Source organism: Pituophis catenifer, unplaced genomic scaffold, assembly GCF_029215685.1.
Source record: "Pituophis catenifer annectens isolate HBS135680 unplaced genomic scaffold, rPitCat1.0.hap2 SCAF_1, whole genome shotgun sequence".
Classification (NCBI taxonomy): domain Eukaryota; kingdom Metazoa; phylum Chordata; class Lepidosauria; order Squamata; family Colubridae; genus Pituophis; species Pituophis catenifer.
In genome coordinates, this window is record NW_027256881.1 from 344,617,358 (window position 1) to 344,678,305 (window position 60,948).

The 60,948-nt window shown below is 44.0% G+C and overlaps 3 protein-coding genes across 3 annotated transcripts in view; all 3 read right to left on the bottom strand.

Moving 5' to 3' along the window:
- Positions 1 to 2,268, bottom strand: part of LOC139317556 (perilipin-3-like) — a 29,885-nt gene extending 27,617 nt beyond the window's left edge. The window contains exon 1 of the mRNA XM_070944654.1: positions 2,243 to 2,268. The gene's annotated coding sequence lies outside the window, so the exon portion shown is untranslated. The remainder of the gene's footprint in view (positions 1 to 2,242) is intronic.
- Positions 2,269 to 9,871: 7,603 nt separating this feature from the next.
- LOC139317561 (perilipin-3-like) lies at positions 9,872 to 53,709 on the bottom strand. Its single transcript, XM_070944660.1, has 9 exons — positions 48,888 to 53,709; positions 47,283 to 47,539; positions 29,785 to 29,855; positions 28,604 to 28,799; positions 27,711 to 27,793; positions 22,514 to 22,811; positions 21,529 to 21,728; positions 16,701 to 16,832; positions 9,872 to 12,778 (listed from the first exon to the last, which is right to left on the bottom strand). Exons 3-9 carry the CDS (start codon positions 29,845 to 29,847, stop codon positions 12,350 to 12,352), a joined length of 1,401 nt encoding a protein of 466 aa, XP_070800761.1. The 5' UTR covers positions 29,848 to 29,855; positions 47,283 to 47,539; positions 48,888 to 53,709; the 3' UTR covers positions 9,872 to 12,349.
- Positions 53,710 to 56,452: 2,743 nt separating this feature from the next.
- Positions 56,453 to 60,636, bottom strand: LOC139317570 (phospholipase A2 inhibitor beta-like). The gene is made up of 2 exons (XM_070944667.1): positions 60,548 to 60,636; positions 56,453 to 58,821 (listed from the first exon to the last, which is right to left on the bottom strand). Exons 1-2 carry the CDS (start codon positions 60,568 to 60,570, stop codon positions 57,822 to 57,824), a joined length of 1,023 nt encoding a protein of 340 aa, XP_070800768.1. The 5' UTR covers positions 60,571 to 60,636; the 3' UTR covers positions 56,453 to 57,821.
- Between the last annotated feature and the right edge of the window lie 312 nt (positions 60,637 to 60,948).

Below are 60,948 nucleotides of genomic sequence, written 5' to 3' on the forward strand. Positions count from 1 at the left end.
CCGTTGAAACTTTGAATGGTCACTAAATGAACTGTTATAAGTTGAGGACTATCTGCTGCATTTGACGGCATTCCAAACCGTCAAAAGTTGCTTGATAGCAAGATGGGAGACATCTCAAATTTAACCAAATAAAAGGTATTCAAACTTCTCAACAGAACCTTCTTTTTTTTAAAAAAATATATAAGACAAAACTAAATCAAGTTTAGCTCCTACTGAGCTCATCACTAACTACTAAACCTGTTTGGGACACAATTAACATTGCTAATTTCTGGGCACGATGTGTTTAATTTATACACATTTTAATCTTGTAATTTTATATTTTAAATGTACGTCCTATATAGCAAGCCTTATTTTAATTGTGATGCTCCAGACAGAAATAAACCAGCCAACGAGTTTGGCAACCTTAACAGTTTTAAAATATACATAATTTCAGGATCCAAGTGCTCAACGAGGGGAAGCAGCAGGAGCGAGCTACTCTCAGATAGACTACTCTTCCAAAGGAGGCTTTAGAAACAGGAGATGCCTTTGGAAGTTGTGGGAGCTTCACCACTGGAGGCTTTCAAGAAGAGACAGGACTGCCATTTGTCAGAAACGGTGTAGGGCAGGGGTCCCCAAATTTGGCAGCTTTAAGACTTGTGGACTTCAACTCCCAGAATTCTCCAGCCAGCTGGCTGGAGAATTCTGGGAGTTGAAGTCCACAAGTCTCCTCCAGCTGGCTGGAGAATTCTGGGAGTTGAAGTCCACAAGTCTTAAAGCTGCTAAGTTTGAAGACCTCTGGTGTAGGGTCTCCTGCTTGGGTGGGGGGTTGGACTAGATGACCTACAAGGTCCCTTCCAACTCTGATAATCCGTAATCTGAAAGCAGCCGGTTTTTAAACGCCTCCCCAGCTCATACGACTGTGTCATTGCTAGGAGTCAACACCCACTGGAGGACACGTGTCTAATCCATCCATTCATGCAGCCACTGCAACGAGCCAATTTAAAAGCACCAAATTTATTTATTAAAAGTTATTGTTTTTTTTTTTAAAGACCTCTATTTAAACAACTCTTTGCAGGCACCGGCCGGAGCGTTTTAAAAACCTTGCAAGGTTTTAGAACCAGGATGGGGATTAATTGATTTAAACCACGAACAGACCACGAAGGGACCCGCCCACCGCACTCACGCGTGGAAATCACAGCTGCCGGAGAGGGAGCGAGAGAAAGCTGGAGAGAAAGGGAGAAAGAGAGGGAGAAAGAAAAAGGGAGAAGGAGAAAGAGAAAGAGGGGAAAAAAGGAAGAGGACAGAGGGAGAGGGAGAGAAAGGGAAGGAAAAACAGGGCGAGAAAGAAAGTGTAAAAGAGAGAGAGGGAGAGAGATCAAAAGGGAGAAGGAGAAAGGTAGAAAGAAGGGGGAGAAAGGGGGGAAAGAAAAAAGGAGAAAGAACTAGAAGGAAAAACGGGGAGAGAAAGAGGGAGGAAAAAAGTGTAAAAGAGATAGAGGGAGAAAGATAAAAAGGGAGAAGGGGAAAGGGAGAAAGAAGGGGAAGAAAGAGGAGAGAGAGAAAGGGAAAGAAAGGGGGAGAAAGAACCAGAAGGAAAAACGGAGAGAAAGAGGGAGAAGGAGAAAGAGGGAGAAAGGAAGTGTAAAAGAGAGCGTGAGGGAGGGAGAAAGGGAAAAGGGGAGAAGGAGAAAGAGGGAGAAAGAAGGGGAAGAAAGAGGAGAGTGAGTTAGGGAAAGAAAGAGGGAGAAAGAACGAGAAGGAGAAAAAAGTGTAAAAGAGATAGAGGGAGAAAGATAAGGGAGAAGGAGAAAGGTAGAAAGAAGGGGAAGAAAGAGGAGAGAGAAAAGGGGAAAGAAGGGGGGAGAAAGAACTAGAAAGAAAAACAGGGAGAGAAAGAAGGAGAAGGCGAAAGAGAGAGAAAGAAAGTGTAAAAGAGAGCATGAGGGAGAAAGAAAGGGAAAAGGGGAGAAGGAGAAAGGTAGAAAGAAGGGGAAGAAAGAGAAGAGAGAAAAAGGGAAAGAAAGGGGGAGAAAAAACTAGAAGGAAAAACAGGGAGAGAAAGAGGGAGAAAGAACGAGAAGGAGAAAGAAAGTGTAAAAGAGAGAGAGAGGGAGAAAGAAAGAGAAAGAGTAAGAAAGAGAATAAAAAGAGAGGTAGGACGAGGGAGAAACAGAGAGAAAGAGGAAGAAAGGAGGGAGGAAGGGAGAGAAAGAAGGAGAGAGAGAGACGAAGAAAGAGAAAAAGACGCAGTTCTCCAACTTACCCGACCGAAGTAAAGACTCACTTTCACAAATGGCGCAGCCACGCCTCCGCTTCGCAGCTGGGCTCCTTTTATACTCCGGAGTGACTGCCCTTTGTTGCTGGAGGCAATCAGGAGCAAGCAGGCATCACGTGCACGTCGGAATGTGGGCCGGCTCAGGAGTTGGGGAAGGGGGCCGACCTCTTTTCCCGAAGCCTCTCTTTTTGGGGTTTTTCTTTTCTTTTAAACCATCCTATGACGTCTCGGTTTCTGAAAGTGGCGGATCGACTCCGCTTTCTCGTGTAAACGGCGCCAGAAAGGGGCAAATTCGGAGCGGAGGGCAGGAAACTTTGGAAAGTTGGGTTTGTGGGAATCTTTCTCTCTCCCCACTCCCCAAATGGGAAGAAAACTGGCCCTCCGGGTCTTGGGGTAAAAAGATCGGGTCCTCCTTGCTAATCCGGAGTGAATTCGGATTGGAAGGTTCCACACACACCCCAACTGGGAGCACTTCCACTTTCTCTTATTATGATTTTTTTTCTCTCGTGAAAATGTTTATTTATTTATTTATTTATTTATTATTCAAACTTCTATACCGCCCTTCTCCTTTCGGACTCAGGGCAGTGAACAGCCAAAATAAAAACATTTATACATAAAGTTACAGTTAAAAAATAGATTTAAAATAATTAAATAAATTTGGCCCGTAATTTAAAACTTATCAATTTAAAATCCGTATCAAATTTTAAAACCAACCCTAAAATCAAGACAGACCGGCTAACTGAAAAAAATAAGTTTTTAGGGTCCGACGAAAAGTCCGGAGGTCGGAGATCACTCGTATCTATGGGGGTAGATTGTTCCAAAGGATAGGTGCCACCACAGAGAAGGCTCTCCTCCTGGGGGTCGCCAGCTGGCATTGTTTATTTATTGTTAAATGTTAGTTTATTCCAAAGAAAGATTAAAATACAAAAGGCCAAAATATTTTTTTGAAAAAACAAACAAACAAACAAAAATAGAAACAAAAAAGACACTTTTGCACTTTTATATGAAAAGGAAAGTCAATTCGGGCACTTTCAGGGATTGGGTTCAGTAATTAGAGTTGGAAGAGACCTTGGAGGTCATTTAGTCCAACCCCCTGTTCACGCAGGAGAACTTGTACGAGGGATTTGAACCGCCAAACCGCGGACCTTTCTGATCGACAAGCTCAGTGTCTTAGCCACTGAGCCACCTAGTCAGGCTCAATTAATTGATTATTAATTAATCAATTAATCCAGCCAGTTTGGGCTACCTCCAGGGATCTTGCAGTGCGATTCCTCAGAGCTGATTTCTCAATGAAATAAATATAATTTATCTCTTGGATGAGCCTCGTAATAAAGATGGGAAAAAAGGAAAGTAAAGACACGGGATCAAAATGTTAAGGCGGATTTACCCAGAAGTAGCTGGGTTACGAAACCAGCTTTTTTTTTTTTTTTTTTTTGCACGATTTCTTTTGTGGCTTGTTTGCAAACCTCTGGAGTGAATCAGGAGGGTAGAGAATCATTTTCCAGTAAAAATAATAATAATAATAATAATAATAATAATAATAATAATAATAATAATAATAATAGATTTCCTAGAAAGTGATTCAGGTTTGTGGTTAATCTGTTGCGATGTTCTTGGGCAAGATTGTTTCATTTTTTTGTAGCATTTTATCTTGGCAACAGATGGGAAGTGGCTTGCCTGTAGCAAAGGCAGGAAGCTATAGATTACAAATACAGGTAGTCCTCGCTTTATGACCACAATCATCACCAACTTTTAACGACCCCATAATCCTTTGCGAGGTGGAGTCTGGGCAACTGAACAGAGCTAGCAGAGTGTTTGAATGGCCGGATGCCTTTCTTGTCGCCGATGCGGAGTTTTGTTCAGCCAGATACATTCTCAGTATGACCACAATGGAGGCCAAAATTTTTGCTGCTAAGCGAGATGGTTGTTAAGTGAGTTTTGCTCCATTTTGCGACCTTTCTTTGCCACGCTTGTTGAGGGAGTCGCTGAAGTCGTTAAATTAGTAACACGGTTGTTAAGTGAATCTGGCTTCCCCATTGCTGATCAGAAGGTCACAAAAGAGGATCGCGTGATCCCGGGACACTACAGCCATCATAAATATGAGCCAGTTGCTAAGCATGTCAATTTTGATTGCGTGACCATGGAGATACTGCAATGGTTGTATGAAAATAGTCACTTTTTTCAGTGCCGTTGTAACTTTGAACAGTCACTAAATGAACTGTTGTAAGTCGAGGACTACCTGTAATGGAGAATATGTGACATACCAGTATTATTATTGGGGCAGCATAGCCCTTTGGGGAATAACGTCCAGGATCTGCTGTTTTTTCCCTTCACTTTTTAATATCTTGTTTTTCTTTCCAATTTTTAAAAGTTCACCCAGAATTGGCTGGGGAATTCTGGGAGTTGAAGTCCGTAGTTGCTGGCTGGGGAATTCTGGGAGTTGAAGTCTACATATCTTAAAGTTGACATAATTGAAAAACATTATCCTAGATAATGTTAACCCATAGCCCTGGGATCTCCTGGTGGTCCCTCTTCCAAACATTTAGAAGGCCAACCTTGCTTAGATCCTGGACTAAAAGTCTGCCAGATGCTACCGACTCCAGCCAATAGCTGCTAGGGTTTTTTTTAAAAGTTTTATTATATATAAGAAATTCCATTTCTAAATAAACAGTGTTTTGTCTGTGTACAAATAATTTTGAGAGATAATCATATTTACAAAAATATTCATCCCATTGGTATTGATCTCATAATAATCATAGTATTTGCTTGTCCATTTTAATAAACCTTGCTTATAAAATTAGTCCTTATTTTTCCATATTTCTAACTCCTGTTTTAATTGGCATCGATAACATGAGTCCCATGTTAAAAAGTATTCAGTTTCTTCCTTTTTCTTAATTTTAAGCGTTAATCTATCCATTTCTGCATAGCTGCTAGTTTTTATTTAGCACAACAATCTGGAGTTTTTTTGATGCTTTGTGTTCAAAATGGCTGACTAAAAATACTGATGATAGGATAAAAATTACCCGGTTGTTAAAATGCAACCCAACATAATTCATAGAGAGACCAACCTAAAAAGGTAATTAAAGCCTTTGAAATAAGACTGTAAAGATTTTTTAAAAAGGTATAGAGGTTGAACATAACAATCTGTGTCCAGAAATCAATCTTGACTCTTTGATTTGATTTTTTTTTTTGGGGGGGGGGCTGTCTCTCTTCAGAATCGGGATGGGACACCACCAGGTGATCCCACGACTGCGGCGCTGACTGGGAATTTTAAAAATTGTATTAAAAAGCAACAAGAAATTTTGTGCTTGCTGAATTCATGAGATGGATGTGGGCTCAGAAAGTTGCAAAGTCATTTTTGTTTGAAAGAAAATTTTATCTGTTTTGCGTTACCTGGGATTAACCTGGGTGCTTCTGTGTATATTTTGGCTATCAGCTGATTATAAGGGGGGGTGTCCCTGGTGACCTTGGGGGGGTGTCTCTGAACTATGTGATATCCTTCAGGGCCTGATCGTGATTCACTTGCCCAAATAAGTAAAGTTCAGCTTTCTCTGGGTTAAAATTCAACTCGGCCTCAAGGTTTATAACTGCATGATCGCATTTATATTATATACAGGTAGTTCTCGACTTAGAACGGTTCATTTAGTATCTGTTCGAAGTTGCAACGGCACTGAAAAAAGTGACTTATAACCGTTTTTCACACTTACGACCAATGCAGCATCCCTATGGATATGTGATTAAAATTCAGATGTTTGGCAACTGACTCACATTTATGACGGATGCAGTGTCCTGCAGTCACTTTTGCGACCTTCTGACAAGTAGAGGCCATGGGGAAGCCCGATTCACTTAACAACCGTATTACTAACTTAACAACTACAGTGATTCACTAAACAAAACTGGCAAGAAAAGTTGTAAAATGGGACAAAACTCAGTTAATAAATTTGTCACTTAGCAACATAAATGTTGGGCTCCGTTGTAGTCGTAGGTTGAGGACCAATATACAGGTAGTCCTCGACTTACAACCATTCATTTAGTGACCGAAGTTACAGAGGCACTGGAAAAAGTGTCTTATGACAATTTTTCAAACTTATAACCATTTCAATATCCGTGATCAAAATTTGGACACTTGGCAATGTACTTATGACAGTTGCAATGTCCTGGGGTCAATGTGATTCACTTTTACGACCTTCTGAGCAGGAAAGTTAATGGGGAAGTCAGATTCACTTAACAACCGTGTCACTAACTTAACAACTGCAGATTCACTTAACAACGGTGGCAAGAAAGATCATAAATGGGGCAAAACTCACTTAACACACATCTCACTTAACAACAGAAATTTTGGGCTCAATTGTGGTCGTAGATCGAGGACTACCTGTATTTAATCTTAATTTTTACAGCTAATATTATTTTCCCAACACACACAAACGTCTACTATTAAATATACAATATAGAGAAAGTCTGTTGAATTCAGGTGGGCTCATTCCTGCGTAAGCATGTACAGAATTTCTCTTTAAACGTAGGAGAAAATATATAGTATTTTATGATGAATATTAGTTGATCGTTCTTTTAATTCTGCCCAATAGCTGGTATGCACACAATCAATCAGTAAGAGAAAGGCCTTCCTGCAGGCCTTATTGATATAATTAATAAAAATAAATAAAGAAATTAAAAATTAAAAATCCAATTTTTCTTCCCCATTACAGTAATTCTTTAAATTCAGTAGTTTTTATATATTAGCCAGCTAGGAACTTCAGGAGAAGATGAAATGGCATATGATAAAACAGAGGCAAGATATGTAGAAATATAATATGTAACACTTTTATATAATATTAACATCAAAAAGCGATTCCAGCATTTTTAAAATGCTAGACAGAATTAAAAACACTTTTTCAATTCAACACTTCAGAAATCAAGGGAGCAAAAACTTTGTTCATAATTTCCCAGACGTTCAAAATAAATCCCCAAAGCGCACGAAACGATTTTTATTTGGTAGAAAGAATAAAGCCTTTTAAATTACAAAATAATTAAGTTTGCCCACATTGCCCATAATGCTTTGCTTCCAGCCCGTCCTCGCGCGCGTGCGTACGCACTCATAGAAGGGCCCTTTTATGCGCTTGCGCAGAGCCATCTCAAGGGCTAAGTTTCTCGCGAGCGCAGAAGGTTCCCCTTTCGTTCCTCGAGGGAGGGAGATGGAGGCCTTGTTCGCGTTCTCCGCATGCGCGGTGAACAGCTCGACCCAGCGGCCGTCGAGAACTATTGCAGGCGCCGTAGTTACTTTGCCATTTGAAAAATTGGCGCATGCGTATATCTTCTATCCCCGGAAAGTTGGCAGGTTCGAGTCCCGTCTTCTCCCCAAAAATGTTTTCGGTGGCTGAACCAGGATCTAAATGTTAGGATAAAGTGGCAATGGAGATTATTGCTACTATTATTAATAATCGCGATATCATAATAACCAAAGAGATACTGTTATTAATAATAACAATGTCCCTTTGGTTATTTCCCCTTCTGTTCTTTTCCTTTTTATTCCTTTTCAGTTCCTTCCTTTTCTTCCTCTTTCTGCCATCTTTCTTCCCTCCCTCCCTACTTCCTCCCTTTTGTCCTTCCTTTCTCTTGTCCTTTTCATGCCTTTTCTTTTTCACATTCCTTTCTTTCTTCCATTTTTTCTCTTCCTCCTGTTCTCTCTTTTTTTCCTTCCTTCCTTTCCTTCCCCTTCCCTTCCTTTGTTCCTCTTGCTGTTGGAATGAATCATCTTTGGAAAGGTTAGCAAGAGCCCATTCTCCCAGTCCGCTCACAGGGAGGGACTGGCCCAAAATCATCCAGCTGCCTTTCATGGTTAAGGCAGAACTATAACTCCCAGTCTCCTGGAGACTGTCCCGGTCACCCAGCTGCTTCTCATTCCTAAGGCAGGACTAGAGCTCCCAGGCTCCTGGTGACTGTCCCAAAGTCACCCAGCTGCCTCTCACACCTAAGGCAGGATTAGAACTCCCAGGCTCCTGGTGTTTGGTCCAGTCCCCAAGCTGGCTTTCATGCCTCAGGCAGGACTAGAACTCCCAGTCTTCGGGTGACTGCCCCAGTCACCCAGCTGCCTTGCCTCTCATTCCTAAGGCAGAACTAGAACTCTCAGGCTCCTAGTGCCTGCCCCAAAGTCACCCAGCTGCCTCATTCCTAAGGCAGAACTAGAACTCCCAGGCTCCTGGTGCCTGCCCCAAAGTCACCCAGCTGCCTCATTCCTAAGGCAGAACTAGAACTCCCAGGCTCCTGGTGATTGGCCCAAAGTCCCCAGCTGGCTTTCATGCCTAAGTAGGACTGGAACTCCCAGTCTCCTGGTGACTGCCCCAAAGTCACCCAGCTGCCTTGCTTCTCATTCCTAAGGCAGAACTAGAACTCTCAGGCTCCTGGTGCCTGCCTGTCACCCAGGTGCCTCAAATATAAGGCAGAACTAGAACTCCCAGTCTCCTGGTGCCTGCCCCAAAGTCACCCAGCTGCTTCTCATTCCTAAGGAAGGACTAGAACTCCCAGTCTCCTGGTGATTGGCCCAAAGTCACCCAGCTGCCTCTCATTCCTAAAGCAGAACTAGAACTCCCAGTCTCCTGGTGATTGGCCCAAAGTCCCCCAGCTGGCTTTCATGCCTAAGGCAGGACTGGAACTCCCAGTCTCCTGGTGATTGTCCTAAAGTCCCCCAGCTGCCTCACACCTAATGCAGAACTAGAATTCCCAGTCTCCTGGTGCCTGCCCCAAAGTCACCCAGCTGCCTCTCATTCCTAAGGAAGGACTAGAACTCCCAGGCTCCTGGTGCCTGCCCCAAAGTCACCCAGCTGCCTCTCATTCCTAAAGCAGAACTAGAACTCCTAGTCTCCTGGTGATTGGCCCAAAGTCCCCCAGCTGGCTTTCATGCCTAAAGCAGGACTGGAACTCCCAGTCTCCTGGTGATTGTCCTAAAGTCCCCCAGCTGCCTCACACCTAATGCAGAACTAGAACTCCCAGGCTCTGGTGATTGGCCCAAAGTCCCCCAGCTGGCTTTCATGCCTAAGGCAGGACTGGAACTCACCCCCTTTCTAACCAGGTGCCTTGACCACTAGGCCAAACTGGTCTATTTCTCTCCACCTCTTATGATGATCACTTCAGACATTGTGCTAAACTCTGGAATAACCTTTCCCTGGTCAGGATCTCCCCATACGTTAAACGGGCAGCCAGAGGGGTGTCTTATTTTCCTTCCTTTCCTTTCTTTTTCTTCCGCCCGTCGTTCTTTCTCCTTCTTCTTGGCCTACCAAATTCCGCTTCTGTCTCCTTCCTCCTCTTTTGCATTCGGCAAGGGGACGAGCCGTTTTCTGTCCAGCTCTGCATTTGGAAGATGTCGCGATATTCTTTTATCGTATTCATTTACGGAAGAATATTAGAATATTATTCATACGTCGCTGTACGTACCGTAACGGAAGCATTCATCACCTCCATACACGCTCTCTTGAAAGAACTGGAAATTGGTGATATATGAAATTCTGTGGGAAATATTTCCAAATACTTTTTTTTTTTCTGACTGATTTTTTATTTCAGATTTATCCCTTATATTTATCTCGGTCCTGATACAAGTTTTAACTACAGGTGATCCTTCACGTACAACAGTTCATTTAGTGACCGTTTGAAGTTACAACGGCAATGAAAAAGGTGACTTAGGATCATTTTTCACACTTAACAACCGTTGCAACATTCCCTGTGGTCACGTGATTTATATTCAGATGCTTGACTCAATTTATGACGGTCGCAGCGTCCCAGGGTCACATGATCCCCCTGACAAGCAAAGTCAATGGGGAAGCCGGATTCACTTAAGGACCACGTGACTAATTTAACAACTGCAGGGATTCACTTAACAAAGGTGGCAAGAAGGGTCGTAAAATGGGGCAAAACTGGCTTAACAAATTTCTCACTTAGCAACGTACCTTCTGGGCTCAATTGTGGTCGTAAGCTGAGGAGTACCTGAATTTATTTACTTTTGCTGTAAAAATTCCACCATTGCAAGCTAAGTGAGCCATCACGACTTAGAATCTCAGCCACCGGGTGGGAAATAGGAGCAAGATAAATTATATTTAAGTATAATCAACCCTAGAAATACAGGTAGTCCTCGACTTACGGCAAGTGAGCCCAAAATTTCTGCTGTTAAAGTGAGACGTACAAGTGAGTTTTGCCCCATTTTCCAATCTTTCTTGCCGCGGTTGTTAAGTGAAACACTAAAGTGGATAAGTTGGTGACCCGGTTGTTAAGTGAATCCGGCTTCCCCATCGACTTCGCTTGTCAGAAGGGGATCACGTGACCCCTCCCCCCACCACCCCAGGACACTGCAACCGTCATAACTATGAGTCAGTTGCCAAGTGACTGAATTTGGACCGTGTGACTGCGGGGATGCTGCAACGGTCGTTAAGTGTGAAAAACGGCCATGAGTCAGTTTTTTTCGGCACTGTTCCAATTTTGAATGATCACTAAATGAACTGTTGTAAGTCGAGGACTACCTATATCAAGTTAAAAGACCCTCCAAGGATCATCTAATAGTCCAACCCTATGTATACAGGTAGTCCTTGACTTACAGCTGTCTGTTTAATGACAGGTTCAAAGTTACAACGGAACTGAAAAAAGGACCATCTTTCAGACTTATGACCGTTGCAGTAGCATCCCAATGGTCACGCAATCAAAATTTGGGCAACTGGCATGGATGTGCAGCGCCCTGATGTCATGTGACTCCCATCTGTGACCTTCCCAGCTGGCTTCCGACAAGCCAAGTCAATGGGGGAAATCAGGCTCGCTTAACAACCTCATGATTCACTTAACAACCGCAACTGCTTAGATACTGTAATAACAAAAAAAAAAAAATGTTGTAAAATGGGGTGCAATTCGCTTAACAACTGCCTTGCTTATCAACAGAAATTTGGGGTGAACTTGTGGGGAATTTGGGAAGGGCACCCAAGGATCATCTAGCCCAACCCGCTGCAACGAGCCAAAAAGCTAACTAAACCACCCTTGAGAGATGATTGCCTAGGCGGCCAGATCTTTTGCATGCATTCAAACAAATCATTCGGGTCTCCTCCGTGAATTTCTGGTCATGTATTCTTTGTCTTTCTGAGCTCGGAAGATAAGCAGGGTTGGGTTAGAAAAGAGACCACAAGGAAAACCCAGGTTAGACTGATTTCTTCTATAAATATGGAAAAAAAGCTAAGAAGATCTTTAACTTTTGGGAGAGACTTTTAATGCCTCTGGCTTGGCTCACTCAAGATTCGGTTGCAAGAAAATCCGTTTATTCAATTCGATAGGATGCTTGTAAGGCCGTCTGCAGAGAGGGTACATTGAAACAACAAAGATGGCCGCCGCTCAGGCATGATTTGAACCCACAGCCCCTTTTATAAAACATTCAAGGTACCATCTTGGTTATTTTGATCCTCCCACTGACACCGTAATCTAAGCTTGTGGTGTTTCTTAAACCGCGGTCTCTTTCAGATGGGTGGACTTCAACTCCCAGAATTCCCTGCGGGCTGGGGAATTCTGGGAGTTGAAGTCCACCTACAGGTAGTCCTCGACTTCCAACAGTTTATTTAGTGACTGCTTGAACAGCACCGGAAAAAGTGACTTATAACCATTTTTCACACTTTCGACCGTTGCAGCCTCCTCACGGTGACGTGATCAAAATTCAGACGCTTGGCAACTGTTTTATACTTATGACCGTTGCAGTGTCACGTGATCCTTTTTTGCGACCTTCTGACAAGCAAAGTCAACGGGGAAGCCTGGATTCACTTAACGACGGTGTTACTAGTTCAACAACTGCAGTGCTTCCCCTTAACAAAATGTGGCAAGGAAAGTCATAAACTCGCTTAGCAAATTTCTCACTTAGCAACATAAATTCTAGGCTCGATGGCAGTCGTACGTCGAGGACTTCCTGTATCTGAAAGGGACCGAAGTGGAGAAATCTTCTTCTAAAGGCACAACTGAAAGCAGATAAGGCAATCTTTTTGAAATCCCCATTCCTGATAAAATTCTATATATTTTTTAGTTTTTTAGCCATTCGCAGGAGAGTCCTAACTTGTTGGCAGGAGCCGTTTTCGAATCACGTCTCCTTCAATTCTCTAAATTAGAGTTTCCTTCTGCTCTTTTCTTGGCCTCCGCAATGAGTTTGAGTCTGGGGTTTTCTCCTTCCTCGTTCCCCTCCATGCTGGAGGCGTAAGGAAGTTCCACCAAGCTGGGGGCGAACGGCCCCACCACCCAAGGCAGGGGAACGTTCTGCACCACGTAGTCCACGATCTCGTCCACCGAACCCCGGGATTTGATGATCCGTTGACAGCTCTGAGCCAACGTGGCAGACGGCACCTCTTCGAAGGAACCGGCGGCCGAGAAGGATACCTTGAGGTCCTCCAACGTGTGCCAGATCAGCTTGGCTTTGTCTTGGATGCCGGTGGGCAGACCCCGGAGCTGAGACATGAGGGTCAAATAGGAAAGCTGCACCTGTTGAGTCAATCCACGAAACATGGCCAGCGTCCGGGACTCGACCTAGAAAACAGCACCAGAAAAAAGTGCTTAAGAAGTCAAAAGGAAAAGATGCCCTAGAACAAGGATGGCGAACCTTTTTGGTACCGAGTGCCCAAACCGGAACATCCGTGCATGTGTGTGCATGTGTGTGCCGGAGCGCCGGAAACTCGAAGACTGGCGTGCACATGCCTGCTTTTGGGCTGTTTTTGGGGCCATTTTCAGGCTGTTTTTGGGTCTGTTTTCAGGCTCTTTTTGGTCCGAAACCTGCCCGAAAATGGGCTGTTTTTTGGGCGTTTTTCAGGCCATTTTTTAAAAAAGTTTTTTTTAAATTTTTTAAAACATAAAATACATCTTTTTAGAGCAAGGATTTGATCTGGTATAAAGTAAATACAATTACTCACATTCCCTCAACCAATTTTGTTCCAAATTTTATCCATTTAAAATTTTATCCTCTTTAAAAAAAAAAGAAAAGAAAGAAAAGAAAAGAAAAAGAAATCTTATTCTAAACATTTAGATTTTAAACATTTAAACATTCTACTATGTCACCCTAAATTCTAAACAATTATTTCCAAATAGACATCATTCCAAATCTTTTGTCATTTTAACAATCAATATTTCATATATATTCCTCATTTCTAAGACCCATTACATCAAGTTTGTACCTCTTTTAAATGACAACTAATATCCATAATCTTAACAAAAAATATTATCCTCCTCTCTTAATTGTTTCTAAATCAATCAACATTTCCATCTAAAATTTGTCACTCCCAAAATACTTTATTTTAAAGTCTAATATTTAACTGATTCATAATTTAAATAGCTATTTCCCAACAGTGTTTTCCGCCACTTCTATCTCTATTTATTTAACTGGTTCACAGTTTGGCTTAACTATTCTCCAGTATTGTCTCCTCCACTTCCTCCTGAATTTATTTTTTGGCTGGTTCGCAACTTAATCAGTTGCTTTCCAGTGATGCTTTCCTCCATTCCTGAGCTCACTTATTTGAGCTGGTTCACAGTATAATTTAACTGCATACCAACGTTATCTCCTTCAATCCTCCTAAATCTATTATGAAACTGGTTTGCAACTCAAATAGTTGCTTCCCAGCAAAGCTTTCCTCCGCTCCAACCTCTATTTTTAACTGGTTCACAACTGTATTTTAGTTGCTCTCCAGGTATATTCAGGCCATTTTCTGAAGACCAGCTGGCCAGAAATGTGTGCCAGAAACCAGGAACCAGAAAAACAACTGGTAATGGCATGCGTGCCCCCAGAGAGGGCTCTACGTGCCATAGGTTCACCATCACGGCCCTAGAATTTTGACTTTAAAAGAAAAGTGTTTTTTTAAAAAACGAAAAGTTTAGCCCTTTAAAAAAAAAGGAAGAAAGAAAGGAAGAAAGGAGAGAGGAAGAAAAGAGAGGGGAAAAGAGTAAGAGAGAAGGTTAGAAAGGGGGAAAAGAGAGGAGGAGTGGGGGAAAGGAAGGGGAAGTAGGGAAGAGGAAGGAGAGGAGGAAGGAAAAAGGTAGGAGAGGAGAGGAGAGGAGGAGGGAAGGGAAAGAAAGAAAGAAAGAAGGAGAAAAAGGTTTGTTATAAAATGAGGGGAAAGAAAGGGTAGAAGAGCAAGCCGGAATGCAATTAAAATGTTTTATTGTCATGCTTTCTTTAGAAAAAATATGTATACAGTATGTATGATCAATTATGGATAAGAGAATGTACATTTACAATATGGGTATAAGAAATAAAAATAAAAATCTTTTCAAAAAAAAATAAAAAAGGGGTGAAAGAAAAAAAAAAGAGGTTTTATTTTCCTTTCAATAAGGTCGAAGAATTTGAAAGAATGCAATGAACCTTGTTGATCAAAATGGTGACAGTTCGCAAAAGTTATTTATGAGGGGCAAAGAGAACGACATACTATTTCCACAGCCAGGAAGATAAAAAGCAGGGATGGTTAAACTGATTTTTTTTCATTCAAAGAGGAAGTTACCACGGCACTGAAAAAAGTGACTTATGGTCATTTTTCACACAAACGTTGCAGCATCCCCATGGCCACGCGATCAAAAGTCAGACTCTTGGGGTTTTGCCCCAGCTACGGACCCCAAAGAACGCAGCACACACAAAGTCTGTACAAACCTTAGTTTACTAAATTAAATCAGTCTTTTTTCAAACAAAGGCTGTTAATTAACTTTCTTAACAGCCTACAAGAATCCAAAGAATAAATAATCGTAATCTTACTATGGTTGGCAAAAAGCCCAGAAGCAATTTGCAGAGAACTAAGATCAAGACGCGAAGGAGAGGGAACGAAGTTGTTCCCTGCAAATTGCCTCAGTCGTCATCCTTCCTTAAATAGGCTAAGGGAGTGGCCAATTAGCCCCAAGCCTTACTCTCGAGGAGACCTCCTCCTGAGGAGCCACTCCTGCCTTTTGGCAGCTCTGTGCACCCGTGCACCGAGAAGAGGCTCCTCCTCTTCTTCCTCTTCACGTAAGGGAGCTTCTGGAGGTTCTGAAGGCCCTGGCTGAATCCCCGCCTCTGGCACCACATCTTCTCCAGCCTCCTCATTGTCCGACTCGAGTGCCAGCTGCACAGGCTGCTGGCGCAGCACCTCACCAGCCTCCTCGCTGTCGGAATCAGCTACTAGCTGCACAGGCCGCTGACGGGCCACAACACTTGGCAACTGATTCATATTTATGACAGCTGCAGTCCCGGAATCAGGATAGTGACTGATTACCTTATTGACTGAAATCCTGATTCCAGCTGTGGCCATAAATCAAGAACTACCTGTACAACATTGACTTTTAAAGAACGGAAGCAATTCGACAGAGAGCTACATATCACCGACTACCAAACTCCTGCTTGCCAGCCTGTGGCTTGGAATGCTGGCTGATTGCAGGCACCATGGTTTACAAACCATGGCTTAGCATGTTGCAGGATGTTATTGGTTTAGTGTAGGTTTAGTACTGAGAGAGGAAATTTGTTCCCAGCAAAACTAAACTAAACTAAATTAATTAATAAAACAAAACATAATAATAAAAACTAAACTAAATAATAATAAACTAAAAAAATACAAATAAAACAAATTAATAAATCAAAACAATAAAAACTAAATGAAATAAACTGAAAAAATAAAAAGAAATCAACAAAACAAATAATAAAAACTAAACTAAATGATAAACTACAAAAATAAAAATAAAACAAATTAATAAATCAAAACAATAAAAACTAAACTAAATGATAAACTAAAAAAATAAAAATAAAATAAATCAACAAAACAAATAATAAAAACTAAAAAGAAATAAAACAAAGCCAATAAACTAAAAAAATAAAAATAAAACAAAATTAAAAAATAAATTAAAATGAATAAAATAATAAAATTCATTAGTTAATTAATAAAATAAAAATAGCAAAATAAATAATGAAATAAAAGTAAAATAAAATAATAAAACAAAACAAAAAAGTAAAATTAAAATAAATAAAATAAAGTAATAAAAATAAAAAAATAAAAATAAAACAAATTAATAAATCAAAACAATAAAAACTAAATGAAGTAATAAACTGAAAAAATAAAAATAAAATAAATCAACAACACAAATAATAAAAACTAAACTAAATAAATAAACTAAAAAAATAAAAATAAAATAAAACAAAACAAATAATAAAAATTAAAAAGAAATAAAACAAAGCCAATAAATTAAAAGACAAAAAATTAAACAAAATTAAAAAATATATTAAAATGAATAAAATAATAAAATTCATAAAACAATAAAATTAGTTAATTAATAAAATAAAAATAGCAAAATAAATAATGAAATAAAAGTAAAATAAAATAATAAAACAAAACAAAAAAGTAAAATTAAAATAAATAAAATAAAGTAATAAAAATAAAAAAATAAAAATATATAAATATAAAATTGAATCTAATCCCAAAGAGGTCAGAAAAAACTGCCAAGCTACCTCGGGCTGTGCTGATGAATCCAGTGGCTTAAAGGTCCCAGGTGGCATCTCGCTCCACACCAGCCACATCTGATGAAGCTTCTCTTGGCTGTTTTGGAGGGTCTGGTCCACCCCGTGTTTGACGTGTTCAATCTAACAAAGGACAAAAAGCGGAGAGATGGGACAAGCTGCCCAAAACGTTATGTTTACCAAAAATCTTCTCTATCTTCCAGCATGCATAGCTGTTACCTATACAATGCAAAATCCTGAGCTATGGGCATTTATTACGCTCTAGCCTTCAATTTTCAAAGTTGGCAGCTTTAAAATGGGTGGACTTCAACTCCCAGGATTCCCCAGCCCAGCTGGGGAATCCTGGGAGTTGAAGTCCATGCATGTTAAAGTTGTCAACTTTGCAAAACAATGCCTTAAACTTATCGGGAGGTTTCCAACTCAGTTCATTTTGAAGTAAAAACACACGCGGCATAATCTGAATAGCATCGAAGTTCTCCTGAAAGTTGGAATGACTAGTTTTTGTTTTTTTTTTAATTTGATTTATATGCCGCCCTTCTCCGGAGACTCAGGGCGGCTTACAATGCGTTAAGCAATAGCCTTCATACTTTTGTATATTTATACAAAGTCAGCTTATTGCCCCCACAAACTGGGTCCTCATTTTACCTACCTTAGAAAGGATGGAAGGCTGAGTCAACCTTGAGCCTGGTAAGATTCGAACCTGCAGTAATTGCAGGCAGCTGTGTTAATAACAGGGTGCTTTAAACCACTGTACTACCAAGGCTCTTTTGTTTTTTGTTTTTTGTTTTTTGTTTTGAGGGTGACCTGTTTTGATCTTGAAACAGTTTGTACGTCTTGACAAACCAGCTTCTTATTTTCCCTCCAAAACAGGATGCTGGTTTAGTCAACATCCCACCTCGGAAACTTGCAACCTAGAATGTGTGATGCCAACACAATGACATCACAGCAAGTCAGTCAATAAGGGTTAAGAATGTATGGTACCTGCCGGGTGACATCACAGCAAGTCGGCCAATAGGAGTTAAGAATGTGTGGTCCTTGCCCGGTGACATCACAACATCAGCCAATGGGAATTAAAATATATCATAGCTGCCCTGTGACATCGCAGCAAATGAGCCAATGGGAGTTAAGAACGTGTGATATCAGCCCTGTGACATCACAACAATCATCCAATGGGAGTTAAGAATGTGTGATATCAGCTCTGTGACATCACAGCAAGTCATCCAATGGGAGTTAAGAATGGGTGGTCCCTGCCCTGTGACATCATAACAATCAGCCAATGGGAATTAAGGATGTGTCATAGCTGTCCTGTGGAATCAGGGCAAATGAGCCAATGGGAGTTAAGAATGTGTGATACCCGCCCTGTGACATCACAGCAAGTCGGCCAATGGGAGTTAAGAATGTGAGATGCACACCTTAATTTACAGCCATTTATTTAGTGATCATTCAAACGGAAAAAGTGGAAAAAATGACGTACGACTGTCAAAGCATCCCTACTTGATCACATGATCAAAATTTGGACGCTTGGCAACTGGCATGTAATGATGACGGTTGTAGCATCCCGAGGTCTCGTGATCCCCATTTGCAACCTTCCCAGCCGGCTTCCGGCAAGCAAAATTGAAGGCGGAATTCAGACTTGCTAAACGACCGCATGGTTCACTTAACAACTGCAGCGATTTGCTGACCAACTTTGGCAATAAAGGTGGTAAAATTGGGCGCGACTCACTTAACCACCGCTTTGGTTCGCGATGCAAATTCTGGTCCCAATTGTGATCGTATGTCGAGCACTACTGGTACCTGCTTTGTGACATCACTGCAAGTCAGCCAATGGGAGTTCGGCAAGCATTATCCTCTGCTAAAAAGCACGTACAGAGCTCACAGAAAAGACGTAAACATTCTGTCAGAAGAAACCTTGGAGGTCATCTAGTCCAGCCCCCTGCTCAAGCAGAAGGCCCCATACCATTTCGGACAAGTGTGTTGTGGCTCCGTTACCTGAGCCTGTGTCATCGGCAGGAGAGGACTCCGAGAGTGAAGGAGAGGAGTTGGCAAGGCCTCCCTCTCCAGGACCCTCCTCTCTGGCAAGGCCTTCGGTGTCCGCCGAAGGGCAAGAGATAGGGCCGGAGCCAAGCACGTCCACGCAGCCACAGGTGGACAGTGATGAGGGTAAGGAGTCTTGGCTGGACCCATGCCAGTGTCGCAGAGATAAGTGCGCGCAACAGAAGAAAAGGCGTGCCCGAGATTAGGCTGAGTCACTGGACCACACCCCATAGGATATAAAAGGGAGCGTGGTGGCCAGTCAAACCTTGTGACGAACAAAGCTGAAAGCTTCCACGCCATTCTGCATTGCCGGACTTTTGGCTATAGACTTTGCTGGATTATCTCTGGACTTGATTGACTCCGTAATTATTGAGCTGTTTCTTTTGATGTATCAGAAGTGGGGAGAAGTTATCTCTCCTCTTCGTAAATAATAAACTCTTGGCAGGCAGCCACTAGGTTGTTGCCAAGTTCCATTATCATAAGGAAAAGGATTTTGCCGGCTGGTTTGGTCTTTAACTCTTGAACATCTGTTGGTGTGTGTGTGTGTGCGCAGTAGGGGACAGAACATGGCGCTCCCATGTAACGCCCCTCCTGCGCGAGCTGCACTGGCTCCCGGTGGTCTTCCGAGTGCGCTTCAAGGTTTTGGTTATCACCTTTAGAGCGCTCCATGGCCTAGGACCTGGTTATCTACGGGACCGCCTGCTACCACCAATAGCCTCCCACCGACCAGTACGCTCCCATAGAGAGGGGCTCCTCCGGGTGCCGTCGGCCAAACAATGTCGACTGGCGGCCCCCAGGGGGAGAGCCTTCTCTGTGGGGGCACCTACTATCTGGAACGAGCTCCCCCCCGAGATACGGAGGATTCCGGATCTGCGCACCTTCCGTCGCACGCTTAAGACGTTTCTATTCCAGCAAGCCGGCCTGACTTAAACTTCTCCGTTTTTAAATGGGAATTTTAAATTCGGTTTTAAATTATTGGGGTTTTAAATATGGTTCAGCCAAATTTATTTAATTTGTTTTATCTCTATTTTAAATTTTGTATTTATATGTTTTATTTTTATGGCTGTTCACCGCCCTGAGTCCTTCGGGAGTAGGGCGGTATACAAATTCAATAAAAACAAAAACAAAAACAAACAAAGTGGGTGTCCAGTCTCTTCTTAAAAATCTCCAGTGATGGGGCACCCGCAAATTCTGGAAGCAAGCTTTTCCACTGATCAATTGATCTGAGATTATAGACTAACAGAATAACACTCGGAAGGGACCTCGGAGGTTTCTAGTCCAACCCCTGCTCAAAAAGGAGACCCTAGACCAGTGATGGCTAACCATTTTTGCTGTCGTGTGCCAAAAGTGGGGGGGAGTACAGGAGAGTCATGCATGTGCGTGCCCACACCCATAATTCAATGCGCCCTGCCCCCCATGCATGCACGCGTGACACCCCCCCCTGCACTCCCCCCGCTTTTGGCACGCGATGGCCTGGTGGGCCTGGTAGGCCAGCTTTTTGCCCTCCCCAGGCTCCAGAGGCTTTCTAGGAGCCTGGGGAGGGCAAAAACAGACATCCCCACCTCCCCGGAGGCCAAAATTGGCCCATTTCCCAACTTCCAGTGGGAAGGCCCAAAAATCAGCTGGCCGGCACACGCACACGTGCTGGAGCTGAGCTAGGGCAACGCTCGCGGGCCCACAGATATGTCTCCGCGTGCCACCTGTGGCACGCGTGCCATAGGTTCGCCATCACGGCCCTATACAATTTCAGACTAACGACCGTCCAGTCTCTTGTTAAAAACCAGGGTGGATTTGATTTAAATCGAGTTGATTTAAATCACAATTTAAATCATGATTTAAATCACTAGTAAAAAGGCTTGATTTAAATCAACTCGATTTAAATCATAATTTTTAAAGAGCAACTGTCATCTCTGCTACTCCTTTGACCTACTGTTGACTCACCGATAGTCCCAGGGTTGCAGAATATACAGCCTCATGCTACCTAACTAAGCTCCATTTCATGCTGAATAAACTCAATTATTTATGTATCTTAAATAGAAAACTAACAGAAGAAGAGATTGACCTAAAACCGGAAATTTTTCTATTGGGCATACTAAAAAAAAGTAGTAGAAAAGAAATAAAATATATCACATTACACATAATTACGGCGGCCAGATTAATCCTAGCCCAATCCTGGAAATTATAACAGTTGCCAACAGAACAGCAAATAATCCAAAAAATATTCATATGTCCAGAAATGGATAGATTAACTTTAAAATTAAACAACAAGGAAGACTCACAATATTACAAAACATGGGACAGATGGTATGATTGGATCAATCGGTGGAAAAAAAATTAAAGTCAAATGCAGTAAGAAATTAAGGGTAGAAATTTACACCGTCATTAAGAAATCAAGGTGAATATATATATGTATTTATAGATAATCCTGTTTGTTAGTCTGAATAGATATGTAATTTAGAATTGTACCTTTTTTTTATAGAGTGGAGAACGTTTTGTATAATCTTTTATCTTTTTAAATTTAATAAAGTCTGTTTTTAAAATTAAAAAAAAAATAGAAAACTATCTTATGATAGATTTTTATCCCAAAAGTTTTTTTTATTAAAATTCAATAAAAATCAAAAAAATCCGATTTAAATAAAAAAAATCCGATTTAAATTTAAAAAAATCTGATTTTTTTGATTTTTTTAAAAAAAATCAATGATTTTTATCCACCCTGTTAAAAACCTCCAGTGATGAATCGCCCACAACCTCTGGAGAAAAGCTGTTGAAAGTAAGTTTCGCTTACCAGTACTAAGGTCTGGTGGAGCTGGCCCAGGGCATCTTGGGCGCCGTCTCTGGCGTCTTTCAACTTAGCCAGGAAATGCGGGAAGACGCGCTGGCGAAGTTTGCCGGACAAGGACCCCAGTCGCACAAAATAGCTTTTCTGCTGCTTCTGCTGCTCCACCGTGGCAATTTCGAAGCCCTCCATGGAGGTGGCCAGTTCAGCTGGAAGAAAAAAAGACGACACCTCATAGCTGGGAGGTTCAAAGTAGAAGTACAGGTAGTCCTCGACTTACGACTGGTCCCTTAGCGACCGTTCGAAATTACAACGGACCTTGAAAAGGTACGCTTAACGAGCTCCGGTGATGCAGGGTTTAGGATGCAGTATTGCAGTCTAATTCTGCCGACTGCCAGGCATTCGATCTTCACTGGCTCAAGGATGACTCAGCCTTCCGCCTGAGGCCGACTCTGTAAACTGCTTAGAGAGGAGCTGTAAAGCACTGTGAAGCGGTATATAAGTCTTAAGTGCTATTGCTATCCTCTATCTCTTTCTATCCATCCACCATCTGTCCGTCCATCCGTCCATTCATCTATTCTTCTATCTACTTTTCTGTCTATCTCTATCTATCCACCATCCTTCCTCTATCATCTATCTATCCATCCACCATCTGTCTGTCCATTCATCCATTTTTCTATCTATTTTTCTGCCTATCTCTATCTATCTCTATCCATCCATCCATCCATCCATCCAACCATCCATCCATCCATATCTACCTACCTAATCTCTCTATCTTCTGTCTACAATATCTATCTATCATTTCTCTTTCCCCCACCTTTGTCGCAAGAGCTCTGGTGGCACAGTAGTTAGAGTGCCAGGTCACAAAATAGGGCAAAACTCACTTCTCTCACTTAGTAACCGAAATTTTGGGGCTCAGTTGTGGTCGTAAATCGAGGACCACCTGACAACCTCTGGATTAGGGCAAGCTGCTTAATTAGAAATTAGCACCCACCGAGCTCTTGATCTGTCATGGGGAGGTAATAATCCACCAATTCTTCGGACTTGCCCAGCATAGTATCCATACCGGCAGCGATCATCTCGCCCACTCTGGAGCCCATAACGCTGTTCACACCCCCTGCCACGACAGAGTAGGTCATCTCCACGCTGCCCTGGACGGCTCCCTTGGCTATGTCCACCATCCCACTCACGCCACAGGACATGGCTTCCTTCGCCCCGTTGACGGTGCTGGAAACGGCATCTCGGGCTCCGGTGACTTTGTTGGACAACAATTCCTTGGTGTCTGCTACCACCTGGGAAGGGAGATGAACAGTGAGAGGGACCTTGGAGTCCTAGTGGATGAATCATTTAAATGGGAGCCAGCCGCGTGCAGCGGCTGCCAAAAAAGCCAACACAGTTCTAGGCTGCATCAACAGAGGGAGAGAATCACATGAAGTGTTAATACCACTTTATAAGGCCTTGGTAAGGCCACACGTGGAATAATGCATCCAGTTTTGGTCGCCACGGTGTAAAAAAGATGTGGAGACTCTAGAAAGAGTGCAGAGAAGAGCAACAAAGATGATTAGGGGACTGGAGGCTAAAACATACGAAGAACGGTTGCAGGAACTGGGTATGTCTAGTCTGATGAAAAGAAGGACTAGGGGCATCATGATAGCAGTGTTCCAATATTTGAGGGGCTTCCACAAAGAAGAGGGAGTCAAGCTATTCTCCAAAGTCTCTGAGGGCAGGACAAGAAGCCATGGATGGAAGCTCATCAAGGAGAGAAGCAACTTAGAACTAAGGAGAAATTTCCTGACTGTTAGAACAATTAACCAGTGGAACAACTTGCCACCAGAAGTTGTGAATGCTCCAACACTGGAAGCTTTTAAGAAGAGATTTATTTTATTTTATTTTATTTTATTTTATTTTATTTTATTTTATTTTATTTTATTTTATTTTATTATTTTATTTTATTATTTTATTATTTTATTTTATTATTTTATTTTATTATTTTATTTTATTTTATTTTATTATTTTATTATTTTATTTTATTTTGTTTTATTATTTTATTTTATTTTATTATTTTATTTTATTATTTTATTTTATTATTTTATTATTTTATTATTTTATTATATTTTATTTTATTATTTTATTATTTTATTATTTTATTTTATTTTATTTTATTTTATTTTATTTTATTTTATTTTATTATTTTATTTTATTTTATTTTATTATTTTATTTTATTATTTTATATTTTATTTTATTTTATTTTATTTTATTTTATTTTATTTTATTTTATTTTATTTTATTTTATTTTATTTTATTTTATTTTATTTTATTTTATTTTATTTTATTATTTTATTTTATTTTATTTTATTTTATTTTATTTTATTTTATTTTATTTTTATTTTATTTTATTTTATTTTATTTTATTTTATTGAATTTGTATACCGCCCTACTCCCGAAGGACTCAGGGCGGTGTTCAGCCATAGAATAAAACATATAAATACAAAATTTAAAATAGAATAAAACAAATTAAATAATTTGGCTGAATAAATTTAAAACCCCAATAATTTAAAACCAAATTTAAAATTTCCATTTAAAAAGGGGAAAAACTTAGGTCAGGCCAGCTTGATGAAATAAAAACGTCTTGAGCGCGCGACGGAAGGTATGCAGATCCGGGATCCTCCGTATCTCCGGGGGGAGCTTGTTCCAGATAGTAGGTGCCCCCACAGAGAAGGCTCTCCCCCTGGGGGCCGCCAGTCGACATTGTTTGGCCGACGGCACCCGGAGGAGCCCCTCTCTATGGGAGCGTACTGGTCGGTGGGAGGCTATTGGTGGTAGCAGGCGGTCCCGTAAATAACCAGGTCCTAAGCCATGGAGATAGGACAACCATTTGTCTGAAATAGTATAGGGTTTCCTGCCTGAGCAGGGGGTTGGACTAGAACAGTGGTCCCCAACCCCCGGTCCGCGGACCGGTGCCGGGCCGTGGAGTACCTGGCACCGGGCCGCGCAGCGGCCGGGGGACATGAACGCTGCAGCGCAAAGGCTCCTGGGCCATGCGCAAAAGCTCCTGGGCCGTGCGCAAAAGCTCCTGGGCCGTGCGCAAAGGCTCCAGGGAAGAGAGCCCCGCACAGGTACGCACGTGTGGCCCAAAGCCCCCACCCCTGCGCACGCTCAGCGGGCCACGGTAAAATTATCAAAGGCTGATTGGTCTGCGGCGATAAAAAGGTTGGGAACCACTGGACTAGAAGACCTCCAAGGTCCCTTCCAACAATTCTAATTCTAATTAATTCTAATTCTAATTAATTCTAATTCCTATCCTATCCTATTGCAATGCTGTAGCCTGGTTCCCAAGATTTCGCTGGGTTTAAGTATGTAGGCAGTCCTTGGCTTACCACAGTTCGTTTAGTGACTGTTCAAAGTCACAACGGCACTGAAAAAAGCAACTTAGGACCATTTTTCACACTGATGACCATTTCAGCATTCTTATGGTCACATGATCGAAATTTGAGACGCTTGGCCATTGACTCATATTTATGACAGTCGCAGTGTCCCGGGGTCACGCAATCCCCTTTCGCAACCTTCTGACAAGCAAAGTCCATGGGGAAGCCAGATTCACTTAACGACCATGTGACTAACTTAACAACGGCACTTGATTCTCTTAACAACGTGTGGCAAGAAACGTTGTAAGACGGGGCAAAACTCACTCAGTCATGACTGCATGACTGTAACTTTGTTGGTTGTATCCTTACGATTTATATTGATATTGTTTCCTGATTGCTTATTTGTACCCTAAGACTATCATTAAGTGTTGTACCTTATGATTCTTGACGAATGTATCTTTTCTTTTTATGTATACCGAGAGTGTATGCACCAAGACAAATTCCTTGTGTGTCCAATCACACTTGGCCAATAAAAAATTGTATTCTATTCTGTTCTGTTCTATTCTATTCCATTTCATATCCTCTATTATTCTATTCTATTCTATTCTATTCTATTCTATTCTATTCTGTTCTGTTCTGTTCTGTTCTGTTCTGTTCTATTCCATATCCTCTATTCTATTCTATTCTATTCTATTCTATTCTATTCTATTCCATTCCATTCCATTCCATTCCATTCCATTCCATTCCATTCCATTCCATTCCATTCCACTCTACTCTATTCTATTTTACTTTACTCCATTCCATTCCATTCCATTCCAAACTCTCTTGTTAAGCAACAGAAGTTTTCAACTCGCTAAAGTCGAGGACGACCTGAATATGGTTGTTAAAAAGTCAATGTTGACTTGATGGTCCCCAAAATCACTCAATCCATCTTCTCTAATGTTTCTTTTTGCTTGTTTTGGGTTTCTGCTGAACTTGCTCCATGAATTAAATCTTCCGCTAGATTTGCAAGATCATACAAGGCAGGTCCAAACCTTTCCTGCCACAGCTGCCGATGTTGAAACAAGCCTTTAAAATATCACAATATTTCGTTTCAAGCTAACTTCCAGGAAAGGTGGATTCTCATTCAAAATCAGAATGCTTTCTTAGAATGTTCATTGCGACAGCTTGCAATCCTGCGAAGCAACTCCTTAACCTCCCCTTTTTGCAAAAAAAATAAAATAAATAATAATGATAAAAATTAAAATTAAAAAAACCTGGACTGTTTCTGGGATAATTGGATCCAGGTTTTTTGTTTTTTTTTTTTAAATTGGTGCACACCTGTAGAAAATAGCCAAGTCCTGAATAAATTTTCTCTAAATAAATCAGTGAAGGAATCCAGAGAATGCATCTAAATAAGGGGATAAATATCCATTTTAAAGTAAGGGAGATGAAGAGGAGGAGGAGGGGAAAGAGAAAAAAAATACATGTAGTGTTTATTTAGAACTATTTGTTTAGTGACCGTTCACAACAGCAGAGAAAAAGTGATGTGTGACCAGGTTGGATAAAAATCAATGATTTTTTTAAAAAAATTAAAAAAAAATCAGATTTTTTTGATTTAAATTGGATTTTTTTGATTTTTATCGAATTTATTTTAATAAAAAACTTTTGGGGTAAAAATTTATCGTAAGATAGTTTTCTATTTAAGATACATAAATAATTGAGTTTATTCAGCATGAAATGGAGCTTAGTTATGTAGCATGAGGCTGTATATTCTGCAACACTGGAACTATCGGTGAGTCAACAGCGGGTCAAAGGAGTAGCAGAGATGACAGTTGCTCTTTAAAAATTATGATTTAAATCAAGTTGATTTAAATCAAGCCTTTTTCCTAGTGATTTAAATCACGATTTAAATTGTGGATTTAAATCAACTCGATTTAAATCCAATCCACCCTGTGTGTGACCATTTGACAAACAGTTCCAGCATCTCCGTGGTCGCGTCATTGAAATTCAGACGCTTGGCCATTGCCTCATATTTATGACGGTGGCAGTTTCTTGGGGTCAGTGATCCCCTTTTGCGACCTTATGACAAGCGAAGTCAAAATGGGGAAGCCGGATTCATTTAACGACCGGGTGACTAACTTATCGCCTGCAGTGACTTGTTTAACAACGGTGGCAAGAAAGGTCGTAAAATGGGGCAGAACCAGTGGTGAAATCTAATTTTTTTTACTACCGGTTCTGTGGGCGTGGCTTGGTGGGCGTGGCAGGGGAAGGATACTGCAAAATCCCCATTCCCTCCCCACTCCTGGGGGAAGGATATTGCAAAATCTTCATTCCCATCCCACTCTGGGGCCAGCCAGAGGTGGTATTTGCTGGTTCTCTGAACTACTCAAAATTTCTGCTACCGGTTCTCCAGAACCTGCTCGATTTCACCTCTGGGCAGAACTCACTTAAGAACAGAAATTTGGGGCTCAATTGTGGTCGTAGGCCAAAGGCTGCCTCTACTTGGCTGGAAGTGGTTTCGCTTCAACATTTTACCCCAAAATGAGGTATATACAGAAATCCTTGAATCCAAGACTAACCAGATGCAAAAACCCTGAAACTTCTCTGAACTCAGGAAAGTGGGTTCCCCCAACCTGCTAGCTTGGTCCAAAGTAGAGCTGCCTCAGGGATCCACTCCCTGTAAAGATCCTGGGTCTGCCTGCCATCTTGCGTTTCTCCAGGACGGATGGGAGACCCCCCAGAGATCAATCAGTTGCCGAGGTGGCAGGCTGACTCTGCGACATGATTCAAGCCAAAGCAGATTGGTCATGAAATCAGAATGCCTGTGGCAAAGGGCCCCTCACCTTATCAGACGGCTGCTGCAGGATAGGTAGCTTCTCTTCCAGTTTATCCAGTCCTTTGCATGCGTACATACTGGCTGTTGCAACTGGGAAGAGAGACAGAAGAATGGCTCAGCTAGGTTCATACAATCCCCGTTACTGATCTAAGAAGTGTTTCTAAATCTTGACAATTTTCAGATGCGTGGACTTGGGACACCCAGAATTCCCCAGCCAGCATCGGGGATTTCAACTCCCAGAATTCCATAGCCAGCACCTGAGGACTTCAGCTCCCAGAACTCCATAGCCAGTATCTAGGGACTTCAACTCCCAGAATTTCACAGCCAGCATCTGAGGATTTCAACTCCCAGAATTCCTCAGCCAGCATCTGTGGACTTCAGCTCCCAGAATTCCATAGCCAGCATCTAGGGACTTCAACTCCCAGAATTCCATAGCCAGCATCCTGGCTGGGGAATTCTGGGAGCTGAAGTCCACACAACTTAAACTTGCCAAGATTTTCTCAGGAATGAACCTTTATTGCACATCTCTTGAACTATTTGGGTGCCCATTTCAGTGCCCAACTTTGGAGCCCATCTACTCCCCAACCACCTCCCCAAAACATTGCTCCGGCCTTCTTTTTTTTTTTTTTTTTTTTTTTTAATTTGATTTATATGCCGCCCTTCTCCGGAGACTCAGGGCGGCTTACAGTGCGTTAAGCAATAGCCTTCATACTTTTGTATATTTATACAAAGTCAGCTTATTGCCCCCACAAACTGGGTCCTCATTTAACCTACCTTAGAAAGGATGGAAGGCTGAGTCAACCTTGAGCCTTGGAGAGATTCGAACCAGCAGTAAATTGCAGGCAGCTGTGTTAATAACAGGGTGCTTTAAACCACTGTAGTACCAAGGCTCTTACTCACTCTGAGGCTCCAGCCTGGTGACCAGAGGTTGGGCACCGCACAGGGCAGCTGCCGTGAGGGTCTTCACTCCTTTCTCGGCCACATCGCAGACGGACTTCAAGTAGGGACTCGTCTCCTTGGTGGAGGTGTAGGCCGAGGAAACCAGGTGGCAGGTTGAGCTCACCAAGGGGAGGCTGGCCACCCGATCCATCACGTTCTGCAAGGAAAGAATTCCTGGTTGAATCCAGTGCAAATTGGCTGTCGATCCCGGCGGCCTTGAATCGGAAGGAGGATCAAGGCTTGGCGGCCGCCAGTTGCCGACCAGACCTCAAAACTTCGCAACTAGACCCCAAGTTATCAAATGGCCGGTTGGGTTCTCTAGGACTCTCAAGGTCTCCAACCTTGGCCACTTTTAAGACTTGTGCACTTCAACTCCCAGAGTTCCTCAGTCAGCAAAGGTTGCTCTTGGATGTGATATGGACACTCTGGGAGTTGAAGTCCACAAGTCTTAAAGTCAGTGGTGGGATTCACCGGTTGTAACAAACCGGTTCGCTTCGCGTGCCTTCTGGAGGCCGGGAATAGGCTTGTTTCCGGACTTCCAGTAGGCCTGTTTTTCACCCTCCCCAGGCACCAGAGGCTTTTCTGGAGCCTCTAGGAGGGCAAAAACAGCCTCCCCTGTGCTCCGGAGATGGGGCCGTTTCTGGACTTCCAGTAGGCCCATTTTTCGCCCTCCCCAGGCTCCAGAGGCTTTCCTGGAGCCTCCAGGAGGGTGAAAACAGCCTCACCTGGGCTCCGGAGGCCCTCCAGAGGCCAGAAATGGGCCCATTTCCAGATATCCAGTACGCCAGTTTTTCACCCTCCCAGAGCCTCCGTGCGTGCCCTGCACTTACCTAGCATCCAAAACGAGCAGCGTGGAGACTCCTGGGAGGGGTGGAGTGGGCAGGGTCAGCCAGTCCTTGGAACAACCGGTTCGCCGAACCAGATTAAAATTAACATCCGGTTCGCCTGAACTGGCAGAATCCCACCCCTGCTTAAAGTTGCCAAGGTTGGAGAGCCCTGCTCTAGGATGTGATGTGGACACAACTGCTGTGGTTTCCACACCATCGCCGTAACCTGACCGATGACGGCTTATTCAGCAAATCCGGCTTAAAAACCATCAGGGTTTAGGAATGAAGGGAAAAATCTAGGCCTAGAAAATTTACCTGCTGCTCCAAAGGTTGGCCATCAGGAACCAGGTGGTTCCCCACTTTTTCTTCCGACGACATGGGTGACGCTGAAAAACAGAATTGGGGGGGGGGGGGGAGTTACAAGAAGGTGCCCGGTTTTTTTAGAGGGTTTAAAATTAGGGGATGGGCCGGTAAAGGATAACTGGAGGGATGCTATGGTATTTTATTTCTTATTCATTTTTAAAATGTTATCGGTGAAATCTACAAAGATATAGGACAGCCATAATCTAAAGACGGAGGAGGAGAAGGAGGAGGAAGAGCAGAAGGATGGGGAGGGATGAGAATGAAAAGGAGGAGAAAAAGAGAAGAAGAGGGAAAAGGAGGGGAAGAAGGGGAGGGAGGAGAAAGAAGGGGCCTGGTGGCTCAGCAGACTGAAAGCATTGTGATTAACACCAGCTGTCTGCAATTACTGCAAGTTCAAATATCACCAGGCTCAAGGTTGACTCAGCCTTCCATCCTTTCTAAGGTAGGTAAAATGAGGACCCAGATTGTGGGGGGCAATAAGTTGACTTTGTAGAAATATACAAAAGGATGAAGGTTATTGCTTAACGCATTGTAAGCCGCCCTGAGTCTCCGGAGAAGGGCGGCATATAAATCATTTTTTTTTTAAAAAAAGGAGAAGAGGAGGAGGAGGAGAAGCGGAGGAAGGTGGAGGAGGAGGAGGGGAGGAGGATGAGAAGGAAAAGAGAAAGAGGAGGAGGGGAAGAAAGGGAGGGAGGGGAGAAAAGGAGAAGGAGGAAAAGCAGGGGAAGGTGGAGGAGGAGGGGAGGAGAAGGAGAAGAGGAAGAGGGAGAAGGAGGGGAAGAAGGGGAAGGAGGAGAAAGGAGGAGAGAAGGAGGAGGAGAAGAGGAAGAGGAGAAGGAGGGGGAGGGAGGAGGCGAAGAAATATATCCATATAAAAAAATTCCAATGAAAATATTACTTACTAAGCACGCTCAGTCCCTTACAATGACCTTAAATATGGCATATTTATTGATTTATTAAATTTATATACCGCCCTATTCCTAAGGGACTCAGGGCGGTGAACAGCGAACGATAAAAATACATGTAATACAAACGTTAATAATAAAAAACCAATTAAAATATACTAAACATTCTGGTCCTAGATAATTCAAGACATCCCAGTTTAAAATAAAATCAAAAAGCAATATAAAGGGAAAGTTAGGCCAGGCCGGCCTGCTGAAACAGGAATGTTTTGAGGGCACGGCGGAAAGTGCGCAGATCCGGAATCTTCTGTATCTCTGGGGGGAGCTCGTTCCAGATGGTGGGTGCCCTCACAGAAAAGGCTCTCCCCCTGGGGGCCGCCAGTCGACATTGTTTGGCTGACGGCACCCTGAGAAGCCCCTCTCTATGGGAGCGTACTGGGCGGTGAGAGGCTATTGGTGGCAGAAGGCGGTCTCGTAAGTACCCCGGTCCTAAGCCATGGAGCGCTCTAAAGGTGGTAACTAAGACCTTGAAGCGCACCCGGAAGACCACAGGGAGCCAGTGCAGCTCGCGCAGGAGGGGAGCCACATGGGAGCGCCATGCTGCTCCCATAACTACCCGCGCGGCCGCATTCTGGACCAGCTGGAGCCTCCGGGTGCTCCTCAAGGGGAGCCCCATGTAGAGAGCATTACAATAGTCCAGGCGTGAAGTGACGAGGGCATGAGTGACCGTTTTTAACGAGTCCCGATCCAGAAAGGGACGCAACTGGCGAATCAGGCGAACCTGATAAAAAGACCTCCCGGCCACAGCCGTCAAGTGTTCTTCTAAAGACAGCCATGAGTCCAAGAGGACGCCTAAATTGCGAACCCTCTCCGTAGGGGGCAATGACTCATCCCCAATAGTCAGTGATGGCACCAACTGACTATATCGGGACGTCGGAAACCACAGCCACTCGGTCTTGGATGGGTTGAGCCTGAGTCTGTTCCTCCCCATCCAGATCCGTACAGCCTCCAGGCACTGGGACATCACTTTAAGGGCATCATTGGGGTGGTCCGGGGTGGAGATGTATAGCTGAGTATCATCAGCATACTGATGATACTTCACCCCAAAACCACGGATGATCTCACCTAGCGGCTTCACATAAATGTTGAACAGAAGGGGTGAGAGAACCGACCCCTGTGGCACCCCACATACAAGGGGCCTCGGGGTCGACCTCTGCCCCCCTGTCAACACAGACTGCGACCGATCAGAGAGAAAGGAGGAGAACCACCGCAACACGGTGCCCCCCACCCCTAACTCTTCCAACCGGTGCAGCATGATACCATGGTCGATGGTATCAAAAGCTGCTGAGAGGTCTAATAGGACCAGGATAGAGGAGCAACCCCTGTCCCGGGCCCTCCAGAGATCATCTACCAATGCGACCAATGCCGTTTCCGTGCTGTATCCAGGCCTGAAGCCCGACTGGAACGGATCTAGATAAGCCGATTCATCCAAGTACTGAGGAAGCTGTCGCGCTACCACACTCTGAACAACCTTCGCAACGAAGCGAAGGTTGAAGACTGGACGGTAATTAGCCAACACTGCTGGGTCCAGGGAAGGCTTCTTGAGGAGAGGCCTCACCACCGCCTCCTTCAAGACGGCAGGGAAGACACCCTCTCTCAAGGAAGCATTTATAATCCCCTGGAGCCATCCTCGTGTAACCTCCCGAGAGGCCAGCACCAGCCAGGAGGGACACGGGTCCAATAAACATGTGGCCGCGCTTAGTCTGCCCAGTATCTTGTCCACGTTTTATATTAAAAGCACAATGCCCCATTGTCTCATTCCTACAATATAAGCTCATTTCAACCATTGACGGAAGACTCTTGAACTCATTCCTTAATATGGTGTTTTCCAAACTTGGCCACTTTCAGAAGGGTGAACTTCAATTCCCAGAATGCTTCAGGCAAACCTGCTAGATGGAGAATTCTGGGAGTTGAAGTCCACCTACCTTCAAGCCGCCATGTTTGAGAAAGGCTGCCTTTAACATTTCTCTCGGTTGTAGAGTCAACACCAGGAATTCCTTAGAATTATGTGATCAGTTAAACATCTTGTTGTTGTTAGTTGCGAAGTCGTGTCCGACCCATTGCGACCCCATGGACAACGTTCCTCCAGGCCTTCCTGCCCTCTACCATCCTCTGGAGTCCATTTAAGCTCATGCCGACTGCTTCAGTGACTCCATCCAGCCACCTCCTTCTCTGCCATCCCCTTCTTCTTTTGGCCTCCATCGTTCCCAGCATCAGGCTCTTCTCCAGGGAGTCCTTCCTTCTTATTAGGTGGCCAAAGTATTTGAGTTTCCTCTTCAGGATCTGGTCTTCTAAAGAGCAGTCAGGGTTGATCTCCTCTAGGACTGACCGGTTGGATCACCTTGCAGTCCAAGGGATCTCGCAGGAGTCTTCTCCAGCATCATCATTCAAAGGCCTCAATTCTTTGGCGCTCAGTCTTCCTTATGGTCCAACTTTTACAGCCATCCATTGCAACCGGGAAATCCATCGCCTTGACTATACGCACTTTTGTTGGCAGCAGGGTGGATAAAAATCAATGATTTTTTTTTAAAAAATCAAAAAAATCAGATTTTTTTAATTTAAATCGGATTTTTTTGATTTTTATCGAATTTATTTTAATAAAAAACTTTTGGGGTAAAAATCTATCGTAAGATAGTTTTCTATTTAAGATACATAAATAATTTAGTTTATTCAGCATGAAATGGAGCTTAGTTATGTAGCACAAGGCTGTATACTCTGCAACCCTGGGACTATCGGTGAGTCAACAGCGGGTCAAAGGAGTAGCAGAGATGACAGTTGCTCTTTAGAAATTATGATTTAAATCGAGTTGATTTAAATCAAGCCTTTTTACTAGTGATTTAAATTGTGATTTAAATCAACTCGATTTAAATCAAATCCACCCTGGTTGGCAGGGTGATGTCTCTGCTTTTTAGGATGCTGTCTAGCTTTGCCATAGCTTTCCTCCCCAGGAGCAAGCGTCTTTTAATTTCTTGGCTGCAGTCCCCATCTGCAGTGACCTTGGAGCCCAGGAAAATAAAATCTGTCACTGCCTCCATTTCTTCCCCATCTATTTGTCAGGAATAGAGCGGGCCGGATGCCATGATCTTAGTTTTCTTAATGTTGAGTTTCAAGCCAACTTTTGCACTCTCCTTCTTCACCCGCATCAAAAGGCTCTTTAGTTCCTCTTCGCTTTCTGCCATTAGAGTGGTATCATCTGCATATCTGAGGCTGTGGATATTTCTCCCGGCATTCTTAATTCCAACTTTTGATTCATCTAGCTCCGCTTTTCTCATGATGTACTCGGCATATAAGTTAAATAGGCAGGGCGACAGTATACAGCCTTGACGGACTCCTTTCCCAATTTTGAACCAATCAGTGGTTCCGTGTCCAGTTCTCTCTCTCCTAACAATTAAACATCTGACGGCTGTGGCCAGGGGAGCTTTTTATCAGGTTCGCCTGATACGCCAGTTGCGCCCCTTTCTAGATCGGGACTCCCTACGCACAGTCACTCAGGCACTCGTCACTTCCCGCCTGGACTACTGCAACGCTCTCTACATGGGGCTCCCCCTGGGGTGCACCCGGAGGCTCCATCTGGTCCAGAACGCGGCCGTGCGGGGGATTATGGGGGCGACGAGGCGCTCCCATGTGACACCTCTCCTGCGCGAGCTGCACTGGCTCCCGGTGGTCTTCCGGGTGCGCTTCAAGGTGTTGGTGACCACCTTTAAAGCGCTCCATGGCTTAGGGCCGGGGTATTTACGAGACCGCCTTCTGCCACCAATAGCCTCCCACCGGCCAGTACACTCACACAGAGTGGGCCTCCTCAGGGTGCCGTCCGCCAGACAATGTCGGCTGGCGACCCCCAGGGGGAGAGCCTTCTCTGTGGCGGCGCCCACCCTCTGGAACAACCTCCCCCCAGAGATACGTACAAAAACAGACCTCCGGATTTTTCGTCGGGCCCTGAAAACCCATTTATTTCAGCTAGCTGGGCTGGCTTGAGCTAAATTTTAAACTGATTTTAAATTGGAATTTTTTAATTACGGCCAGAATATTTAATTATTTTAAACAGTTTTTAGATTTTGTATGTCTTGTTTTTACTTTGGCTGTTCACCGCCCTGAGTCCTATATTGGAGAAGGGCGGTATAGAAATTTAAACAAACAAACAAACAAACAAACAAACAAATAAAAGAAGACTAAAACAGGAAAATCGATGATGCACAGCAGAAGGGAATCAGAAGGAACTAATAGTTAGTCCTCGATTTATAACCATTCATTTAGTGGCCATTCAATGTTACAAACGGCACTGAAAAAAGTGACTTACAACCGTTTTTCCACACTTCGGACCACTGCGGCATCCCTGTGGTCACGAGATCAAAATTCAGAGGCAACTGACTCATATTTATGACGGTCCCCGTGATCCCCCGTTGCGACCTTCTGACGAGCAAAGTCAACAGGGAAGCCGGATTCACTTAACAACCACGTTACTCACTTAATGACTGCAGTGATTCGCTTAACAACGGTGGCAAGAAAGTTCGTAAAATGGGGCAAAACTCAAGAACAGTTTTTCCTGAGGTGTTTTTTTTTTTTTTTTTTAAAAATGCTGGTCTTTTGCAATGCTTCCTTGTTTCTAGTCCTCATGACCCAGCTCCGTGATGGCGAACCTATGGCACGCGTGCCACAGGTGGCACGTGGAGCCATATCGGTGGGCATGCGAGCGTTGCCCTAGCTCAACTCCAGCACGCATGCGCATGAGCGCCAGCTGGTTTTCGGGCCTTCCGGGCCCACTGGAAGTCGGGAAATGGCCCGTTTTTCCGGCCTCCGGAAGGCCTCCAGGGGGTAGGGAAGGCCATTTTCGTCCTCCCCAGGCTCTTAGAAAGCCTCCGGAGCCTTGGGAAGGCGAAAAAACGGGCCTACTGGGCCCACTGTGCCATCACGTGCCACAAGCGGGGGGGGGGGGGGGAGCACGGGGGGTCATGCACGCATGTGCAGGGGGGTGGGGCGCATTGAATTATGGGTGTGGGCGTGCCCCTCCCCCCCACCCTCCCTCAGCTTTTGGCACGCGACGGCAAAAAGCTTAGCGATCACTGACCTAGCTGAAAAATGGAAACGACATCACAAGAAGCTAAAAGGAAGCTGGGTTGGCCCTCAAGGTCTCCTCAGGCTAGCAAATCGCATTTTTGTAGGGCATAATCTGAGAACTCAACCGTCGGGGGGGGGGGGGGGAGAGAATGGGCAAGGAATTTGCCTTTTTTTTTTTTAATTTGATTTATATGCCGCCCTTCTCCGGAGACTCAGGGCGGCTTACAGTGCGTTAAGCAATAGCCTTCATACTTTTGTATATTTATACAAAATCAGCTTATTGCCCCCACAAACTGGGTCCTCATTTAACCTACCTTAGAAAGGATGGAAGGCTGAGTCAACCTTGAGCCTTGGAGAGATTCGAACCAGCAGTAAATTGCAGGCAGCTGTGTTAATAACAGGGTGCTTTAAACCACTGTAGTACCAAGGCTCTTGATGTGCCAGGCAAATATGCTCAGAAAGTTAACTTCTGTCCCACTGGGCTGCTTGCCAGGGGCACAAAAAAGATCTTACTCACTTTGGAATGGTTATCGTTCTTTCATGCTCGTGCCAGGAATGTCACCCTGCGGCGACTCACACAGAAATACAATCCCTGGGTACAACGTGTTCATACAAGACCACTGCAGAATTAGCTCCTTATTTGGTGCAACGGGGCTCGTACCCCATATTAGGCAAACTGGCACAAGCCCAATCATCTAGGTTTTCAATCAGAAGGGATTAAAAACAATGTGATTGTGGCTCAGTGGCTAAGACGCTGAGCTTGTCGATCGAAAGGTCGGCAGTTCAGCGGTTCGAATCCCTGGTGCCACGTAACGGGGTGAGCTCCCGTGACTTGTCCCAGCTTCTGCCAACCTAGCAGTTCGAAAGCACTAAAAAAAAATGCAAATAGATAAATAGGGACCACCTATGGTGGGAAGGCAACAGCGTTCCGTGCGCCTTTGGCATTGAGTCATGCGGCCACATGACCACGGAGACGTCTTCGGACACCGCTGGCTCTTCGGCTTTGAAATGGAGATGAGCACCACCCTCTAGAGTCGGGAACGACTAACACATATGTGCAAGGGGAACCTTTAGCTTTACCTGATTGCTTCCTACATCTCGCCTTTCAGCTTTGTAAAATATACACAGATTATCAGTACGCGAAATGCAACTCTGATATTAAAAACAGGTCGACGTACGACCACTTATGATCACAGTTCCGGGCTCAATTATGGTCATAAGCCAAGGACTTCCGTTCTAGAATGTCGTTCTTTAGAAATAGTGCTAAGGATGCCAATGAACAGCTGATGATCAGATGTCCTTGAAATGGACCTACACAGAATTCCTGCGCCCATAAGTAGTACATGGATCAATAGTAGTAACCTATAGTAATCTGAGAGGGATCTTGCAGTCCTAGTGGACAACCACTTAAAATGTGAGCCAGCCGTGTGCGGCAGCTGCCAAAAAAGCCAACACAATCCTAGGTTGCATTAACAGAGAGATAGAATCAAGATCACATGAAGTGTTAGTACCACTTTACAAAACCTTGTTAAGGCCACACTTGGAATACGGCATCCGGTTTTGGTCGCCACGATCTAAAAAAAGATGTTGAGACTCTAGAAAGAGGGCAGAGAAGAGCAACAAAGATGATGAGGGGACTGGAGGCTAAAACATACCAAGAAGGGTTGCAGGAATTGGGCATGTCTAGTTTAATGAAAAGAAGGAGTAGGGGAGACATGATAGCAGTCTTCCAATATCTCAGGGGATGCCCCAAAGAAGAGGGAGTCAAGCTATTCTCCAAAGCACCTGAGGGCAGGACAAGAATTAACAGATTGAAACTAATCAAGGAGAGAAGCAACCTAGAACTAAGGAGAAATTTCCTGACTGTTAGAACAATTAATCAGTGGAACAACTTGCCACCAGAAGTTGTGAATGTTCCAACACTGGAAGCTTTTAAAAAGAGATTGGACAACCATTTGTCTGAAATAGTATAGGGCAGTGATGGCTAACCTTTTTGCCATCACGTGCCAGGAAGGGGTTGGGGTTGGGGGTGCCCACACCCATAATTCTATACGCCCTGCCCTGCGCATGTGTGCACGACCCCCCCCCTTCCCCCCAGCTGCTGGCACGTGATGGCCCGGTAGGCCCGTTTTTCTTTCTCACCTGGCTCCAGAGCCTCTCTATGCATCTGGGGAGGGCGAAAACAGCCTTCCCCACCCCCTCAGAGGCCCTCCAGAGGCAGGAAACAGCCTGTTTCCCTACTTCTGGTGGGCCCGGAAGGCCTGAAAATCAGCTGGCTGGAGCTGAGCTGGCGTGCCAGGCGACATGGCTCTGCGTGCCGCCTGTGGCACGCGTGCCATAGGTTCGCCATCACAGGTATAGGGTTTCCTGCCTGAGCAGGGGGTTGGACTAGAAGACCTCCAAGGTCCCAACTCTTGTTATTCTGTAGTCTGCATTAAATAAGGAACTAAACAAAATGCTGAATTTGCACAGGTTGTTTGAAGGAGCAGAATAACAGAATCGGAAGGAACTCTGGAGGCCTTCTAAGCCAACCCCCATCTTACCTATCTGTGGAAATTTAGGGCCTTGCAGGTCCATTTCACAGGAAAAGGTGTTGACAGTAGTAGGGAAGCCAAACTGTTTTTTGTTTTTTTTTAATAAGCTCCAGACTGAAAAGCAGAAACCAACATTGTTAGAAGGGCAAGGCAGATCCATTTTATGGTATTATAGTTCTGGGCTGAAAGACTAGCCAAGGTCATTTTAATTTGGCCAGGAGCCACAGTTCAGAAAATAATGTTTCTCTTTTGGCATTAAATGTTTCAAGCCGATCAACGATATTCCCACAAATTTAATCCTGAGAAGCGTTTTCGTCCCCAAAGAGGAAGCTGAGAAAATGTTATTAACAGAATATTAACAGAATATTAACAGATTTGTAGGTCATCAAATCCAAGCAGGAGACCCTACACCATTTCTGACAGATTGAGCCCAGTCTCTTCTTGAAAGCCTCCGGTGATGAAGCTCCTACAACATCTGAAGGCAACTTCTGTTCCATGGGTTGATTGTTCTCACTGTCAGAAAATTTCTCATTTCTAGGTTGAATCTCTCCTGTATCAGTTTCCATCCATTATTCCTTGTCTGGCCTTCGGATGCTTTGGAAAATAGCTTGACCCCCTTCCTCTCTGTGGCAGCCCCTCAAATATTGGAATAATTGCTATCCTGTCTCCCCTGGTCCTTCTCTTCACTAGACTAGCCATGCCCTGTAACCGTTCATCGTACATTTTAGCCTCCAGTCCCCTCATCATCCTGGTTGCTCTTCTCTGCACTTTTTCTAGAGTCTCAACCTCTTTTTTTAGTGTGGTGACCAAAACTGGATGCAGTATTCTAGGTGTGGTCTTACTAAGGCTTTATAGAGGGGTATTAGTACCTCCCTTGATCTTGATGGTATCCCTCTGTTAATGCAATTTAGGATTGCACTGGCTTTATTTGGCTGCCGCCACACACGACTAGCTCATATTTAACTGGTTGTCCACTAAGACTCCAAGATCCCTCTCACAGTCACTGCTATTAAGCCTGGTTTCACCCAGTCTATATGTGTACTTTTGGTTTTTCTTGCCTAAGTGTAAGACTTTACTTTTCTCCAAATTGAATTTTCATTTTGTTAGATAGGACCCAGTCTGTCAAGATCCATCTGGATCTTGAGCCTATCTTCTGGAGTGTTGGTTCTTCCTGCCAGCTTAGTATGATCTGCAAATTTGGTAAATTCTTCTTCTATTCCCTCATCTAAATCGTTTATGAAGGTATTGAAGAATACAGAGCTCAAGACGGAATCTTGTGGTACCCCACTGCTTCCTTCCTTCCTTCTTTCCATGTAGACATAGTACAGGACAGGACAGGACAGGACAGGACAGAACAGAACAGAATAGGTCGGAAGGGATCTCGGAGGCCTTCTAGTCTAACCCCCTGCTTAGGCAGGAAACCCTACACCACTTCAGACAGCAAATTTATTTTAATTTTGCAGGTAATCCTCAGCTTGCAACCATTCACTTAGGGACAGTTGGAAGTCACAACGGCGCCGAATCAACTGCTATACAAACAGTCCTCGCACTTATGACACTCGCCACATCTCCATGGTCACGTGATCAGAATTTGGGCGCTTGGCAATCAGCACATATTCACCATGGGGGCAGCATCCTTGGGGTCATGAGTTCACATTTGTGACTTTCCCGGCTGGCTTCTGATGAGCCAAGTCAATGGGGGAAACCAGCTTCGCTTAAGGACTATACGATTCATTTAACAACTACACTGTTTCTCACTTACCCACCATGTGAAATAAAGGTCGCAAAATGACACTTGGTTCACTTAACAGCCGCTTTGCCCAGCAACAAAAATTCTAGTCTCAATTGTGGTCGGAAGTCGAGGACTACATTAGTATCCTTCCATCATCCCATTCCTCAAAAATCAACAGGGTCAGGAGTTGTGAACTCCAACACGCTCCAAATCCTCAGTTTTATCAGCCACAGGGTGGATAAATTTTTAAAAAATCAAAAAAAATCAGATTTTTTTTATTTAAATCGGATTTTTTTGCTTTTTATCGAATTTATTTTAATAAAAAACTTTAAAAAAATTATGATTTAAATCAAGTTGATTTAAATCAAGCCTTTTTACTAGTGATTTAAATCATGATTTAAATCAAATCCACCCTGATCAGCCACCAATCTATTCCTCACCTTACAAAAAAAAGATGTTGAGACTTTGGGAAAAGTGCAAAGAAGAGCAACTAAGATGATTAAAGGCCTGGAGAATAAAATATATGAAGAACGGTTGCAGGATTTGGGTTTGGCCAGTCTAGAGAAAAGAAATACTGGGGGAGACATGATAGCAGTCTTCCAGCATTTGAGAGGCTGCCACAAAGAAGAGGGGAGGGTCAACCTATTCTCCAAAGCACCTGAAGGCAGGACAAGAAGCAATGGATGGAAACTAAGCAAGGAGAGAAGCAACCTAGAACTAAGGAAGAATTACCTTTCCTGATAGAACAATTAACCGGTGGAACTGCTTGCCACCAGAAGTTGTGGTTGCTCCATCACTGGAGGTTTTTAAGAAGAGACTGGACAGCCGCTTGTCTCATATTGTATTGGGTCTCCTGCATCACGGTCTGCGCACGGTCACTCATGCCCTTGTTACTTCCCGGTTGGACTATTGTAATGCTCTCTACATGGGGCTCCCCTTGAAGAGCACTCGGAGGCTCCAGCTGGTCCAGAATGCGGCCGCGCGGGTGGTTATGGGCGCAACCCGTTATGCCCATGTGACACCCCTCCTGCGCGAGCTGCACTGGCTCCCGGTGGTCTTCCGGGTGCGATTCAAGGTGTTGGTTACCACCTTTAAAGCGCTCCATGGCATAGGACCCGGGTACCTCCGAGACCGTCTTCTGCCACCAATAGCCTCCCACCGACCAGTTCGTTCCCACAGAGAGGGTCTCCTCAGGGTGCCATCTGCCAAGCTATGTCGGCTGGCGACGCCCAGGGGGAGGGCCTTCTCTGTGGGAGCCCCAGCCCTGTGGAACGAACTGCCCCCGGAAATACGTAAGATCTCCGACCTCCGGGTGTTTCGCTGCACATTGAAGACCCTGTTGTTCCGCCAGGCCGGACTATCAACACAATAGTTTTAAATTGGGGTATTTAAATTTATTGGGGTTTTAAATTTGAGCCACTTATTTAATTATTTTAAATTTTATATCATTGTTTTGTCTGTGTTTTTAAATAGGCTGTACACCGCCCTGAGTCCTTCGGGAGAAGGGCGGTATAGAAATAAAATTATTATTATTATTATTATTATTATTATTATTATTATTATTATTATTATTATTATTATTATTATTATTATCAACGGGAGGTTGGATTAGAAGATCTCCAGGTCCCTTCCAGCTGTTACTCTGAGCCAATTCTGAGTTCTGATCACAATACAAAAAAGATGTGGAGACTCCAGAAAGAGAGCAGAGAAGAGCAGCAAAGGTGATTAGGGGAATGGAGGCTAAAACATACAAAGAATGGCTGCAGGAACTGGGTATGTCTAGTTTAATGAAAAGAAGGACTCAGGGCAACATGATAGCAGTGTTCCAGTATTTGAGGGGCTGCCACAAAGAGGAGGGGGGTGTTGTGACCCAGGCCCAAGTAAGTAGTAGGAAAATCAGTCCGTGAAAAAAACAAACTTTATTCGAACAGCTGAGAATTATTTCATTCCCAGCGTCGTTCAACTAAATTAAAGCAAATTCCTCCCAACACAAATTCCTCAGTCCTATCGCAAACCTTGGTCCAGTTAGGCAAACTGCCAAAGGCCTTTCTTGGCAAACGTTCAGAAGTCACAGATACAAAAATAAATACAAGACGTAGACGAAGAAGAAGACGAAGCTACCAACGTTGTTTTCCGGCAAAGCCCAAACGCCGTTGCTGGTCTGTTTTAAGCCTTATGGGAAGGGCCAATCATCTCTTGGCCTTACTCCCGAGTTGTCCTCTTTGCTTGAGCTGCTCTTGCCTTCTGGCAGCTCTTCTCATGCGTGCATTAGGAACAGGCTCCTCCTGTTCCTCTGCCTCTCTGCTGTCAGCTTCTGGAGGCTCCGGAGTCCGCATCTCACTCCCCGATGGCCCTGGCCCCATCTCTGCCTCCGACGCAGAGCCCTCATCGGGGCCTTCCCCAGCCTCCAGGACTGGCCCATGTTCTTCCTCAGCCTCGTCGCTGTGCGACTCCGCTGCCAGCTCTGCAAGCTGCTGGCGGACCACAACAGGGAGCAATTTACTTTCCATAGCTTCAGAGAGCAGGACAAGAAAAAATGGAATCTAATCAAGGAGAGAAGCAACCTGGAATTAAAGAGAAACTTCCGAACAGTGAGGATAATTAACCAGAGGAACTCCTTGCATCCAGACGTTGTGGGTGCTTCTTCACTGGAGGTTTGTCTGGAATGGTAGAGGGTCTCCTGCTTGAACAGGGGGCTGGACTAGAAGACCTCCAAGGCCCCCCCCTTTTTTTAAAATTAGATTTATATGCCGCCCTTCTCCGGAGACTCAGGGCGGCTTACAATGCGTTAAGCAATAGCCTTCATACTTTTGTATATTTTATACAAAGTCAGCTTATTGCCCCCACAAACTGGGTCCTCAATTTACCTACCTTAGAAAGGATGGAAGGCTGAGTCAACCTTGAGCCTGGGGAGATTCGAACTTGCAATAATGGCAGACAGCTGAATGTTAATAACAGTGCTTTTAGTCTGTTGAGCTATCCAGGCTCCTTTCCAGCTCTATTCTGATTGATAGTTCTCTATGAACTTTTTGGCACCCAAAGATCCTAGAAGGGAGAAGGAAGCTGTAAAGACTTCCCATTTTTTAAGCCCAATAAAAACTCTTATTAAAATCACACCAAGCCTACAGCTTTCTTATTAGCATCTATATCCCCGATGGTGAATCTATGGCACGGGTGCCACCGGTGGCAGCCAGAGCCCTCTCGGCGGGCAAGCCGGTCGTTACCCCAGCTCAGCTCCACAGTGCATGTGTGCGCGCCTCCGACCGGCCAGCTGGTTTTTGGATTTCGGCCAAAGGGGGATGGGGCGAATGCGCATGGGTGGGGGCAGGGGGCATGCACGGCGGGGGGTGTTGAAGGTTGGTGCAGGCTACTTTCCAGGCCCAAAATAGGGCGCTGGGGTGGGGGGCACCATGCTCTGTTCTGGGCCTAGAAAGCAGTGGTGAAATGTAAAATTTGTTACTACTGGTTCTGTGGGCATGGCTTGGTGGTGGTGGGGGTAATATGACTGAGTGGGCATGGCCCACTTTTTTTTTTTTACTTTTAAAACCATTTTTTCTACAACCTCTTCGGCTGAAGAGGTTGCAAAAAAAAATACTTTTAAAGCCTCTGACGATCCCAGCTGACTTGCCTGATCTGCAGAGGCTTTCTTTCTTCTTTTTTAAAAGCCTCTGACGATCCCAGCTGACTTGCCTGATCGGCAGAGGCTTTTTTTCCTTTTAAAAACATTTTTTTCTATAACCTCTTCGGCTGAAGAGGTTGTAAAAAAAATGGTTTTAAAGCCTCTGACAATCCCAGCTGACTTGCCTGATCGGCAGAGGCTTTTTTTTAAAGCCTCTGACGATCCCAGCTGACTTGCCTGATCTGCAGAGGCTTTCTTTTTTTAAAAAAAAAAAGCCTCTGATGATCCCAGCTGAGCCGCAGGATCATCAGAGGCTTTTTTTTTTTTTTTTACTTTTAAAAGCACTTTTTCGGCCAAAGAGGTTGTAGAAAAAATGCTTTTAAAGACTCTGACAATCCCAGCTGACTTGCCTGATCAGCAGAGGCTTTCTTTTTTTAAAAAAAAGCCTCTGATTATCCCAGCTGAGTCGCAGGATCATCAGAGGCTTTTTTTTTTTTACTTTTAAAAGCACTTTTTCGGCCAAAGAGGTTGTAGAAAAAATGCTTTTAAAAATTAAAAAAAAAAGCCTCTGATGATTGCGCGGCTCAGCTGGGCAATGGAGGGGGGGGGGCTGGGATTTTTGCTACCGGTTCTCCGAACCACTCGCCTCCATCGCTACCGGATCGGGCGATCCGGTCCGAACCGGGAGCATTTCACCCCTGCTAGAAAGCCTCTTGCATCAACCTAAGATCCAAAATGGGGTGCAGGGGTTCCAGAGTGCATGCAGGGGGGCCGTGCACATCTGACGTGCGATTGCATTGCATTTTGGGGGTTCAGGCATGTGTGCATGCATTTGCACGTGTGCATGCTTTGGGCACTCGGCACCAAAAAGGTTAACCATCACTGATCTATATAAAAGAAATGCTAATTTCTGGAGGGGAAAAAAATAATAATAATCTTGAAGTGTGTCCAGGCAGTCCTTGATTTACAAGCCCTCCTTTAGAGACCGTTCAAAGTTACTACAGCCCTGAAAAAAGCGTCTTAAGATAATTTTTCACCAGGGTGGATAAAAATCAATGATTTTTTTAAAAAAATCAAAAAAAAAATCCGATTTTTTTGATTTAAATCGGATTTTTTTGATTTTTATCGAATTTATTTTAATAAAAAACTTTTGGGGTAAAAATATCGTAAGATAGTTTTCTATTTAAGATACATAAATAATTGAGTTTATTCAGCATGAAATGGAGCTTAGTTATGTAGCATGAGGCTGTATATTCTGCAACCCTGGGACTATCGGTGAGTCAACAGTGGGTCAAAGGAGTAGCAGAGATGACAGTTGCTCTTTAAAAATTATGATTTAAATCGAGTTGATTTAAATCAAGCCTTTTTACTAGTGATTTAAATGATTTAAATTGTGATTTAAATCAACTCGATTTAAATCAAATCCACCCTGTTTTTCACACTTACGACCGTGGTAGCATACCCCGCCCCCACCCTTGGTCCCACGATCAAAATTCAAACCCTTGGCAACTGATTCATACCTATGACGGTTGCAATGTCCTCATGATCCCCTTTTGCGACCTTGACAAGCAAAGCCTCGGTGGTGCAGCGGATTAAGTGCTGTTAAATGCTAGCACTTAGCTGCCAGCTGCCTGCAATTAGTACGAGTTCAAATCTCACCAGGCTCAAGGCTGACTCAGCCTTCCATCCTTTCGAGGTAGGTAAATTGAGGACCCGGATTGTGGGGGCAATAAGCCAACTTTGTATAGAACAACACCACTTAGGGGGGGCTGAAAGCCCTAATAAGCAGGTATATACACAAAAAAGAAAGTATGCAGGCTATTGCTATAATGCATTGTAAGCCGCCCTGAGTTTACAGAGAAGGGCGGCATATAAATTGGACTAATATCATCTATGGTGGACTTGTCCAGAGACCAAAAGGTTCTGGTCAAAAATTCGATATTGGCTTTGTGAAATAACAGGACAGGAGATAGTTCTATCTCCAGAAATCTTCCTCCTGGGTATAACTGGAGACGGCTTTAATAACAACAAAACCCAACTCATAATCCAGATCACAACTGCGGCTAGATTAGCTTTTGCAAAATAGTGGAAAAACAAATCCATACCCACAGAAGAAATACTAATAAACAAAATCCTAGAGTGCGCAGAAATGGCAAAATTGACGAGTGAGATAAACGATGAGGAGAAATCTAAACATTATGAAGTATGGGGAAATTGGTACAATTGGTTGAAGAATAAGACAAAAACATGATTTCAGGATATGACTTGTTATGCACTTGAAATACGAGCTATATTGTATAGAATATTGAATAGACAAAGATGAAGTTTATTTAACGTATGATTCCGTAAATTGTATAAACACTGTACCTCTGAAGGACATAGAGATTGTATATTTTCTTTTATAATGACAAAATTTAATAAAGTATATTTAAAAATAAATAAATAAATAAATTGGACTAATAATAAATTGGACTAATAAAGTCAATGGGGAAGTTGGGTTAGCTTAAGTTAACTTATCTTAAGATAAGTTAACCACCAGACTGCTAACTTATCCACGGCAGTGATTCACTTAACAACGAAGGCAGGAAAGATGGCAAAAAGGGGCAAAACTCACTCAACTGTGTCTCTCTTAAGAAATTTTCAGCTCAATTGTGACAATTGAAAGTCACTGTATGTGTGTGACTGCACGAATTCAGGATGAGTGTGTGTACGTGTAAGAGAGGGAAACCTAGAAAGAGGGGGAGGATGGAATTAGAGGGATAAATTATTTTTAATGCCACCCATCTCATCTAAGTAACTCTGGGCAACTCGCAACAACAATCCAACAAAAACAATATACAAACGTATCAAAACTGCCCCTAAAGTTTTTAAGAAACAAAAACAAAGCAGAAAATCACGATCAACAGCTGGATTCCTTCGACATCAACCACTTCTCCTTTTAAAGAAGAAAAGAGAACCCGAAAGATCCCGCAGGGCAAGGAATATTTTGACCTCACTTTAGGTTTTTTTAACCAAATGAGAGATCTTTTCCAAAAAACTTACTTTTAAAGTTCTTCAAACTTCGAATAAACAAACTGATTGAAAAAACAAACATAAAAAAGATTTTTTAAAAAATAAAATAAAATAAAATCACCCTCTCAAAACCGACACAAGGCTTTTTCATTGTTCGGGCCCGCTTGGCTTGATATGACGACTCAGGGGGGGAAAAAACAAAACTTTTAAAAAGTTTAAAATCTATTTTATAAAAAAATCGCATCAGAGGAAACCACGCAGATAGTTCACCCCGCATGGGAAATAATCTAATCTACAAGTTCGGACGTGCAAGAAGGCGGCCCTTTATGAGTTTCAAGAAGACGCAATAGAAACTCGCAAGCACGCGTTCCCACGCGCGAGTTTCCCCGCATTAAATCTCAAGTCACCGAACTTCTGGATTTCCCCTTAAGCGCGGAATATTGGGGAAAAGTCTCCCTCGAAGCCGGCAGCTCCAATTCCCACGCTCCTCCTCCCCGTTGCACGTAAGTTTCCGACCCGGTGGAGCTACTCCTTACCCTCTTACTCCCGTGTGAATCGACGTCACGCTCAAAACTCGACCCGCGAACCACTGCAGCTGATCCGGAGAGGGGTGGGTGGGCGTGGTTAGAACGTTGGCCCGGGAATTTTCGTTCCATCGCAGCGCGTCGGAGCCAATCAGCGAAGGGGAGGGCTGGACGGCAGCCAATGAGGAAAGAGACGGGACGGAAGCGGGCGGGGAGCCGCGGGGAGAGCGAAACTTCGTGCTGCACGTGCGTTGGAAAGCGAGGCGTTTCTAGATAGGGCGAAAAAAAAGGGAAGGGGTTTATAATTAATAATTATTAGTAATATTAGAAGCCGTGGAATATTTTCCAGAGGGGTGGGGAAGGAGGCAAGGAAGAGGGGAACGGCGCTACAATGTATGCAGATGGAAAGAGGGGGAAAAAAAGAAAAAGGAGAAAAAGAGTGCCTCTGAGCATATGCAGAAGGTGGCCGAAAGGGAATAATAGGACATAGATGGCAAGGTTTACAGTTCAGATTTAAGGAGGAACCACGGCTAGGGTGCCAGGCAGTGGTCTAAAAACATAGGTCTCCAATTTTGGCAACTGTTAAGGCTCGTGGACTTCAACTCCCAGAATTCCCCAGCCAGCATAACATAGCTGGCTGGGGAATTCTGGGAGTTGAAGTCCACAAGGCTTAAAAGTTTTGTCAAGTTTGGAGATCCCTGATCTAAGGCAATGTTTCTCTAGGTGGGTGAGTTTAAGATGTGTGGAATGGAGTGTTCTGGAGAAGGGCATGGCTGGCACAGTAATCAGGTCTTAAGTCAATTGGCCCTTCACTGTGGGACATCTGCAATTCTATAATGACATCTGGAGCACATGAAGTCTGGGGTGGGAGGGGCGAAGAGTTAGTGACTATGGCAACCACCTTCTATATTCTTTTTGCTGTGAAGGCTCTTGTTACCATGGCAACCCCCGCAATGTGAAGCTGATGCTGGAAAGAGGAGGATGCATCCTGATGGGTGCTGAGCCCCACATTTGGACATCATCCTTATTCAGAACTATTCGGATTACAGGCAGTCCTCAATTTACAACATCAATTGAGCCCTACATTTCTGTTGCTAAGCAAGACAGGGGTTAGGTGAGCTTTGTTGCCTCCAAATATTAATCGAATGTGATGTAGCAGACCTTGGTTTAGTAAATTTCACATTTTTGGGGGTCATCTGCTTGTCCGTTAAACAAGGTTTTACTACAGGAGTGTCCAATCTTGACAACTTTTAAGACTTGTGGACTTCTATTCCCAGAATTCCCTAGCTGGTCAATTCTGGGAGTTGAAGTCCACAAGTCTTAAAAGTTGCCAAGGTTGGACACCTCCGTTTTACTACAAAGGACACCCTTTAAAACAATGTCCCACAAACGTAGCCACTTTAAGACCTGTGGACTTTCAACTCCCAGAATTCCTCAGTTAACATGGTTGGCTGAGGAATTCTGGGAGTTGAAGTCCACAGGTCTTAAAATGGCTGAATTTAATAATCACTATTTTAAAGCAGAAGTAACGTAAATATAAAATGGACAGGGATGGACAGAAATGAGCAAAATGGATGCACATGACGGCCATCGAGATCCTAGATAAAAGACACTCACTCCTTTTCCGTCCTTGGATGGAAGACCACCAGGAAATCTTACCACCTTGGGCAAGGTGATTTGGAAAACCATACCATTGTTGGAAGAAAAATCCAGACCCAGTTCGAAGCCGGGAATAAAATGGAGGCTGCTTAAGAAAGGAAGTTTATTGATGAGCAGCTGGGACAGCTGAAAAATTAGCTTTGACGAGTGCAAGGATTTTTACACAGTTTCTGTGGTGTCAATATTTTTTTTATTGAATTATAAAGTATTATAAAATACAAACTACAAAGTAAATAGAAAAGCAGTGGGGGGAAAGATGAGGAAAGAGAGGTGAGGAAAGAAAAAAAAAAAAGAAGCATTGACTTCCAACTCTCTGTTACAGTAAAATTGGGGCCAAATTAATATATATCCTTTTAACTGTTTTTAATGTTTGTATTGTATGTTTTTATCTGGCTGTACACTGCCCTGAGTCCCTCGGGAGAAGGTGCGGTATATAAATTGGAAATAAATAAATAAATAATAAATAAATAAAATAAAATAAGGCATTAACATCACAACTGTTTTTTTTCATAATAATACGAACAAGCCGTTTCTGTAAAGATCTATCAGTCTAATGGGTAAATCCCCAAATCAGATTTTCATTCTTTTCCACATCAAGCACGGAATTCAGAAGCGGTCTCCATGTGGAAACAAAAGTACTTATCGGTATGTTCTTTTCTTTAATCAAAGTAGTCAATTTTGCCATTTCGGCCAACTCCATCAACCATTCATCCGTGGTAGGAATCGAAGTGTCCTTCCATTTTTGTGCATAGAATACCGGTAGTCTTGCTGCGGTCCACCTATATAATAACAAAAGTTCCAATTTTTCCCCCCCCAATTCTTTTTCCATTAAACCCAAAAAAGAAAAAGTTCTGGTTTCATTTTTTATCTCCGTTTTCAAAATTTTCTGTATGAAAATATGAAGGTTTTTTTACACGGTTTCTGAAATGTTGCTGGGGATTGTGCAATGCAGAGAGCGCTGTGTCTTTTGCTATTCTAATCATCTTCTTTTAAAGACCCCGCAACTAAATGGAGCTAGTTTAATGGCCGGATGCCAGTGGTGAAATCCAGTTTTTTTTACTACTGGTTCTATGGGCGTGGCTTGGCGTGGTGTGGCTTGCTCGGCGTGGCTTGGTAGGCGTGGCAGGGGAAGGATACTGCAAAATCTCCATTCCTACCCCACTCCAGGGGAAGGATATTGCAAAATCCCCATTCCCACCCCACTCCAGGGGAAGGATACTGTAAAATCCCCATTCCCACCCCACTCGGGGGCCAGCCAGATGTGGTATTTGCCGGTTCTCCAAACTACTCAAAATTTCCGCTATCGGTTCTCCAGAACCTGTCAGAACCTGCTAGATTTCACCTGTGCCGGATGCCCTTCCTGTCACCAGTGTGGAGTTTTGTTCAGCAGATATATTCTCATTGTGCCCAGAGAGAGAAATATCGGCCTCTAACTTAGAATCAAACTTACAGCCATCAAACTTGTGAGGTGAGAGCTTCATCTCTAGGCCACGTCTGTCTTTTATTTATTTATTTATTTATTTATTTATTTATTTATTTATTTATTTATTTATTTATTTATTTATTTATTTATTTATTTATTTATTTATTTATTTATTTATTTATTTATTTATTTATTTAATTTGTATACCGCCCTTCTCCCAGAGGGGACTCAGGGCGGTGAACAGCCACAATTAAAAAACATACAAATACACAAGTTAAGATAATTAAAAAAGAATTAAATCATTAGCTTCCCAATTTAAAACCCCCAAATCCATAACATTTAAAATCCCAATTAAAAAACCATTTAGGCTAGGCTTTTGCTATTCTAAGGGTGGTGGGTTAAACCTATTATGTCCAAAAAGATCATGTCCTGTTCTTACAATTTGGGTGGAGAAGGATGTAAATTTTAATCCTGCGGCTGAAGGTGAAGGTGTTTTCTTTGTGAATAGGCTGGCCAATGTCTTTCTTAATGATCACAAAATCTATTGGGAGGCTATTAAGAAAGACTGGGGGCTGCTTTCTGCCTCTAAAAACATGTTTCTCTGTTTCTCCCTTTGCGAAAATAGAATATTCTGCCTCTTTTAATATCCCCCCAAATATTTCATTCTCTAGAACACGGATGTCAAATTGGATTTATTCAAGGGCTGGATCAGCATTATTAGTTCTCTGCGGGCTGCCCAGGGGTGGGGAGGGGGCAGTTTTCGCGGCCGGTTTTCAGCCAGGACAGGCTCCTGCAGCACTTTGCTGGCCAAAGCAAGCCACGCAGAGGCCATGTGCCCCCCCCCATGCTCCGGTTTGGCTGGCAAAGTCTTCAGGAGGTCGTCCAGGTTGCAAACAGGCTGTGCAGGGGCCATGCGTGGGCCCCCCCATGCCCTGTTTTGGCTGGCCAAGAGGCATGGTGGGCCAATCCTTTGTTATTTCCAGGCTGGCACTGCGGGCCAGAGTTAAGCACCCTGTGGGCCGAATTCGGCCCACGGGCCTTGAGTTTGACACGCTTGCTCTAAAAGGAGGAGGGTGGGGCTTCCCACACCATCACGGTATTGTTTTCCAAATCAGCCAATGGGAACACCCCATATTGGTGTAGTCCAGTGGTGGGTTTCAAATTTGTTTACTACCGGTTTTGTGGGTGTGGCTTGGTGGGCGTGGCATGGCTTGGTGGGCGTGGCAGGGGAAGGATACTATAAAATCTCCATTCCCTCCCCAATCCGGGGGAAGGATACTGCAAAATCCCCATTTCCTCCCCATCAGCTGGGACTCGGGAGGCAGAGAATAGATGGGGGGCGGGGCCAGTCAGAATGTTTACTACCGGTTCTCCGAACTACTCAAAATTTCCGCTACCGGTTCTCCAGAACTGGTCAGAACCTGCTGAAACCCACCTCTGGTGTAGTCAGCTGGAGCAGAAACGGATTTAACCTTGTAATTCTGGAGATGTGTCTTCTTTTTGGATTCAGTATTTCTGGCACCGCGTTTTTAAAGATTTCGGCAGGTGCCAAGCTTAGATGCCAACTGAGTTCCTCCCCGCGCCAGATTCAGCATTTGCAACAGCCCGAATTCCTCCCTCGGTTTTATTTCCCTGCAGTATTCCCGTCCCTCCTCCTCCTTCCCCCTCCCCTTAATTCTTAATTTGCCTTTATTTCTGTTTACATCAATCGCGGGGATTATTTAAAGGAAGGAGCAGATAAGCAAATAAATGCCAGAAAGAAAGAAAAAAACCGCTTTGGGATATAGCAAGTGCTATTTTAGCTTGGGTTTTTATTGCTCAGTTAAATCACCGCCAATTGGCGAATATCTTCGAAGCGATTGGATTTAATTTAAAACTTCCAAGGGACTTGCGCCATTGTCATCCATTTGCAAGCTGAAACAATAGCGGGTAACTCGTTTGTTTTCTTCCCAATTAGAAAGCGAGGTTGGGTGGGGAGAGCCAAGGAAAATAATTAAGGAACCAAACCGAACAATATTCAAGAGAAGCAATTGGGAGAGCTATTTGTTTAGCTGTTTGCTAAAACAGAAGGGAGACGTTTGTTAAGTGAATTTGTTCGGTAAACCAATTTAAGTAAATCCCCTCTCTTCCCTCCCTTTATTTTACGACCGTTCTTGCCACGGTTGCTAAGTGAATCACAGCAGTTGATAAGTTAGTACGGTCGTTAAGTGAATCTGACAGTCTGTAGAGATTCTCAGTCTCGGGGTTGTCCCAAACGTCCTTTTTTTCAAGAGGCAACTGGACTTTCTTGTTTTTTCTTTTGAAGACATTTTGCTTCTCCTCCAAGAAGCTTCTCCAACTCTGACTGGATGGTGGGGAAACGGAAGGATTTATATTCCTTGCAGACAGCTGGTCATTGGCATCCTTTGAGAGGGTCGTTGAGGCCACTTGGAGGTTTGTCTGTGTCCTCAGGGTGTTGTGGCCCGTCAGCGGCTTGTGCAGCTAGTAGCTGATTCCGACAGCGAGGAGGCTGGTGTGGTGCTGTGCCAGCAGCCTGTGCAGCTGGCACTCGAGTCGGACAATGAGGAGGCTGGAGAAGATGTGGTGCCAGAGGCGGGGATTCAGCCAGGGCCTTCAGAACCTCCAGAAGCTCCCATAAGTGAAGAAGACGAAGAGGAGGAGCTGCCAAAAGGCAGGAGTGGCTCCTCAGGAGGAGGTCTCCTTGAGAGTAAGGCTTGGGGCTAATTGGCCACTTCCTTAGCCTATTTAAGGAGGAACACTGACTGAAGCAATTTGCAGGGAACAACATCGTTCCCTCTCCTTCGCGTCTTGATCTTAGTTCTCTGCAAATTGCTTCTCGGCTTTCTGCCAACCATAGTAAGATTACGATTATTTATTCTTTGGATTCTTGTAGGCTGTTAAGAAAAGTTAATTGACAGCCTTTGTTTGAAAAAAAGACTGATTTGATTTAGTAAACTAAAGTTTGTACAAACTTTGTTTGTGCTGCGTTTTTTGGGGTCCGTAGCTGGCGCAGAACACAGGGTCACCTGAGTGGTGGAAATAGTTCCTGTAGTCTGCAATTTTCCCCCCTGGAAATCCATTCCTAACTCCCACACCATTCAAAGGGGGTTCATCCCAAATTGTACAGCTAAAAGTCTGTCGAGATTCTCAGTCGTCTAGGTTATGGTTGCCCCAAAGGTGCTTTTTTTTTTTTTTTTTTGCTTTAATTTATATGCCGCCCTTCTCCGGAGACTCAGGGCGGCTTACAATGCCGCCCTTACAAAGAGCCTTGGTAGTACAGTGGTTTAAAGCACCCTATTATTAACACAGCTGCCTGCAATTACTGCAGGTTCGAATCTTACCAGGCTCAAGGTTGACTCAGCCTTCCATCCTTTCTAAGGTAGGTAAATTGAGGACCCAGTTTGTGGGGGCAGTAAGCTGACTTTGTATAAATATACAAAAAGTATGAAGGCTGTTGCTTAACGCATTGTAAGCCGCCCTGAGTCTCCGGAGAAGGGCGGCATACAAATCAAATTAAAAAAAAAAATGCGTTAAGCAATAGCCTTCATACTTTTGTATATTTTATACAAAGTCAGTTTATTGCCCCCCACAATCTGGGTCCTCATTTCACCTACCTTTGAAAGGATGGAAGGCTGAGTCAACCTTGAGCCTGGTGAGATTTGAACTTGCAGTAATTGCAAGCAGCAGATGTTAATAACAGTGCTTTAGTCCACTGTACTACAGGCTTTTTTCAGGAGGCAACTGGACTTTTTTGTTTTTTTCTTTTGAAAACATTTTGCTCCTCATCCGAGAAGCTTCTTCAGCTCTGACTGGATGGTGGGGAATGGAAGGATTTACATTCCTTTCAGACAGCTGGTCATTTGTATTCTTTTGAGAGAGTCCTTGAGGCCACTTGGAGAACCCTCAACAGAGGGGAAGGGATACGACATCATCTATCTCCAGTCTACAACACAGTCCTTTCAGCAGTTCCAAGGAGGCTCCACACCTATTTGCACCACTCAGGTGATCCTAAAGACACAGATAAACCTCCAAGTGGCCTCAACATCTCTCTGAAAAGGATGCAAATGACCAGATTTGTCTGCAAGGAGTAGAAATCCTTCCGTTCCCCACCATTCCGTCAGAGTTGAAGAAGCTTCTTGGAGGAGAAGCGAAAGGTCTTCAACGAAAAACCAGAAAGTCTAGTTGCCTCTTGAGAAAAAAAAAAGGCACCCTTGGGAGTACCTGAAAAGGCTGATAGGTCCACCTTCACACCTGCCACTGCCCAGCCCCGTCTCCCCCCTCCTCTGTTTCTGCCTTCCGTTTCCAGATGACAGGATAACGGTGTTGGAAGAGGACCCTGGAGCGCCAGTGTCCCTCTTCAAGTCCACCATCATCAACCTGTTGCTCAAGGCTGTTGGGAGCTTTCGGAATCGTCCCCTCTCCTAAAATGTTTGCATTCGCTTTGTGTTATCTGCCAATTTGATAAGGGGTGGTTTGACTCAGTGAGCAATTGTTGCAGCAGTCAGAGTTCTTTTCCTTTTTCCTTTTCCTTTTCCTTTCCTTTCTTTTCCTCTTTCCTCTTCCCTTCCCTTCTTCATCTATTTACTCCCTTCCCTTCTTTCTTTCCTTTCCTTTCCCTTTCCCTATCCTTCCCTTCCCTTCTTCATCCATTTACACCCTTCCCTTCTTTCCTTTCCTTTCCTTTCCCTTTCCCTATCCTTCCCTTCCCTTCTTCATCCATTTACACCCTTCCCTTCTTTCCTTTCCCTATCCTTCCCTTCCCTTCTTCATCTATTTACTCTCTTCCCTTCTTCTTCCTTCCTTCTCTTCCCTTCTTCATCTATTTATTCCCTTCCCTTCTTCCTTCCCTTCCCTTCCCTTCTTCATCTATTTACTCTCTTCCCTTCTTTTTCCTTTCCTTTCCTTTCCTTTCCCTATTCTTCCCTTCCCTTCTTCATCCATTTACACCTTTCCTTTCCTTTCCTTTCCTTTCCTTTCCTTTCCTTTCCTTTCCTTTCCTTTCCTTTCCTTTCCTTTCCTTTCCCTATCCTTCCCTTCCCTTCTTCATCTATTTACTCCCTTCCCTTCCCTTCTCTTCCCTTCTTCATCTATTTACTCCCTTCCCTTCCCTTCCCTTCCCTTCCCTTCCCTTCTTCATCCATTTACACCCTTCCCTTCTTTCCTTTCCTTTCCTTTCCTTTCCTTTCCTTTCCCTATCCTTCCCTTCCCTTCTTCATCTATTTACTCTCTTCCCTTCTTCTTCCTTCCTTCCCTTCTCTTCTTCATCTATTTACTCCCTTCCCTTCTTCCTTCCCTTCCCTTCTTCATCTATTTAGTCCCTTCCCTTCCCTTCCCTTCCCTTCCCTTCCCTTCCCTTCCCTTCCCTTCCCTTCTTCATCCATTTACACCCTTCCCTTCTTTCCTTTCCTTTCCTTTCCTTTCCTTTCCTTTCCTTTCCTTTCCTTTCCTTTCCTTTCCTTTCCTTTCCTTTCCTTTCCTTTCCTTTCCTCTCCTTTCCCTATCCTTCCCTTCCCTTCTTCATCTATTTACTCTCTTCCCTTCTTCTTCCTTCCTTCCCTTCTCTTCTTCATCTATTTACTCCCTTCCCTTCTTCCTTCCCTTCCCTTCTTCATCTATTTACTCCCTTCCCTTCCCTTCCCTTCCCTTCCCTTCCCTTCCCTTCCCTTCCCTTCCCTTCCCTTCCCTTCCCTTCCCTTCCCGCAGTTGTTAAGTGAATTATTGCATTTGTTAAATTAGAAACAGGATTGTTAAGTGAATCCAGCTTCCTGATTTGACTTTGCTCACCAGAAGTTCACAAAAATGGATCATGTGACCCCGGGACACTGCAACCGTCATAAATACGAGTCAGTTGCCAAGCGTCTGAATTTTGATCACGTGACCACTCCGCCGTTGTAACTTTGAACGGTCACTAAATGGACTGTTGTAAGTCGAGGACCACCTGTTCTTTACAGAGTTTTTCGTGAAAGTGGAAGAAAGCGAAGGGGTGATTTTTGGATTGAAAAAGGACTGAGTAAGGGGTGGAAGGGAAGTCTATAATGCTGAAAATGGCGGAGAGAGAAAACGGGTTTGTTAATGTTGAAAAGAAAATCAAAAAGCTTAATTTTTCTGATTCATGTTTAATTATCTGGTGTGTTTTTTTTTCTTTTATTGTCTGGCTTTCTACAGCTTTTTCCCTCTTTTATTCTTTTAAACGTATCTTACAGCATGCTCATTGGGAATTCTGGGAGTTGAAGCCCCCTATCTTAAAATATTCCCGCCTGGGAATTCTGGGAGTTGAAGTCCATGCATGGTGGCTGGGGAATTCTGGGAACTGAAGTCCAATCATCTGAAAGCATGCCAGCTTGTGAATTCTGGGAGTTGAAATCCATACATGGTGACTGGAGGATTCTGGATGTTGAAGTCCATTCATCTTAAAGCATGCCAGCTTGTGAATTCTGGGAGTTGAAGTCCATGCATGGTGGCTGGGGAATTCTGGGAACTGAAGTCCAATCATCTGAAAGCATGCCGGCTTGGGAATTCTGGGAGTTGAAGTCCATACATGGTGACTGGAGGATTCTGGATGTTGAAGTCCATTCATCTTAAAGCATGCCACCTTGGGAATTCTGGGAGTTGAAGTCCATGCATAGTGGCTGGGGGATTCTGGGAACTGATGTCCAATCATCTGAAAGCATGTTGGCTTGTGAATTCTGGGAGTTGAAATCCATACATGGTGACTGGAGGATTCTGGATGTTGAAGTCCATTCATCTTAAAGCATGCCACCTTGGGAATTCTGGGAGTTGAAGTCCATGCATAGTGGCTGGGGGATTCTGGGAACTGATGTCCAATCATCTGAAAGCATGTTGGCTTGTGAATTCTGGGAGTTGAAATCCATACATGGCGACTGGAGGATTCTGGATGTTGAAGTCCATTCATCTTAAAGCATGCCAGCTTGGGAATTCTGGGAGTTGAAGTCCATGCATGGTGGCTGGGGAATTCTGGGAACTGAAGTCCAATCATCTGAAAGCATGCCAGCTTGGGAATTCTGGGAGTTGAAGTCCATACATGGTGACTGGAGGATTCTGGATGTTGAAGTCCATTCATCTTAAAGCATGCCACCTTGGGAATTCTGGGAGTTGAAATCCATGCATGGTGCCTGGAGGATTCTGGGAACTGAAGTCCAATCATCTGAAAGCATGTTGGCTTGTGAATTCTGGGAGTTGAAGTCCGTGCATGGTGCCTGGAGGATTCTGGGAACTGAAGTCCAATCATCTGAAAGCATGTTGGCTTGTGAATTCTGGGAGTTGAAGTCCATACATGGTGACTGGAGGATTCTGGGTGTTGAAGTCCATTCATCTTAAAGCATGCCAGCTTGGGAATTCTGGGAATTGGAAGTCCATACATGGTGACTGAGGCATTCTGGGAATTGAAGCCCACCCATCTTGCAGCACACCAGCTGAGCCAAGTTGGGAAAAGATCCGTCTCGAAGGTTTTAGCAGGCACAAAGCTGAGATCCATTAAGCGGAGTTACAACTTGACCCTTCAGACTTTTGGGGAAAGCGCAGACAACGTTCTCGTTGGGGAACAAATCCACGCCGTCTTTCTGGACCCAGTTTAAGAGAGCTTGTAGGCGGCAGTCACACGCCCACGGGTTCCCGGAGAGATCGAGAGTGAGCGCGAAAGTCACGTTGACCAAGGGAGAATCCAGAGAGGTGATCTCGTTGGCGGAGAGATCCAATCGCCCCAGTTGTTTCAAGGACTGAAAGAGCCCAGCCGGAACGTGGGTCAGGCCGGTGTTACTCAGGGAGAGGATCCACAGCGTGGGAGTCCCACGGAAGGTGTTGGGGGCGATAGACTGGATGGGGTTGTTATTCAGATTTAAAACCGTTAAAAATGTGAGGCCTCTGAACATCTCCGGAGAGAGACAACTGAGGAGGTTGGAGGAGAGATCCAGCGACAGCAACAGCGTCAGCTTACGGAAGCAAGAAGTCGGGATCTCCTTCAGCCGATTGTGGTCGAGATGCAGCTTCTTGAGGTCCTCCAGGGTTTCGAACCAAGATGGACGCAGTTCGGCCAGCTGGTTTCTACTGAGCGCTAGGTAGGCCAGGCTACCTACATTTTTGAAGAGCTCTGGAGCTAGATCTTCCAGGAGATTTCCCGAGAGATCGAGGGAGTGCAGGTGTGGGAGGTCACGGAAGAGGCCATCCGGAAGCGTCTTCAGCTGGTTGTTGGACAGATAAAGACTCTGGAGCTCCGGAAGACCCTTCAAGGCCTCCGCACCAAGGCTGGAGATCTGGGTGGACTGAACGGAGATGGTTGTGGTTTCAGTGGGGAAGCCGGTGGGAAATTCGCGGAGCGATGAATCGTTGCAGTTAAAACCCGCGGTATTTTTTGAGCCGAAAAGTGGCTGGCAGTGAGGGACCTGTTGGGTGTAGCTGTTGAGGGACATCACAAGGCAGGCGATCAGAAGAGGTGGAGCTGAAGGCTTCATCCTATGGAGAAGCCGGGAGAGAAAAAGAGAGATCCAACACCTTCAGCTTCCCTTTCACACATGCCCCAGCCAGGACTCGTCTCCCCGTCCTCTGTTTCTGCCTTCTGTTCCCAGATGCGGAACTGACTTTTCCTTCTGTTCAATTCCACCGACACCAATCTATTGCTCAATCGGGGTTGAGAGCTCTCCCGAAATATCTGCAGCCCCTCCCGGCTGTGGGTTATTTCCAAATTTGATAAGGGGCTTGGAATAGAAGATGGTCAGACTGAGCTGAGGCTGTCGACTGGGAGGGTTTTCAACTCTTTTCCTTCCCTTTCCTTTTCCTTCCCTTCTTCTCTTTTCACTTTGTTCCTTCTTTCCTTCCTGCCTGCCTGCCTGCCTCTCTCCCTTCCTTTCCCTTGACCTCCCTCTATTTCTCCTCCCTCTGTCCCTTCCCTGCCTCCCTCCCTTTTTCATTCCTCCCTTTCCTCTCTTTCTCCTTCTTCCCTACTTCTCTACCCTCCCTCCTTCAACTTTTTCTCCTTCCTTCCTTCCCCCTCTATTTCTTCTTCCTTTCTTCCTTCTATCCATCAATCCTGCTCCTTTTTCATTCCTTCATTCCCTTTCTCCTCTCTCCTTACTGTCATCCTTCTTTTTCTCCTTCCTTCCTTTCTTCCATCCATCCCTTGCTCCTTTTTCATTCCTTCCTTCCCTCTCTTTCTCCTCCCCCCTCCTTCTCTCCACTTACCTCCATCCTTCTATCCTCCCTCTCTCCCTCCCTCCTTCCTTCCTTGCCTCCCTCTTCCTTTTGCCTCCCTCCATTTTTAAACCCCCAAGAACCCCGCCCCCCCAGCAAGGCCCAATAGCCACAATTCCTTGTTTGCTTCTTCTTGCCATTCTCTTTCTTCCAAAATGTGCATCTTGGTGTGAAACATGTTTGTTTAGGGTCCAATCTTTCTGTTTCTCAGTTAGAAAATTTTAAGGACTAGAAATTTGGAAGAATGGGAATCAAACCGATGTGACTTTTTGCAGCTTCCATGGCTTTGATTCCCACACTCTCCTTCCTTCCTTCCTTCCTTCCTTCCTTCCTTCCTTTTCTCTCTCTCTCTCTCTCCCTCTTTCTTTCCCTTCTTTCTCTCTCTCTTCTTTCTTTCCTTCCTTCCTTCTTTTTCTCTCTCTCTCTTTCTTTCCCTTCTTTCTCTCTCTTCTTTTTTTCCTTCCTTCCTTCTTTTTCTCTCTCTCTCCCTCTTTCTTTCCCTTTCTTCTTTCTTTCCTTCCTTTCTTCCTCCCTCACACTCTCCTTCCTTCCTTCCTTCCTTCCTTCCTTCCTTCCTTCCTTCCTTCCTTCCTTCCTTCCTTCCTTCTTTTTCTTTCTCACTCCCGCTTCCTTTCCCTTCTTTCTCTCTTTTCTTTCCTTCCTTTCCACCTCCCTCTCACACTCCTTCCTTCCTTCTTTTTTTTTCTCTCTCTCTCCCTCCCTCTTTCTTTCCCTTCTTTCTCTCTCTCCTTTCTTTTTCCTTCCTTTCCTCCTCCCTCACTCTCCTTCCTTCCTTCCTTCTTTCTTTTTTCTTTCTTTTTCTTTCTCTCTCTCCCTCTTTCTTTCCCTTCTTTCCCTCTTTCTTCTTTCTTTCCTTACTTTCCTCCTCCTCCTTCCTTCCTTCCTTCCTTCCTTCCTTCCTTCCTTCCTTCCTTCCTTCCTTCTTTTTTCAAACCAACACACCAAACCACACCAAAAAGTGTGTACTTACCTGTAGTTTTCTTCAAACCACATGTCTGCCAGCCTCCCTCTTTCTCGAATGCTGTGTTCAGCAGGAACTCTCTTATATACCTGCGCTGGGGGGGAAGTTTCTATCCTCAAACATTAGTAAAAAATTCCCCCGTTCCGATTGCATCACAGTGAGGGGAGGAAAAAACATTTCTGTGCACAGCTCAACCTTTGTTCAAAGGCAAAGACAAATGTTGACATTCTCTTTACCTGAAGTGATTTCCCAAAAAGAACATTTCTCTGGGGTTTTTTTGGCAGGAGAAACAATTTCCTCATCTCTCTTGGGACAGTGCCTAAATTACAGAGGCCTTCAAACTTGGCAGCTTGAAGACTTGGGGACTTCAACTCCCAGAATTCTCCAGCCAGCCTAGCTAGAGAATTCTG

Excerpts from the sequence above, each read along its gene's own strand:
- LOC139317570 (XM_070944667.1), bottom strand. The coding sequence starts at position 60,570 with ATGTGGTTTGAAGAAAACTACAG. Across the intron at positions 58,822-60,547 it reads TGGTTTGAAGAAAACTACAG|GATGAAGCCTTCAGCTCCAC; the intron begins GTAAGTACACAC and ends GCTTCTCCATAG.
- LOC139317561 (XM_070944660.1), bottom strand. The coding sequence starts at position 29,847 with ATGTCGTCGGAAGAAAAAGTGGGGAACCACCTGGTTCCTGATGGCCAA. Across the intron at positions 28,800-29,784 it reads GCCAACCTTTGGAGCAGCAG|AACGTGATGGATCGGGTGGC; the intron begins GTAAATTTTCTA and ends CTTTCCTTGCAG. Across the intron at positions 27,794-28,603 it reads CACCAGGCTGGAGCCTCAGA|TTGCAACAGCCAGTATGTAC; the intron begins GTGAGTAAGAGC and ends CTCTCTTCCCAG.